Source organism: Vicia villosa, linkage group LG3, assembly GCF_029867415.1.
Source record: "Vicia villosa cultivar HV-30 ecotype Madison, WI linkage group LG3, Vvil1.0, whole genome shotgun sequence".
Classification (NCBI taxonomy): Eukaryota; Viridiplantae; Streptophyta; class Magnoliopsida; order Fabales; family Fabaceae; genus Vicia; species Vicia villosa.
This window is the reverse complement of record NC_081182.1, coordinates 1758298-1830386: the sequence shown is the minus strand read 5'-3', so window position 1 is coordinate 1830386 and position 72089 is coordinate 1758298. Positions and strand designations below refer to the sequence as shown.

General features: G+C 34.7%; 5 protein-coding genes, 1 long non-coding RNA gene and 1 pseudogene across 8 annotated transcripts; 4 read left to right on the top strand and 3 right to left on the bottom strand.

Moving 5' to 3' along the window:
• Positions 1 to 1790: 1790 nt before the first annotated feature.
• LOC131654742 (signal peptide peptidase-like) lies at positions 1791 to 6334 on the bottom strand. 3 transcript variants are annotated; one of them, XM_058924688.1, is made up of 12 exons: positions 6178 to 6334; positions 5889 to 5992; positions 5473 to 5588; positions 5218 to 5369; positions 5055 to 5140; positions 4538 to 4665; positions 4223 to 4273; positions 3700 to 3786; positions 3489 to 3558; positions 2589 to 2725; positions 2326 to 2403; positions 1791 to 2017 (listed from the first exon to the last, which is right to left on the bottom strand). In XM_058924688.1, exons 2-12 carry the CDS (start codon positions 5926 to 5928, stop codon positions 1937 to 1939), a joined length of 1026 nt encoding a protein of 341 aa, XP_058780671.1. In that variant the 5' UTR covers positions 5929 to 5992; positions 6178 to 6334; the 3' UTR covers positions 1791 to 1936. The 3 variants fall into 3 exon arrangements, with proteins under 3 accessions (XP_058780671.1, XP_058780670.1, XP_058780672.1); XM_058924687.1 differs by having other exon boundaries at positions 6087 to 6243; XM_058924689.1 differs by lacking the exon at positions 6178 to 6334 and adding an exon at positions 6069 to 6104.
• An 8547-nt stretch (positions 6335 to 14881) lies between these two features.
• Positions 14882 to 15939, bottom strand: LOC131654707 (uncharacterized). The gene is made up of 2 exons (XM_058924654.1): positions 15843 to 15939; positions 14882 to 15801 (listed from the first exon to the last, which is right to left on the bottom strand). The coding sequence occupies exons 1-2, from the start codon at positions 15937 to 15939 to the stop codon at positions 14882 to 14884; spliced, it is 1017 nt and encodes a 338-aa protein (XP_058780637.1).
• A 26051-nt stretch (positions 15940 to 41990) lies between these two features.
• On the top strand, positions 41991 to 44701 carry LOC131654741 (uncharacterized). The gene is made up of 6 exons (XR_009299554.1): positions 41991 to 42120; positions 42619 to 42742; positions 42808 to 42912; positions 43009 to 43118; positions 43305 to 43960; positions 44051 to 44701. It is a non-coding gene; the product is annotated as an uncharacterized LOC131654741 (long non-coding RNA).
• A 2405-nt stretch (positions 44702 to 47106) lies between these two features.
• On the bottom strand, positions 47107 to 47712 carry LOC131654706 (uncharacterized). Its single transcript, XM_058924652.1, has one exon. The coding sequence runs from the start codon at positions 47710 to 47712 to the stop codon at positions 47107 to 47109; it is 606 nt and encodes a 201-aa protein (XP_058780635.1).
• Positions 47713 to 48905: 1193 nt separating this feature from the next.
• On the top strand, positions 48906 to 51178 carry LOC131654740 (F-box/FBD/LRR-repeat protein At4g00160-like). The gene is made up of 3 exons (XM_058924686.1): positions 48906 to 50374; positions 50462 to 50605; positions 50688 to 51178. The coding sequence occupies exons 1-3, from the start codon at positions 49436 to 49438 to the stop codon at positions 50964 to 50966; spliced, it is 1362 nt and encodes a 453-aa protein (XP_058780669.1). The 5' UTR covers positions 48906 to 49435; the 3' UTR covers positions 50967 to 51178.
• Positions 51179 to 51586: 408 nt separating this feature from the next.
• Positions 51587 to 54074, top strand: LOC131654705 (protein IQ-DOMAIN 6-like; annotated as a pseudogene).
• A 7774-nt stretch (positions 54075 to 61848) lies between these two features.
• LOC131593630 (uncharacterized) lies at positions 61849 to 63791 on the top strand. The gene is made up of 2 exons (XM_058866194.1): positions 61849 to 62683; positions 62788 to 63791. The coding sequence occupies exons 1-2, from the start codon at positions 61849 to 61851 to the stop codon at positions 63789 to 63791; spliced, it is 1839 nt and encodes a 612-aa protein (XP_058722177.1).
• Positions 63792 to 72089: the final 8298 nt, after the last annotated feature.

Here is a 72089-nt window from a genome sequence, read left to right as displayed (position 1 = left end):
AACTCACCATTTAGGAAGACATTTTTGATGTCTAATTGATGGAACGACCATTAATGAATAACAATTCAGGCAAGAAAAGGAGCACAAATAAGATCTTGGCACCTAGAGAAGAGGTATCTCCATCATCAAGACCAAAGATAAGTTGTATCATTTCTCTATGAGATGAGCTTTTTAGCACTAAGTATTTCCAGCATGTTCAATTTTCACTGTATAGACTCGTTGACAATCCATTGTTGTTTTTTTCCATTGGGTAAGGGAAATGAGTCCTAAGAATCATTGGAGTGTAAGTAGTCATCTAATAGGTTATACTTTGTCGTCATCAGGGTCATACATAACTTCACTTGCAGTTTTGGGAATATACACAAAATCCAAGAAAGCCTCACAAGTAGAGTATGATGTAGATATTCATGATAATCCAGACGATAAGCATATATATGATTAGGATTTTGATGTGTCATGTTACTTTTACGTATAATAATGGATAGTTCTAGTATAAGATATGAAGACTGAGAGTCTGATAGAGTAATACATGAGCCTTAAAGAACAGGTAATGGATGTGTCCTCCGTTAATAGATTCAAAGCAGGATGGAGATATAGAGACAATGGAGGATTAAGACAAGTGTCAGTGTAATGGGAATAATCATAAGCTCTAGAGAGAATTATGAATGACTGTAAATATTCATTTTATTGAGAGTAGAAGGAAAGAAAAGACAAGTTTCAAAGAAGTTAACATCGGCAAAGACAATATATTAACGAAAAATCTGAAAAAATAACATTGATAGTCTTTTACAGACGAGAGTACCGGAGAAAAAGACACTTGAGGAATGTTGCAGCAAGTTCATATTTTTCAAGAGTAAAGTCATGAACAAAACATATGCATCCGAAGATGCAAAGTGGTAGAGAATAAAAATGTTGGAAAAACTAATTGGAATGTAGTATCGGGTTGTTGAGTATAAAGGAGGCCATGTGATTGACTAAGTAGCAAGATGTAAGGATCCCATCTCTCCAAAAACTAGAAGGTACATTATTATGAAAGAGCATAATACGAGTCATTTCAACTAAGTATCAATTATTTCCCGCAACAACACCATTTTGTTATAAACACGTGATATATGATGGAGAATTCAATGTGAGGTCAAAAGAAAGATTGGAAAAACATAGACATTTATTCACTAGTGTTATCACTTGCAATATTTTGTGGATATTTAATTCTGTGTTTATTTCTAAGCAAAATTTTGAAAGATTGAAAAAACATGAGCTCATGAGTCAAATCAAGAGTGTCGCAAATGAGAATTTTACTCAATCCATACAAAATATATGAGTTTTTTTACAGCAAAATGTTATCACAACCCATACAAAAGATTGGTCTTCCTCGTCTCCAAGATAATTGTATAGTTTAGGGGGAAAACAATTATATTATGTAATATTTTTCACAAAAAGGATAGTGTCTACTGTCTAGTTTAGGAACATATCTTCGATGAACATAATTATTGATGTCGATTATTAAGTGAATTCTATATTGATTCTTTGTTTATTACCTAGGTTATGTTGGACTCATATTTTATTAGGAACAACCACTTGAAAAGAGAAGAGTATAATACTACACAAAAGAAGTATTGACTTCAGTAACAAATTGAACTGTTCAACAAGGGAAGAAGCGAGTACTATAAAGCAAGCTTACGTGTACCCCCGTGTTGTGTGCTGAGAGAAAAAGGGAAGGGGAAAAAACCATTGGAAAGTTTGATATGGAAACCCAGATTGAACAGTCAAGGAGTAGAAGCAAAATGCAATTTTGAGAAATAAGACTAACATATATTTTGTAATCAATCTGTTACAGAGGTGTGTTGCTGAACAAGTTAACTTAAGTATCGGCATTCCCAGAAAATAACAGTATTTCTTTTGTGAATTAGAAGCATTGTATTCGGCGTGCTTCAACTTATTCATCTTTTTTGCTAGATTTGGCATCACTCTCTTCTTCTGATGAATTGGCAACCTTGGACTCATCGAATTCCAACAACTGCATTAATATTATAGAATGTAAAAAGTTGTTAGAACTTAGTCAAATCACACCTAGCAAAAGCATAATTATACAATTATGCTTCCAATAACTTCCAAAATATTAGGAAAGCATTATATAATATTTGGTCACATCTATTTTATCTTCTGCTGCCTTAAGTACATATTTGAAAACACATGTACATATAATACTTGGAAAATAATGTAATACAAAACAGGAAACAATATATTATACTCCATTAAATCAAAATAAACGCATAAAAAAGATATGAGAATGAGGAAATGGAAACGTTAAGTAATGAAACAAACCTGTTTGACTTCACCATTCCAAATACAATGGGCAGCCAAAAATCCAATTACAGCAGGTACAATATACAAAAGAGCAGGCTGACAACAGGGACAACAATAAAAAGGGAAAAACGTTAGTAGAGAAAGTTGATCTCCAAAATCCAAGTTCCACAACCTCATCGAGTCATGTATTAGCAGTGAGATTGGCATTAGTTACCACAGCCCTCATGCCATATTCCCAAATGAAAAAATAAAATAAAATGAAACCACTTATTATCAATCACCTGTGCAGCCTGAAACCAATTCATCACAACAATTGTAAGGACCACGCCAAAAGTGTATCCTAAAAATGCACTCTTGAAGTACTGGGGTGGTTTTCCTCTAGATACATCAAACCGCAAAGCCAATGCCACAAAGATACCTGATTGGAAAAAAGAATAAGGTCAATAAATATTTAAGTACCAACCATGTGATTGTAGGGACCTTATTTAATGCGCATACATAAATAGATATAAAAAAACTTATGACCTACTTATAAGCTTTTTTGAGCTTAAGTCAATAAGCTTTTTGGAGAAGTTTATGAAAATTAGCTCATGCAAAACAGCTAATGACATAAGCTCTCACGTGATAAGCCCTTGTTTGAATAAAAGCATAAACAATCTATTTACCTAAACATGGACATCTAATGTTGACCATCCTTGTGCAGACAGGATCAACTCTATACTATAGCCTGAAATATTTGCTGTCGTGAAAAAGTTTGTGGGTGTGTGTTTGTCTGCGTGTGTGAAAAGCAATCTGCATCAAGCAAATATGCATAATCATTTCAATTTTTTAAAAAAACTAGCCTAGATCCATTTCAATTTTAGTTGTTTGGGAGTTTAAGAACTTTTCAATGGAGAGAAAATTGGGGTAGCCATCCCCCCTTAGAATCCTTGCTTTTTGCTTCCCTTAAAATTGTGGGTTGTAGAGTCTATAATGAAACTTTACATTTCTGGCCCTTTCCTTTCCTCTTTTTCCCATGAGTTAATCATCCAAACAGGGAGAAGAAGCATTCCTTACCATTCCATCCCTTCCTGTTTGATAAAATCTAACACCAAATATATACTAATAACTGAAGTGTATTATAATTACAGGTCAATTTCACAAAAGAAAGAAATCAATACATCAAAAGAGAGTCATCCTACCGGGAATAACAATATCACCAAGTCCAAGCATTGAAAATGGCCTTATCAAATCTGCTGTGGGGAACAGAAGCTGCAAAACAATTTAAATGACAAAATTAAGAATAAATTAATAAGTTTTTTCATCAGATAGTTATCATGGCACTTAGACTACGAACATTCATACAAAGACATAAAAACAAATATTTCCATTGCATTTAGAAAAAAAACTAACCTTAATTGGAGCATCAAATGATTTTGCGACGCTGACCATCACTGGAGTGAAGAAAACCCAGAAAATGTCATATACAAAAAGACCAGCCTGCAAAATACATGAATTAAAAGAGTCAAAGACCATATTGGAAAATAAAAGACTCGTTTAACAGAAAGCATATGTTTTAACTCGTGGAAACTAAGACCTAACATATTTGCATGGAATAAAACATAATTCTTGACCAGACAGAGGCATTTTCTGAACTTAGATTTGATTGAAAATTTTAAAAAGAAATAGAGAAACCAAAAGAAAAAGAACAAGTAAATCAAGCTCAAGGCTTTCTTTATATTATATTATAATATATCACAACCATGTTTAGATTTTTTTAAATGATAAAGAGCAGTGCCATGATTTTTCTGCAATCAAAGGACTTTGTATAGAAAGCAAGATGTCTCAAAAGTCAAAACTACTAATAAAATGCTATTGAAGGTAATGAAGCTTTGAGTACCATTAAGTTCAATTAAAAAGAAAAACAAATACCTACCAATAGAATAGCACCAGTCTTGAAAGAGCCTAAAGAAAGCATTTCAATTCCCTGTAAATGTTTAACATGCGTTAATTACAGTTTAAGTTTACTAATTAAAACCGGTTCAAAATTTTATACAAACTAATAGCATTAAGATAGAATGTTCAATTCCTCAACATCAAACCTTGTATGGTGCTTTCAACTTTTTATTGCCAATTAGATACCATACTTCAGTATAAAATATTTTTCAGGTACACACTTTTCATCGTTAATTGGTTGTCATCTAAATAGAGAATAATACAGACAGGCATACTAATAGGTAAAGTGTCAAACCTGAATACAGAAAGCAAGACCCAATATATTATTTGCCAGCCAATGCTTCCGCAAAGCATACCAGGCGCAAAAAAAGGTGCCAGGGACTGCAGCAACGAGCTGTGACCTTGTAAACTCAATCTCGATAGCTGTGTAAGAAAGTATAAGGAAAAAATCATTCTGTATGGGTGAAGCAATTTAATGTCAAGTAGATTAAGTGCAAACACCTAAACCAACGCATGAAAGCATTAAACATTATCCTGTATTATACTTGGTTTAATTTATCATCCCTTATCTAAAATAATTAATAATTAATTTAAGAATGAAAGTAGAACCTAAAGGTATAGTAGCTGTGCAAGGAGCATTCAAAAATGGATAATCACTAATTGGAGAGTGAAAACTTTCAAATAGATAAAACAAAATATGCAATGCCAATAAGTAAACTCTCAAACTTATTGATGTGGTGAATCACAAAACCACTAGTAGCTATCACTGGTAACATAATTAAAATAGTAAAAAATGAGACGGTGTCACATACAGCGAAAATATGGAAAACGCCAGACAATGAGGTCCTCATTCCAATGATTTGGTAGAAAGCGTTTAATAGATGGCAACAATGTTGCTCTGCAGACAGTGGAAGAGAAAACATGTCAAAAAATGGTTGTATTAACTAGATAACATGTGCAAGGAAAAGAACATACGATAGTGCAACAATCCCAAGTACAATGAAGTAGGCTGTCAACACAGTATTCACCAAGTCCTTAGATAGAAACTTAAAGAGTAAGAAAAGTGATAACAGCATTGCACTCCCAACAAAGGGAAAACGCATAGCATGTTCATTCGACATCGTCTCCTGCATAATTAAATACAACATACTTCTGATAAATCAGATCTTAAGCTTAAAAAAAAAAAAGTGCAATACATAAATAAAAGAATAGCCATTAGCTACTACTTACAGTTGGTGGAGTTGGTTTGACAGATCGGTAACATCCCACAAACACAGTGATACAAGCAGTCAAAACAACATTTAAATTTGGATCTACTTTCACAACAAGCGGCGCTAACGTTAAACCTGCCATAGCATATAAAACGCGTTACCATTGAGTTCTCAATTAACCTAAATAGTACCAATTTCAGACCATCAACATAACTACACAAGGTAGAAACACAAAAATTCTACAAACCAGTTAAACTGATACAACAATTCAGAATCAAATTTCAAAAACACCTTATCCAATTTCTGAACTAGCATACAGTTTAAGAACATTACAATTACATTGTAGACTAGTATAATTGATGAATGCACGAGTTTAGTAATAAATTTAGAGTATAAACTGAAGCATAATAAAATTCAGCAAGAAAAGAAGCAAACCTAATAAAGCCAAATTCGCAATTCGTTCGGTGTTCTTCATTCCTCCCAATGCGTTACAAAAACTATAGATCTACTGAAAATAACCGTTTCGAGAATCGCCTCCGCTGCGATGAAGAAAAAACGACAATGTCAGAAATTGAAAATCGGAAAATCGATCGATGAATCCAAAACACATTTCACCGGAAAAAACGGTTAGACCTCCGATCGGGAGAGAGAAATTGCAGCAGATCGGAGAAGAGAGAGAAATTGAATTGGGAAAAAATGATTTTATTAGGGTTTAGAGTTTTACCGAGAGAGTCAAAGGTCAAAGAGAACGGTAAAGTGAAACCGTTGTTTGTGTTGTGGTGTGTCACTGCGAATGAGATGAGAAGAGAACGGTTTATGCTGACGTGGCGAGGTGTGAAGAAGTGAGTGACGGAAAAGATCGGTTACTTACTGTGATGAACGGGAAGCGAACTACGTAACTTGAGTTCTGCTAACCAATCAGAAAGTTGGCATTTGCCACGTAGGACTTATGAGTTTGTGTCCATACCCTCTTTGCTGGAGTGCCACGTAGGATTTATCCGTTTGCATAGGTAATTAAAATAAAAATTAAACTGCTCTTAATATTTAGTAATTATGATTAATTAATTTTATTAAAAAAAGTTTACACTGTCAATCAATATATTTCATTAAAATTATTTTTTTAAAATAGAAAAAAATTATTTCGTTAACTTTTTTTTTAAATGAAGATTGATATAAATAAAAGAAGATTGGAACAAAAAGATAGGGGGACATCCACCAATACCCTATCACAAATTAACAAACCTAAAGAAAGGCATCCCAAGCCTATTCTTTACAAAATTTGCCCTTAGGCTAATCGGGATGGCATCAAAAAAAGAATAATCAGTAAGGTTAAGACCTAAGTTAGCAAGCTTATCAGCACAACTATTACCCTCCCGAAAAATATGAGAGACCACAAATTGCCAATTAGTAATTAAATTTATACAATTCACCCATCTATTTCTAATTATCCACGGAACCAAGTATGGAGGATTAAAAGCCTTGACCACCGCCACGGAATCGGACTCCAACCACAACCTATGCCAATTTCTCTCATGGGCGAACTCAATAGCAAACATTGCACCGGAAAGTTCGGCGATGAGAGAGTTTGACACATTTAAACCAGCAGCAAAAGCACCCAAAAATTCTCCGTTACAGTTTCTAGCAATGCCTCCGCAAGCGGAAAGACCAGGAGAAAAAGCACCATCAAAATTAATTTTGATCCAATTCAACGGGGGAGGTTTCCAAATGACCTCGACAATGTTAGGAGCTCTGGGAGGACGGATAACAACTCTAAACCTCTTAAGGATTTCAAAGTCAGATATATTCAAAAACGAGCCATCCGTGTTACTAGCAGCTAAAGCGACAGCGTCTAAAATGAACGACACCGAAGAGTTGAAACTAAAATTGCTATCTTGAAATCTGACCTGGTTGCGACCATACCAAAGAGAATGGAGAATGTAAATAACCGCAGCCGTGATAACAGTCCGTCTCTGACCCGTACCAGCAGAATTGAGGAGAAATTCCACATCCTCCCAACCACTAACCCGCCTATGACCCTCCAGCTTATAATTAAACCAATTCCAAAAAAGTGCAGCAACATTGCACTAAAAAAAAAGATGCTGGATCGATTCCTCCGCTGCCCGACAAAGATCACAGCGAGAAGGACAAGAAAAACTCTGCCGCTTCAGCTGATCATCTGTGGACAACTTATTATAAAGAAGCTTCCACATAAAACACGACTTCGATGGGGGAATTGATTTTGACCAAATCCAACTCCACCAGCTTTTACGAATGCCTCTCGCCCTTTTGAAATTAAAACAGTCTTTAACCGACAAATCTCCAAGATGAGAATGATTCCAAACTCTCGCATCCGGCCGAAGATCAAAAGGAATTTGTTGCTCCAGGATTCGACGCTGCAAAGAAGAAGGAATAGGATTGCAGGAATTAGAAAAATCCCATTGTCCATTCACAATAATGCTGCTGACTTTTTGATCATCTAACTGAACCGTTTCAGAATCGAGATGAAAGGCCTGGCCGCACCACTTGTCCCACCAAAGATTAATTGAATCACCATTGCCTAAACACCAAGTAGAGTTATCCACCACTGTTGACAGTTCTGCCTTGAGACTAGACCAAATGGAGGAGTAAATGTGATGATTGATGAAATTACGATTCCGCTGAACTCTAAGGCGAAGCACTGCTGCCCAATCACTCTTAGAATTTAACAGATCCCAGGTTAATTTCAGATTATAAGCATCATTCAAAGTTACCAACGAACGAAGCCCGAGCCCACCTTCCACTAACGGAGTGCACATGACCTTCCAAGAAACCGAAATAACCTTGGATTTAGTAACATCACCACTCCAAATGAACCTCTTGACCGACCGCTCAATGTCTCGAATTAAAGAAATTGGCCACGCATAAACCGCAAAACTTTGAATAAGCATGCTCTGAATAACGGATTTAACAAGTTCCACCCTGCCGGCAAAGGACAATAAAGAACCCTTCCAGGAAGCTAATTTAGATTTCACCCTATCCGCAATAGGACGAAGAAAAACCGCTTTAGGCCTGCCCTTAAAAATAGGGATACCAAGGTAAACAAACGGGTAGGCACCAATCTTGAAGCCACACATCTTTGAAAGTATGTTCAGCCGAGAGGAAGTCATGGCCCCACCGAAAATGTGTGACTTCGAGCAATTAACCCTTTGACCTGAAACATCCGCATACTCGTCAAAAGTAGAGATAAGAAGCTTAATGTTTGAGACTTTACCTTTGCAGAAAATAAAAACATCATCAGCATACAAAATATGTGAGGGAATCGTGACATTGTTTGGACCCTTGATTAACTCCAACTCCTTATCTGCTACCAGCATGGCAATCCTGCGACTGAGGACTTCTTCCGCTAGACAGAACAACAAAGGGGAGAGCGGATCACCTTGGCGAACCCCACGGGAGCAAGGGAAATAACCATTAAGAGCACCGTTAACATTAACTAACAGCATAGCAGAATGCAGAATGTTATTGATCCATAAACAGAATTTAGAATTGAACCCAAACCTCTTAAGAACCTTTAATAAGAAATCCCAATTTAAAGTATCGAACGCTTTAGTAATGTCTACTTTCAGCGCAACATTACCACACCACGCCTTCGAGTCCAGAATATTGATAGCTTCTGAAGCCAGCCCTATACAATTATGAATTTGCCTCCCCCGAATAAAACCTCGTTGCTCCTTCGAAATGAGATGAGGCATGATAGCAGCAAGCCGTTCCGCAATAATCTTTGTAATAATTTTGAATTTGAAATTAGCCACTGCTATAGGTCTAAAAAGATCGAGAGAATCTGCCCCTGGAACTTTAGGAATGAGGATGATGGTGTTTGCATTGAACCCCGGCAGCACCCAGCCTGTGGTGAAGAATTGGATTACGGCATTAGAAACGTCCGTCTTGATAATATCCCAGTACTTTTGATAGAACACAGCACCAAAACCATCTGGCCCAGGCACGCTATCACTGTTCAAATTAACTACCGCAGCATATATCTCATCCAAAGAGGGTGTGACTGTTAAAAGATGGTTCGTGGCATCGTTAACTCAATTCAAATGATAGGCCAGCAATACATTCTATTAGAGAACATGAATTGAATCTCAATATTTCACTTATTTATTTTTATAATAAAAAATTAATTTTATATATAATTTATGGATTTAAACTATACTGTTGTAAAACAATTTTACTTTAACATTTTATTGTTTTTCATATCACTCTGCATTTGTAAGAGTAAATTTGGGGTGGGTAAGTAGTTCAAATGATAGTTGAACTAATTGAGTATAAAGTGTTGGTCAGTTATTCAATTCCTAAAATTGTATTTATTTATATGTTAATGTTTGTATATTATTGATGTTTATAAATTAATATTTTGTTTAAAAAATAGTATAGTTAATAATTAAAATTTGACATGAAAATATAATGGTCTCTTATTTGATGTTAGTATATATTTAAATATATATCATGAGAAGACGTATAAATTTTTAATAGATACTAGTGTTTTTTGAATTAATCAAAGTTTATTGGTTAAAAAAATGTGTATTTTTGAATTTTTGTCCTTTCAAAATTATTATGCACCTGATTTTAGTTTCTATTGTTAAACTAATGTGTATTTTTTAATGATTATTTTGCAGATATATTTAGAACATTTTAAAAAACTCCTTAAAAAATAAACTCAAAATTTGATTTCGAATTCGAGATTTTCATTACTTTATCATTACCTTTTGAAATTTATAAAATTCATATTTATTTCTTCTCAATTTAAAAAAACTTTAAAATTTAGTAAGTAAATATTTTACAGTATTTGTATGAAAATAATTATTCCCAAATTTAAAAATTAAAGGGTAATTAAACCGTTTTTAAAATTTTAAAAATAATAATGATTAAAATTACATGTATTGTAGGAACTAAATTTTTTTTTTTTAAGAGCCTTGCAATTTTGACACCAAAAATCTACACTTTGTACTTACATTTACACCTTCTAAAATACAGCTATGACATGTGTCTATTGGTATTAAAAAAGTAAAAATTAATTATTAAATATAATAAGAAAAACAAAACCGTATAAAAATACGGTTTAAGTTGTCACATGTGGTGTAAGAATAGCTTTTCGTTTTTTTTTTTTTTTTTTTAATAAAGACTAAAAATAAATTTTGAAATATTTATCATAACTAAATACATATATAACTCTAAATAAAATATAGATGACAAATATTATTATTTAAAGTAACATAAATTTTGACATGCATCAAAGATCATAAATATCATTATCACTTTCAAATCATAAAAAAGAAATATTAAAGACATATAAATAATAGAAGTTCAATTTTTTAAAGTAAAAATAATAAATATCATTATTTAAAGTAACGTGTATTTTGGTATGGTTCAAGGAATATAAATATCTTTGTCACTTCCAAAATTGTCTTGTTTGAGAGTGAAAAGGTTTATTTTTTGATTGATAATTGTGAATTTAGTTTTTAGATTATTGAAAAAATAAAAGGGAATCTAATCTATTGAATTTAAATTGGATGTGTTTGATATCGAGGAGGGTCTTAAGAGTTTGATGTGACACAAAAGTACCGTTAAAATTGAAGGAGAAATTTTATTGAACAACTGTGAGACTTGGGATGTTGTATGTGACAGAATGTCAAAAGTTAAAAATTAACACGAGAATAAAGTAAGTGTAGCTTAAATAATGATGTTGTGTTGAATGTGTGATAAGACTAGACATTATAAAATTATATATATATATATATATATATATATATATATATATATATATATATATATATATATATATATATATATATATATATATATTTCAGAATAACTGAGTCTCATCTCAAAATAAAGGTTAAGCCATTATGATGTAAATATTTTTTTACTTTATCTATTTGATATCTCTCGTGCTTTTATTCACCTTTAATCAACTAATTAATATTAAAATTAATTTATATAATTTAAATTAATATTTTAGATAAAAATAAAATTTAACATAAATAAAATATTAATATATAAAGTGATCATCATACTAAATTATTATACTAAATTATAATTCTATAACTTCTCCCCTAAATTTTCCCTCCAAAACACTCTTTAAAATTAATTCACATATTAATTAATTAATAATTCAACTAAATTAATAATAATAATAATAATAATAATAATAATAATAATTCTAAATTGTAATTCTATAACTTTTCCCCTAAATTTTCCCTCCAAAACTCTCTTCAAAATTAATTCACATATTAATTAATTAATAATTCAACTAAATTAATAATAATCATAATATTAAATTAAAATTAATAATCATACTAAATTATAATTCTAATATTAATAATATTAAATTAAATTAATAATAATAAAATTTATTTACCCACTAACTATTAACCAAAATAATTCACTGTCCACTTTCTTTTTCTTTTTTTTTTTGGTACAAGAGAAGGCCTAAGCCCAAAAGAAAGAAAAACTACAAAACATTACCTCTTAGAGTGTATAAACCTAAACAATCATCCTCCAACATTTGAATCAAAATGTAGGGAGGTTTTTCATAGGTGCAATATTGAGAATCTGCACATCCAATATTTGCAAGAGCATTCGCGCATCTGTTAGTTTCCCTGAAACTATGAACAATGATAACAGTTTCAAACTCATGAATCAAATGACAAATATCGCGAAGCACCGCCCTACACTCCGCCTTGGTGATATTACTCTGGTTGATAGCATTAATAACTATTTGAGAATCAATAGTAACCTCTACCCTCTTCAGACCTAAGTCTTGAGCTATTTTGAGTCCTTCATAAACTCCCCAAAATTCTGCTAAAAGAACACTGCAAATACCTAAGTATTTTGAAAAACCGCAAATCCACCCCCCTTTATGATCTCTAATGAGGCCTCCACAGCCTGCAATTCCATCACTCTTCCTTCCTCTATCGGTATTTATTTTAACCATAGTCGGTATAGGAGGCTGCCATCCTAGGTGTCTTTCTCCCGTGCCAATCCCAGCTACTTGCCTAAACTTTGAGCAAGCTTCAAAATAATCTTGCTTCCTCTTCAATAAATGCACAACAGGTTATGTAGGTCTTTCATAGCCCTCTATGTGTTCTTCTTTATTTCTCCAGCTCCACAATGCATGGCAAATAATGCCCCAAAGACTTCCCCAATCCTTATTGATACCCTGCTGATCACGCATATTTAGATGGAACCAAGATTGTAAGTCTATGTTAAAAAAATCTACCAGGATGTGGCTAGGGACTATACTCTTCCAAATTGGCTGACACTTAGTACAATCACGTAGCGCATGCAAGGTTGTCTCGCAAGCATTTCCACAAAGGTTGCAGGCTGCACTACCTATACCTTTTCTGCTTCTACTATAATTTGTGAGCAGTTTATCATGACGGAGGAGCCACAAGAAATTTCGACACCGCTCGGGGACATGAAGCTTCCATATGGCAGTCCAAATATCATCCGCAACAAGATCAGCAAAACCTGACACTGTATTGAAGACATCTTTGAATGAGAACTCCTCATTGCTGGTACCTGCAAAACAAAAAAGGTCAGTGAAATTTCCTTCCCGCGGCGGCATGCAAGAGTGCAGTTTGTTTATCCATTGCATGGGCAGCCAATCCTCTAAGATATCAAAGTTCCACTCTCCATTGTTGTTAACTAAATCGCACACTTTAGCTCCACGAAGAGTGTTTGGAATTGTCACGTCCCACTGAGCTAAATTATAGGAGTTTCCCAACCAATTATCCTCCCATGCATTGATTGTTTTTCCATCCCCTACACACCAAAAACCTATCTGATCCAGAATCGGCATCACTCTGGTAATATCCTTCCAAAGAGAAGAATCGTACGCCTTAGCTTTATTAATTTCCCCATTCTCCCTTTGCATGTATTTCGCACGAAGGACATTGCACCAAAGGTCATTAGATCTGTTATGCAACTTCCATCTTAGTTTCATGAGGCAAACAGTATTGACTAACTCCAAATTCCGCAACCCAACTCCTCCCAATTCCTTTGGTTTAGTAAGCGTCTCCCATCCAATTGCATGAATTCTACGCTTTTCATTTGAATCTCCCCAGATGAATTTTCGTTGCATGCCATGAATTTCCTCTATACAAGCTTTAGGAATCTTATTAGTCATCATTGGATATAGAGGAATTCCTTCAATCACACTCTTTGCAAGAGTTATTCTCCCTGCCAGTGAAAGTGTATTCTGTTTCCAGGAGCTCAATTTTGAAGCTATTTGATCCACCACATATTGAAAGTCCTTCTTTCCAAGACTCTTTCCACTTAGAGGCACTCCAAGATATTTTTCAAACTTTCCAACTACTGTATACTTCGAACTCTGAGTCAGTTTAGTTTTCATGCTTTTAGGAACATTTTTAGAGAAGAGTATACTTGTCTTCTCATGGCTCACTTCTTGTCCGGACATTTCTCAGAAGGTTTTTAGTGTTTCCATAACACAATTCAGCTGAATATCATTGGCTTCACCAAAAAGCAATAAGTCGTCAGCAAACATAAGGTGAGATATAATTATCCCTTGTTTACCTAACTTTATGCCTTTCCATTTCTTGTTTAAAACTTCCTTCTCAATCAGATGAGTTAATTTATCCATGCAGAGCACAAATAAATAGGGGGATAGAGGATACCTTTTTCGGGTCGAAAGTAGTCACTACGCGATCCATTCCAATTAATATTTGTCTCCACACTGGTAATTCCATACATGATCAGCTTCATCAACGTACTAGGAATCTTAATTTCATGTAGAACACGTGCAATGAATTGCCAACTCAATTTATCATAGGCTTTGGATAAATCCACTTTAATAGCAAAGTAACCTTGTTTCCGCGCGCTCTCTCCATAGTATGCATGGCTTCTTTGGCAATCATAACATTTTCATGAATAGATCTCCCAGGTACAAAACCTGATTGGTAAGGAGACACCCAAGTGTTCATGTGATGCTTTAATCTCTGCACAATAATTTTGGTGATAACCTTATAAACCGAGTTGCACAAGGAGATTGGTCTAAATTGCATGACTGTTGTTGGATGGTCTACCTTAGGAATAAGACATATATCAGTTTGATTTATAGAACCAACTTCTTCCGGATTGTTCCAAATATGCTTGATGAAGTTACTGACACTTTCTCCCACAACATCCCACGATTGTTGGTAAAAACCAGTCGGGAAACCATCTGGGCCAAGAGCTTTCCACGGCTTCATGTCAAACATGGCTTTCTTTATCTTCTCCTGTCTAATCTGAATACCCAGCTTATTCATGTCTTGCACATCCACTGTAGGGAAGGTAATATCCGTATGTTTCCAACAATCTAAGTTATCATTCTCCGTAAAAAGAATTTTGTAGTAATTATTCACCATGTCTCTAATTTGATCAACATCTTATGTCCAATCTCCATTACTAGTTTTAAGCATCACTGTCTTATTTCTTCTTCTTCTTGTAATTGTCTTGAGATGATAATACTTGATGTTCTTGTCACCATCTGCAAGCCATTTAGAACGAGAGCGTTGAAACCACATGAGCTCCTCTTGTTTGAGGATCCTAGCCAAGTCATATTGAAGCTTATTCTCTAGCCTCTGCAAAGCTCTTTGATTGGATTGCCCATAAAGCCTTTTTTGTACACCATTCAATCTAGCCATGATTTCTTTCTTTGTCTTTTGCATGTGGTTTAAGGTTTTGCACTTCCAGTATTTCGCATCGTCTTCCACCAACTTAAGATTCATCTTCAAGCCTTCGTTTTTCTTCCAAATCCCCAGTAATCGTTCTTTGTATTTCTCCTCCACCATCCAAGCACTCTCAAAACGAAACCGGCTAGGAGCCCTCGCATTCTTGTTACTAGTAAGAGAAATCATGAGTGGATGATGGTCAGAGAATTCCACTCGTGGTAAAACTTTGACTGTGGCTTCATGAAAATCCAGTCTCCAACTTTCATTGCTGAGCGCCCTATCCAGTCTCTCATATATTATTTGCCCTCCATGGAAAATAGGTCCACGCCATGTATATGCTGGTCCACAAGCTCCCAGATCCATTAGGCTGCAATCCTCTATCTTATCCCTGAAAAGTTTACACTTCCTGCTAGACGCTTGAGCACCACCTTTTTTTTCACTTGCATAGGCTATATCATTAAAATCTTCTGCTAGTAGCCACGGAAGATTAATATTACTAGCTATAGTTTTAAGAAGATCCCACATATTCCTTCTTTTGACATCATTTGGACTAGCATAGATGGCTGTAAACAACCACTTATGTCCATTATGACAACTGACATCAAATGAATGAATTGTTCCTCGGACATTTCCAACTGAAAGTGCACATTATCAGTTTTCCAAGCCACAATAATGCCTCCAGCAAAACCATTGTTACTGTTGATCACATAATCATCAAACCCTAACTTCTTTAGAGATTTTGCAGCCCTATGAGGGTCACATTTGGTTTCCATGATGACTAAAATGATTGGTTTGTACATGTAACATCCCAAAATTTATTATTTAATTAATTTAATTAAGTTTTAAATTAATTAATTTGAATTAGCATTTTATTGGAATTATGTGGGGAAGAAATAATAAAATGTAGTGTTGGGCCATTGGTGGAGTTAGTAATGTGGGGGTGTTAGTGCGAAGAAGCCCATTACTAAATTATGTTATGTTTTGATAAAACAAGAAAATAAGAGAAAATTGAGAAAGAGAGGAGAAAGACCTAAGAGGGAGAGAAGAAGAACTCATATACAAAAGCCATTTTCGTATTCATGGTGCAGCCTTCACAAAATGGGTCATAACTCTCGGCTCGTAACTCCAAATCAGGTAATTCTCAAAGATTCAAATTCTACACGAAATTTCCTTCAATTTGATATATTAATTTGTGTCAGGGAGGTTCTCGATGAGGGATATAAGCGAGTTTGAAGATGGGAGATTCTTGCTGAATTTGAGGGAAAAGGGCTTACGGGTTTGATGAAGAAGAAGGGGAAAAGTCCAGATTCTTGGCTAAGGTAAGGGGGGACTCTTCCGATTAACATCTATTATTGGGTTATGGATAATAGGACTGATATAGATATATTATTTCATGTCAATTGAGTCGTATGATAGAGTTGGGATTTTGGGGATGTTTGTTGATAATTATCTGTTTTGATGAATCTCCATGAATTTGGTGTCGTATGATGTTTGATGATGCATAATATATGTTATATGTGTGTATGATATATGTTGTGTGGCTGTTTTGTGGTGTTTGATCAACTTGAATCGATTTTATCAAGGTTGAGGAATTTGGGATTCAAGTTCGTATGTCGTCATTTTGCGATTGAGAATCTGTGAAATCGCCAGTTCGCGCCGCGTCCATGTGTTGGCGCCGCGAACTGCTTGGCAGAAAGCTTAAGGAAAATTATTTTTACTCAGTTCGCGCCGCGTCCCTTGTTGGCGCTGCGAAGGCGTCATTTCCTGGCAGCGCGTCGCGAACATTGTGTGGCGCCGCGTGCTGCTGGTGATTTCAGAAAGTTTAAAGATGTATAACTTTTAAACCGTTGGCCTGTTTTAAGTACCGTTTCGAGCAGGATGAAGCTTATGAAATATTCTTTGTGTTATAATAATGAAATGAGCAGCATCTTGAATTTATTTTATCATCATTTGCTTGTTTTGATGTATGACGTGTTGTGGATATATATGATAAGACATGACGATGTATGCTGTGTTTAAAATATGAGTCGTATGACGATTTGTTTGAATTATATGAAGAAGCTTATGAGACATCCTATGCGAGGATATGAGTATGATGTGAATATTTTGTTAGTTTGATGAATGGCGTATTGTTGACATATATGATGAAATGTGACAATATAAGATGTTGTTTTGAAAAACATTATTAGATGATGATTGATGTGAATACATGTATGTTCTTTAATGATGATGATAATGATTGATTGATTGTATTTGAACGATGCTAATGTATATAAACATACTTTGATGATGATGATGATGATGATTTGAGTATTAGATGATGTTACTCATAGACTAGACGATGGTATAAGTATGTTTCATATATGTTTGCATTCATTCATATTCATTGTTGATGCTGTATCCATGATGATGTGTTGGATCAGTGAAGGGCATGATTCCCATTGTGTGGAATCTTTGCTGGCAGGACCGTATCTTGATGATGTTGGATCGGTCATGGGTTATTCCCATTTGATGATGTTGGTACCACATGCATAATGTCAGTTGCATTCATATGCATGACTTTTATAACATGATTGGATGTATTCCAGTGTTATAAATATTGATGATGTGTTGGTGGATTGTTTTGTGATGATGAAACTTGTTTGAATGTCTGTTTATGAAACAATTGGGTGAATGATGTAACTATGATGTGTTATTATTTATGATTCAATAACATTTGTTAATTATGATGAGACTCACCCTTACATGTTGTCATTTTCAGATTGAGGATAGCGGTTGTTCGACTCGGTGAGGATTAGCTCATGAGTCAGTGTTTTAGTAGCGTCAGGTGTCATGCTCTGATAGTTGTAACACTGGGGGAACGCTAGTTTAGAGTTTATGATGATACTTTATTTTTGTTGTTATCGGATTAATTTTGTGAGATATTGCATAGATGATGTTATGCTTATCTGTTGATTAATGTTCTGTTGTGTAGAAACATGATTTTGTTAAATTGATAATTTTGTCCCTAAGTGAAGCATGACAATCGATTTATGATAATTGTTTTAAATTGAATTGTGGCACCCTTGTTTTCATGTTTTACTCTGAATTATTTTATTAATTTTCGCGGGGTTTAAAAGGGTGTTACAGTACACATCATTAAAGTGTTTTGCATAGCTATAAAAAAATTTCCCTGCTGCTCCTCTACAGTTCCAGGTGATAATATTGTTGTTTGTATTCATCATTATACCACTTAGTAAAGTAAATAGACATCCACAGAAACTACGGAGTTGATTCATCAGAATCCTTGCTGACAAGCTTATCTCCCATCTCCTTGTTTCCTGCTAGTATAGTACCTCCTGTTGCCTCTTTTAAGACCTCTATTTCTCCTTCATTAATATTAATATTTGATGAAATTGTGTGACTCTGCGTAATGATTGCTATATCTGGAGGGTGACTGTTGTCGCACGCTCGCGAAAATCAGACAGAGTCGCCACCAATATATTTATCCCAAAGAGGGAAAGGAATATCAGAAAACCTAAGATGAATAAGAACGAGGTCTTTCGACCAGAGATAGGGTACGGAAGTCGGTTACGCGAGGGGAAGGTACTAGCACCCCGCGCGCCCATCGTACTCGATGGTATCCACCTATGTTTGTTGCTATCTAAAGGGTGTATAAATCTAAAGCTTAGTTACTCAGGGAATGCATGCAAATGAAAGAAAAGAAACACGGGGAAAATAAGGTTTATAAATAATTGTGCTCGTTCAAGCCCCGCGACTTGATGCCTACGTATCCTTTTCAGGAATCAGAGCGCCGTAGTTCGGCTCTTTAGTTTTTGTTTGTTTTTGTGTTTTTTAGTGGACGGAGTTACATTCGCACTCCGCTGCTCGACCTCTGGAGTCTTAAGCTGGGAATGAAGCGGAAATAACGTGTCCGATTAAAGAATGCCTCGGAGGCGAGATAGAGAAGGGAGTTTGAGCGTTTCGAGGAAATCCCTTAAGCAAGGGAAACTCGAGTTACTCTTTGGTTTGTGTTTTTTAGAAGTTGGGAACTTACGCCTGACTAGAACCCTTAAGCAAGGGAGCTCCAAGCACTCGAACATCCCTTAAGCAAGGGAAGTTTCAAGCTTCCATTCCCTTTTTATTAGTCAAAAGTTGATTAGTCATTTTTTAGAAGAGTTTTCTTGGTGTTTTTTAAGGGAAATTAGTCAGGTAATTGTTAAGTGTTTTAAAGTTGAAAAGGAAAAGAAACTAACCTAAGTATGAAGGGAATTTCTACCTAATGTTGTCATGGTTTCTACCTAAGGTTAGGAGTAAAAGAAACGTGAAAATAAAGTCATATTAGAAGCACAAATTGAAGAATGATACAATGGTACAAAGTTACACACAAGCATGAAGTACCAAGACAAAAATATAGTACAAAATGAACCAAAAATACTACTATTTTTTATATTGATTTTTATGAAAGAAATTGAATTGCAAGTCAAGTAAAAAAGATTAAAACAATTAGCCTAAAACTAATATTTTTTATGATTATTTTCTATGTGACAATATATGTATTAAAGTCTAAAAATAATAGTAGAAAAATGGTGATTTTATTATTAAGAGAAAATGGTAAAAAATCTAATTAAATCATGAATTCAATCAAATAACATAGATGGCCTCAGGGGGTGTAAGTTGAATCATAGGGTGCAGTCAGTGGAGGGAGCAAGGCCCATCAGAGAGAAGCCCAACAAAGGTTTTTGTTTCAGATTTCTGGCAAGAGGAAAATGCCAACATGGGCCAAAGGGGTGAAGTAGCAATCCGGCCCAAATGTATTTTGTGTAGTAACAGATTTTTTTGAAAGAGATAGGCCAGGGGGGTGCGGACAGCAATCCGCATGGTCATGGCCAATGGTTTGTTGAGTTTGATCCAATTGTTTTTCATTATTGATTCAGAAATAAACAAAATTAAAAAACAATTAATAAAACATAAAAAGAATAAATCAAAAGGGGATTTAGGGTTTACGTGGTACGACCTTTGAGCTTCCTTTCAGATCTTCTCTCCCTCTTCTCTTTCACGAGTGGCGACCTTATCTTCTTCTTCTTCTCCGATCGAAATCCAATCAAAGCTCCGAATACCCCCGCTAATCCTCGCCAATGAGAACAACGTCCCTATCTCGGCCTCTCTTCGTCTATCAACGATCTTCTCTCGCTTCGATGTTACAATCGGCGGAGTTGTTAACTAATGAAGGATGCGAATGAAGGTTCTTGATGTGAAGAACCATGAGCAAGAGATCTTTTTTCTGGTTTTGTGATGTGCGGATTTGAGGGGATGTGATGATGAAGAAGATGGGGACGAGATTGAAGAGGTGTTCAAAGAGATGAATGAAGGTTCGGTGATGATTTGAGATCAAGGATATTGAAGGTAGGAGGTTCTTCGATCTCAATCCTTCAATCCGTTTCTCTTTATTTTCGTTTCTTTTCCATTTCAGATTGAAGAATCGAGAGAGATAATCTTCTTCAGATTATGATTCTTCTGGTTTTTTTTCAGGTTAAAGATTGGAGATTGAGGATGATTCGGTGTTGCATTGATTCTGTAGAGGGAAGCTGAGATTGATGATTGAAGAGAAATGGAGGGAGAGAATTGAAGATGGTGAATGGTTGTATGTGAGAGATGAAGATGATGCAGAGTGAAGGTGGGTGAAAAGTGGAAGAAGTTGCAGAGTGGAATGAATCGAGCGTGGTGCTCAAGTTGTGAATGAATGGTGGAGAGGGTTGAATGAAGGAGGAGTTGAGTTTATATAGAGATTTCTCAAGGTTAGTTCCTCTGAATTTTTCTGTTATTTTCTGTTATAGATGGTTAGAGTTGGTTAAAAGTTGGTTAGAGGTTTGTTATAATTCTGTTAGAAGTTTCTGTTGGTTAGGCTAGTTATGAATTCAGTTAGGAGGTTAAGAGGTAGTTATTGGTTAGTTAGGAAACTGTTATGATGGTTAGAGGGTAGTTACAAAGCTGTTATGAGTGAATGATTCTGTTAGACTCGTCTAATTGGTAGTTAGTGAAACTGAATTCTGTTGAAGGTATAGGTTAGAAGTGGTATAAAGTCAGTTCTGTTTTGGTGGTTTGCTTGTGAATTGCAGGACTGCCTTGCGAGCTGTACAGAGCTGATATGTTGCTTGTAAGTGATACATTGGAACACAATATGACTGATGTAAAATGAACGCGACTGTTGTTTCTTTCCCCAAGTGAACATACTAGATTTTCCGGCCACCGACACTTGTTCTTCTTGAATTTCCTTTTTTCTGCACCATTTTATTTTAACTTGACTGACGGTGTTTAGATGTAGAGTTTAAAAAATTGGATTTTCTTGAACGATGAATGCTATTTTGGGCTCCACCCTGTGAATTGATTTTTCTGGTTCTTTGTATGTATATGCATAGATGGATTGATGTGAGATGGCTGCTTATATGCAGGGTTAATATACAGTTAGGTGTTTGAATGCTGTTAGGACAATTGCGGATTATGTTAGGGCTGAATGAGGGATTGTTTATGTGGTATCTTTCTGGTTTTGCAGGGCTGTTTGGTATGGTTTAAATGGCGGACTGGTTTTCTTATATTTACTGTGTGCAGCCGGTCCATCTTAGTTTATGTAGGACTTCTATTTTTTGGACATTTATTTGCAAGTGTGGCTGCTAGTAGTGATAACTTTCTCTTCTTTGTGACAGGTTGCAGCATGCTGTGATATGAACCTGATGTGTGCCATGAACATGAGCAAAGAGTTTTCATAATGGCCATGCTTGGAACTTGATGAAGATAAAGAGTGATGCTTGGATTGAAACAACCTCTTTTTCTCTTTAGGAATCAAACTGAGTCTTGTTCAATAGTCATAGTATTTGGTCAAATGTTGTAAAAGAAAGGTTCTTTTATAGTTTCTCAATTAAACCTCTTGAATTTTGTATTTATGAATTTTGACTCTTTTGAGATGCGATTGTTGACTTGTAGTCTGAATAATGAATGAAATTTCCCACCATGTATGACTTTTGAATTTCTGAGTTCTTCTCCCTTTATCTTCAATTTATAAGCTTAGGTAAACCATAATGTAAATTAAAGTCCATCAACAGATTGAGGTGACAAGAAGTCAACCCTTATTCAACTGAATATTTTGCCATACTTCTTCTACGGCCCTTCATTATAAGTCATCTTCAATTGCAATATCATTGATCTTTAGTAGAATATCAACCTTTCAAGATCCCAAATTATGTGCTGTATTTATTGACTGGATGAATGCAATGAAGTGTCATATGACCTAATAAGTATGCAGAAGGAACGCAAAGCTTAAGCCAGTTAGCATAAAATTAGATGGGCGAATTTTGGGGTGCAACAGCTGCCCCTATTTAATCGTCTTAAACCCGAATGTAAGATTGGCGTTAGCCTTTCGAGCATTCAAGGTATAAGAAGATTAAATAAAAAACCTGAAAATTTGCCTGGTGAAGGATGGGATCCACTGCTGAGGAAGATTGTATCAATTCTGAATTGAACAAATTAACTCTAGGTTAGAAATGAAATAGAACTCAACTCTGGGTTGAAGAAGAAAAGTGGGTCAACTCTGGGTTGAAGAATAAAGGGAAGTCTACTCTGGGTTGGATAAGAGGTAAACATCAATTCTGGATTGAGAAAGGGAAGAGAAATCAGTATTAGTGGGATAAGATATGTGCATCAACTCTAGGTTGAGAAAGAAAGTAAGAACATCAACTCTGGGCTGAAAAAAGGAAAGATGAACAAATAGAAATGACCGTCAACTCTGGGTTGAGAGGGGAAAAGACAAGAGATGACCGTCAACTCTGGGTTGAGTGGGGAGGATGAGTCAATTCTGGATTGAATAAAGGATAATCGTCAACTCTGGGTTGAGAGCGAAAGGAATCAATTCTGGATTGAATAAGGGACAACCATCAACTCTGGGTTGAATGGAAAAAGAGAAAAGGTAACTGTCAACTCTGGGTTGAGTGGGAAAGGAGAAACAAGGATGACCTTCAACTCTGGGTTGAAAAAGAAATAACCAACTCTGGATTGAACAAAGGATAACCGTCAACTCTGGGTTGAGTGGGAAAAGAGAATCAACAAGGGATGACCGTCAACTCTGGGTTGAGTGGGAAGGAAGAGAGATAACCGTCAACTCTGGGTTGAGTGGGAAAAGGATCAATTCTGGATTGAACAAGGATAACCGTCAACTCTGGGTTGAGCGGGAATAAGGAAATGATCAACTCTGGGTTGAAATAAGGATAACCGTCAACTCTGGGTTGAGTAAAAGATAACCGTCAACTCTGGGTTGAGTGGGGAAGACAAAAGATGACCGTCAACTCTGGGTTGAGTGGGAAATACAAATGATGACCGTCAACTCTGGGTTGAGTGGGAAAGGAAAAAGATCAACTCTGGGTTGAATAAAAGAAAAGATAACCGTCAACTCTGGGTTGAGTGGGAAGCGATAATTAACTCGGGGTTAAAAGATGAAAGGAAAGTCAACTCTGGGTTGAACACAAAAACATCAACTCTGGGTTGAAGAAAGATGAACATGATTGACTTGGGGAGATGACACCACAATGGTAACTCTGAGTGATCCAGGTGGGTTATTAATTGATTGCTTATAGGGACCTCATCTGATGAGTAACTTGGCTTATGCTTCATATGCGAATGTTTGATTTATTCTATGCACTTTTGAAGATGCGATGCAATGATTTCTATATGCAGTGTACTGATGCATTGTTCAGGGTTTCTGCTTTGATGTGGAATAGATTAGGTGGAGTTTTGAAACTCTGCTTGATTCAAGATGGGGTGGATGCCCCTGATTTTTCTTTGATGATCGGATCATGCGGATGAAATGATAATGAGAATGCAATGATATGCATGATGATTGTATGATTATGAGTGCAATGATTGTCTCCAAGATACCAGGAGTGGATGGAGTATGCCCTTGTGGAAGGTTGTTGCTTGAAGGACAACACTTGTGAAGGTGATGTGTTTAGTTTGACTCCTCGACACTTGTCTTGATATCTGACACTTGCTTGAGGATGGAAGAAAGAATTGTCATTAGCTTGCCCCAGCTTGTATGACCTTTTGAGATAGAACTTTTGATAGTGCTTGAATCATGGAGATTTGTAATGGTCTGCCCCAGTGTTGATTTTGAAATGAATGTCCCAGATTGAAAGGAACTCTTCCACCAGATGGATGCTTCAGGTATTTGCTTTGTGGATGACCAACCTTTGCCTTTGTAAGACTACTCGGTGGAATTTCAATGTTGAACTTTCCTTGGTATCAAGTACTTACTTTCAAGTTAAAGACAATTCTGTTTTGAAAAAGATAGTGATAATGCAATGCACATGTTAATCTCAAAGAAGAGTTTTATTTGTCAAAATGTTGTATTGATACTAACACAAGTGACACAGCAACATTAGGAGTCAGTTTTGACATGATTTTACAGTTTGTATGCTTTCGGAACGAACCCTGCTTCAATTAGGACTTTTGAGGGTTGTAACGTGGACGGGTTCACGGTTTGAGAAACAAAGGATAAAGGCTCAAGTTCTACTTAACCCACCCCTTCTTCGTGATGTTCTCCAGTCCTACGTTCAGTTAGTTTGACATGAGTGTTCGCCTTTCAGGAAGGATGGTGATGGATGAGGATCCTTTATGAATTTGATGGAAGCGGCAGTCACCCTTTGATGCTTTCGTTGATGGTCACAGCAACTTGTCCCTTGGAGGATCTTTGTTTTTTTGCTTTTGACTTTTGCTTTCCCTAACTTTTGCCTGGACAGAAAGTTTCTTTTGACTTTGATTTTTGTTGTCCAGCGGGATATGCCCCAATTTTGCCTAAGTCCTTTGCTTCAAAGCTTTTCTTTTTGACTTAGCGGGCTATTGCTTCTTTCTTTTTTGATCATGATTCAATACTTTTTCTTCATTCTTTTCGTCTCGTTCGGGAACAAGTTGTATGACATTTGTGATTGACTTGATGAAAAGGTTGTGACTGCCTTCTTCTTGGTGAATGAGAGACATCCATTGTGGATTGTGCTCTTCTTCTTTGTTGTGAGATCTGAGATATGATTGACCCTCTGATGGAATACCTGAAAGTTGAGCGCTCCGTCGCACTAACTGAAGTCTACCCTGCCCCTGGTTAAGATTGAGGGTTTTGTATTTTTTGAAAAGAACTACTACTCCTTAGGCTCAAAGGGGTTGACGAAGGTTTCACTCCCTTATAACTCCAGTGTTTAGGAATTGAAACAATGCCTGTACATCGTCAGCAGGATCTTGTTCCAAAAGCATACAATTAGTAGTTCATGTGTTTTTTAATTTTCATCATTCTCCTTTTTAGTTGCTTAAGACAAATGAATGAAGTATCAATGAACATAATGACAAAGATGAATATGATTTGAGAAAAACATGTATATTACATTTTTATTCATTCAAATAGAGTGGATTTCTTACAATGGGAAGTACTTGATAACAACAAAAGTAATACAATTGAAAGTGCTAAAGAAATCTATACAATGGCAAGCTTGGCCTTATTCTAATGCAAATGAAATGTTCTCTGACAAACATAAAGTCTTCATGGTCCACTGGTGGAAGCTCCATTGTGAGGTGGCATGGGATTGTTGACCACATTAGGTGCCACAGGTGCGAATGTAATCTCCTTTGCATCAATCAGATCCTGAACCCTGTCCTTGAGAACTCTGCATTCTTCAGTGGTGTGACCAGATCCTCCAGAGTGGAATTCACACTTGGCATTAATCTTGTAATTTGGAGGGAGAGGATCAGGAGGAGGCCTCGCTTCCGCTAATTGAATCAATTTTTGATCAAGCAAGGCGGCGAGAAGTTGGCTATAGGTCATTGGTACACGATCATACACCCTTTTAGGCCTATTCTGCCTCTGTTGACCTTGTCTCTGCTGATAACCTTGTTGTTGGAAACCTTGTTGTTGTTGTTGGACATATTGTTGATAAGGGACCCAAGGTTTTTGACCAACAGGTGCCACATAAGCTTGAGGAGCGGTGGCGGCCACTTGATAGCAAGGAGCTTGATCTTGAGCATAGGTGGCACTAGTCTCACCTTCCTTCTTTTTGACAAAGTTACCCTGAGGCTTCTTGTACCCATATTGGTTTGCAGCAGCAGCATTGGCGGGATTCTGGATCTTACCAATCTTCAAACCGTTCTCAATTCTTTCACCAATCCTGACCAGATCGGAGAAACCAGAAGAAACACTTCCAACCATTCTCTCATAGTAATGCCCTCGAAGAGTGTTCATGAACATGTCAACCAATTCAGATTCAGAAAGTGGTGGATTAACTTGAGCAGCCATTTCTCTCCACCTTTGAGCATACTCTTTGAATGTCTCATTGGTCCTTTGCACTTGATTCTGAAGTTGCAATCTAGTCGGTGCCATGTCAACATTGTATTGATATTGCTTGAGAAAGGCATCAGACAAATCCTTCCAAGATCGGATCCTATTACGCTCCAGGTTCATATACCAGTTCAAAGATGCCCCAGACAAACTATCTTGAAAGCAATGGATGAGTAATGAGTCATTGTGGATGTGAGAGGCCATCTTACGACAATACATGATGATATGGCTCTTCGGACAGCTCAAACCCTTGTACTTCTGGAAGTCGGGAGTCTTGAACTTAGGAGGGACAACCAGATTAGGAACTAGACACATATCCTCAGCATCCATTCCATAGGCACTAAAACCTTCAATCGCTCGAATCCTTTCCTCAAGAATTTGGTATTTATCAGCAGATCTCTCAATGGGTCGAGCTCTCTCAACAGTTGGTATTGGGTGCATTTCTGGATTAGCAGACTGAAGACCACAGAAAGCAGGATAAGGAATCTCTGTATGAGGAGGTGGAGTAGGAAATGGGAAAACCGACCCAGTCATAGTTGGCACTCCAGAAGTCACGGGTATAGTCCCTCCTTGGTTCGGAGCTCCAAGGGTATCAGCGGTCATAAAGTTGAATGGCATCCCAAGAGTAGCATTAGTCCTTGCTTGGAACTCAAGTGGAGTAGAAGAAGGTGGAATGACATCAGGTTGACTAGCAGCAGCTTGATTAACAACAACAGGAATCTCTTGCGCAACAGGAACTCTTTCAGCCCTTAAAGCTTGGATAGCTTCCAAAATAGCATCAACCTTGCCTTTCATTTGGTCCATCTCTTCTCTAATGGCAGCTTGATCTTGTTCGTAATTCTCCATGATTCTTCTTCTATGAGCTCTTGTCAGATATCGGTGTGGAGGAATCGTCTTGACTGATCTGATGGAGAGGAAGAGTGGTAAGAGTCTTGGTAACCATGGATGCAAATGCATGAATGCAAAAATGTTAATGAAGATGCAAATGTATCAGGATCAAGGATCAAGGCCTCTTGGATAACAACTTCTCATGGTCAATAAGATATGGCCGAACCCTCCAGATTCAGAGGTTCGACGTTGCTTTCTGGATAAACAGCTTGTGCATAAGTCAAAGGTGGTCGAACCCTCCAGATTCAGAGGTTCGACGTTGATTCTGATAGATAACCCTTGCATAAGTCAAATAAGGTCAAACCTCCAGATTCAGAGGTTCGACGTTGATAGATAACTAACGTAGAACTTCTGTATAAGTCAAATGTCCCAGGGTCAAAGGTTCGACGCCTTTTATTGAATGGCGGAAATCCGGGTGTGATGAAGGTCAAGTTTCCTGTCCCACCCCAATCTCACGGGTATGTAGTCTAAACACGGACAAGTGGTCCCTAATGGTCACCAGGGTCTACAGTTCCCATGGGGTACAAAGTGTTTGAGGCAACAAGCGTGCCAGACACAGTGTTCCATGAAAGAACCTCGCCCAGTTGTGGTACCCCATATTGAACTCATCCATAGCAAGCGCTACGGTAGTCAACATGAGCATCCACGCTAATCCTATGTGTCACTTGGCCTGGGTAGTGGGCCTTTTACCTCAAAAACCCCCCACCTGCAAAACAGAACAGAAGACCCCAAGGAACACAGAATATAATCCATATGCATGATGTGCAAACAGAAATAAACATGATATGCAAGCAGAAAACATGCAAACATATATACAAGATATAGACATAAAAACGAGTAAACACCCAGTAAATAAACAAACAAACGCAGGCTAGGATCGACTCACTAAGGATGGACCAGCAACAGGTCTAGCAACTTCCCCAGCAGAGTCGCCAGCTGTCGCACGCTCGCAAAAATCAGACAGAGTCGCCACCAATATATTTATCCCAAAGAGGGAAAGGAATATCAGAAAACCTAAGATGAATAAGAACGAGGTCTTTCGACCAGAGATAGGGTACGGAAGTCGGTTACGCGAGGGGAAGGTACTAGCACCCCGCGCGCCCATCGTACTCGATGGTATCCACCTATGTTTGTTGCTATCTAAAGGGTGTATAAATCTAAAGCTTAGTTACTCAGGGAATGCATGCAAATGAAAGAAAAGAAACACGGGGAAAATAAGGTTTATAAATAATTGTGCTCGTTCAAGCCCCGCGACTTGATGCCTACGTATCCTTTTCAGGAATCAGAGCGCCGTAGTTCGGCTCTTTAGTTTTTGTTTGTTTTTGTGTTTTTTAGTGGACGGAGTTACATTCGCACTCCGCTGCTCGACCTCTGGAGTCTTAAGCTGGGAATGGAGCGGAAATAACGTGTCCGATTAAAGAATGCCTCGGAGGCGAGATAGAGAAGGGAGTTTGAGCGTTTCGAGGAAATCCCTTAAGCAAGGGAAACTCGAGTTACTCTTTGGTTTGTGTTTTTTAGAAGTTGGGAACTTACGCCTGACTAGAACCCTTAAGCAAGGGAGCTCCAAGCACTCGAACATCCCTTAAGCAAGGGAAGTTTCAAGCTTCCATTCCCTTTTTATTAGTCAAAAGTTGATTAGTCATTTTTTAGAAGAGTTTTCTTGGTGTTTTTTAAGGGAAATTAGTCAGGTAATTGTTAAGTGTTTTAAAGTTGAAAAGGAAAAGAAACTAACCTAAGTATGAAGGGAATTTCTACCTAATGTTGTCATGGTTTCTACCTAAGGTTAGGAGTAAAAGAAACGTGAAAATAAAGTCATATTAGAAGCACAAATTGAAGAATGATACAATGGTACAAAGTTACACACAAGCATGAAGTACCAAGTCAAAAATATAGTACAAAATGAACCAAAAATACTACTATTTTTTATATTGATTTTTATGAAAGAAATTGAATTGCAAGTCAAGTAAAAAAGATTAAAACAATTAGCCTAAAACTAATATTTTTTATGATTATTTTCTATGTGACAATATATGTATTAAAGTCTAAAAATAATAGTAGAAAAATGGTGATTTTATTATTAAGAGAAAATGGTAAAAAATCTAATTAAATCATGAATTCAATCAAATAACATAGATGGCCTCAGGGGGTGTAAGTTGAATCATAGGGTGCAGTCAGTGGAGGGAGCAAGGCCCATCAGAGAGAAGCCCAACAAAGGTTTTTGTTTCAGATTTCTGGCAAGAGGAAAATGCCAACATGGGCCAAAGGGGTGAAGTAGCAATCCGGCCCAAATGTATTTTGTGTAGTAACAGATTTTTTTGAAAGAGATAGGCCAGGGGGGTGCGGACAGCAATCCGCATGGTCATGGCCAATGGTTTGTTGAGTTTGATCCAATTGTTTTTCATTATTGATTCAGAAATAAACAAAATTAAAAAACAATTAATAAAACATAAAAAGAATAAATCAAAAGGGGATTTAGGGTTTACGTGGTACGACCTTTGAGCTTCCTTTCAGATCTTCTCTCCCTCTTCTCTTTCACGAGTGGCGACCTTATCTTCTTCTTCTTCTCCGATCGAAATCCAATCAAAGCTCCGAATACCCCCGCTAATCCTCGCCAATGAGAACAACGTCCCTATCTCGGCCTCTCTTCGTCTATCAACGATCTTCTCTCGCTTCGATGTTACAATCGGCGGAGTTGTTAACTAATGAAGGATGCGAATGAAGGTTCTTGATGTGAAGAACCATGAGCAAGAGATCTTTTTTCTGGTTTTGTGATGTGCGGATTTGAGGGGATGTGATGATGAAGAAGATGGGGACGAGATTGAAGAGGTGTTCAAAGAGATGAATGAAGGTTCGGTGATGATTTGAGATCAAGGATATTGAAGGTAGGAGGTTCTTCGATCTCAATCCTTCAATCCGTTTCTCTTTATTTTCGTTTCTTTTCCATTTCAGATTGAAGAATCGAGAGAGATAATCTTCTTCAGATTATGATTCTTCTGGTTTTTTTTCAGGTTAAAGATTGGAGATTGAGGATGATTCGGTGTTGCATTGATTCTGTAGAGGGAAGCTGAGATTGATAATTGAAGAGAAATGGAGGGAGAGAATTGAAGATGGTGAATGGTTGTATGTGAGAGATGAAGATGATGCAGAGTGAAGGTGGGTGAAAAGTGGAAGAAGTTGCAGAGTGGAATGAATCGAGCGTGGTGCTCAAGTTGTGAATGAATGGTGGAGAGGGTTGAATGAAGGAGGAGTTGAGTTTATATAGAGATTTCTCAAGGTTAGTTCCTCTGAATTTTTCTGTTATTTTCTGTTATAGATGGTTAGAGTTGGTTAAAAGTTGGTTAGAGGTTTGTTATAATTCTGTTAGAAGTTTCTGTTGGTTAGGCTAGTTATGAATTCAGTTAGGAGGTTAAGAGGTAGTTATTGGTTAGTTAGGAAACTGTTATGATGGTTAGAGGGTAGTTACAAAGCTGTTATGAGTGAATGATTCTGTTAGACTCTTCTAATTGGTAGTTAGTGAAACTGAATTCTGTTGAAGGTATAGGTTAGAAGTGGTATAAAGTCAGTTCTGTTTTGGTGGTTTGCTTGTGAATTGCAGGACTGCCTTGCGAGCTGTACAGAGCTGATATGTTGCTTGTAAGTGATACATTGGAACACAATATGACTGATGTAAAATGAACGCGACTGTTGTTTCTTTCCCCAAGTGAACATACTAGATTTTCCGGCCACCGACACTTGTTCTTCTTGAATTTCCTTTTTTCTGCACCATTTTATTTTAACTTGACTGACGGTGTTTAGATGTAGAGTTTAAAAAATTGGATTTTCTTGAACGATGAATGCTATTTTGGGCTCCACCCTGTGAATTGATTTTTCTGGTTCTTTGTATGTATATGCATAGATGGATTGATGTGAGATGGCTGCTTATATGCAGGGTTAATATACAGTTAGGTGTTTGAATGCTGTTAGGACAATTGCGGATTATGTTAGGGCTGAATGAGGGATTGTTTATGTGGTATCTTTCTGGTTTTGCAGGGCTGTTTGGTATGGTTTAAATGGCGGACTGGTTTTCTTATATTTACTGTGTGCAGCCGGTCCATCTTAGTTTATGTAGGACTTCTATTTTTTGGACATTTATTTGCAAGTGTGGCTGCTAGTAGTGATAACTTTCTCTTCTTTGTGACAGGTTGCAGCATGCTGTGATATGAACCTGATGTGTGCCATGAACATGAGCAAAGAGTTTTCATAATGGCCATGCTTGGAACTTGATGAAGATAAAGAGTGATGCTTGGATTGAAACAACCTCTTTTTCTCTTTAGGAATCAAACTGAGTCTTGTTCAATAGTCATAGTATTTGGTCAAATGTTGTAAAAGAAAGGTTCTTTTATAGTTTCTCAATTAAACCTCTTGAATTTTGTATTTATGAATTTTGACTCTTTTGAGATGCGATTGTTGACTTGTAGTCTGAATAATGAATGAAATTTCCCACCATGTATGACTTTTGAATTTCTGAGTTCTTCTCCCTTTATCTTCAATTTATAAGCTTAGGTAAACCATAATGTAAATTAAAGTCCATCAACAGATTGAGGTGACAAGAAGTCAACCCTTATTCAACTGAATATTTTGCCATACTTCTTCTACGGCCCTTCATTATAAGTCATCTTCAATTGCAATATCATTGATCTTTAGTAGAATATCAACCTTTCAAGATCCCAAATTATGTGCTGTATTTATTGACTGGATGAATGCAATGAAGTGTCATATGACCTAATAAGTATGCAGAAGGAACGCAAAGCTTAAGCCAGTTAGCATAAAATTAGATGGGCGAATTTTGGGGTGCAACAACTGTTCTTGCCATTGTTGTTCAAATCACTATCTTTATTAGTTGGTTTACCACTCCATGTGGCCTTGAATGTTGCATGGTTTATCACGTGTTCATATTCCTTTCTTTTTCCACTTGTGTTTTCTTTTAAATTGTTGTTCCTCGTAGCTTGCATGGTTTCTCCTTCCAAGAAACTAATTGATTTGTCTTTTTCATACATTTTCTCTAGGCTCTTTGTTATTGGTTCACTATTATTTCCTTTGAAAACCCCACCAACACGTGCACGCAGCTGTTTTGTCAAGGTCTTGTTGTTTTTTATCTCTCCAAACCGTGTCTTATTTTTGTCCCTTCCTTCTCCACCACGTGTTCTCTTGTCCCCTTTATTTTTATTACTCTCTTTTGACATTCCTTGGAAACTGCTAGCTGGCCCTCTTGTTATTTCCTCATTAATTGGTATCCCCTTGTCCCTAACCGCCAAATCTGTTAGGGAGGCAATTAAGTCCTCATTATTTTTGTCGTCCATAATCCCTTTACGTAAGCCAATACTATCAAAATTTTCCATTTTCTTTCCATGCACGTCTCCTCCCTTGTCTGCCCCAATAATATTTTCCAATATATTATTTCCATTTTTTATCACCTTCTGCCTGAGAGAGAACCGAATTTTCCTTTTCTATCTCCATGCTATTTTCTTGCTCTTTGTCTACTCCACTTGATTCTCCTACTTCTTTCCTTAATGAAGAAAATCTGGGTCCCAATTTTACGCCTCCTACATTAAACTGGTTATCCGGGTTTCCTTTTTTACTTTCTGGCAGCTTCCGTCCTCTCCTGTGTTTTTGCACCACCTGCCATGGTCCGTCATCAGATGTTGCCTCCCTCCCTATTGTTGGTTGTTTCTCCTAGTAATGATTCACTGGGGATTTAGGAATGACTCTTTCTGCTGTACCTTGAATTTGGATCTAAGGAGCTTTGCCTGTAGTTTGCATTGGACATCCTTCTTTGTAATGATCGAATTTCCCACATTTTAGACATAGGAGGTGGGGACCTTCATATTCTATTTTGTACTTCCTGGCTTTAATAGTAAACATTGCTAGTAGAGGTTTTGATAGATTGACTTCCACGCAAATTCGGGCGTACTTCCCCCTCTCTTGTTGCATAGTGTTCTTATCAACTTTAACTGCCTTTCCAACTCGATCTCCGATGAAACGCAGAACTTTTGGATCATAATATTCAATCGGAAGACCGGAGATTCTAATCCAGACCGCGACATTTTCAATGGAATCACTTTCCGGATGGAAATTTGGACTCTAATCTTTAACTGTTAAGTAGTGATCGTATATAAACCACGGACCGTCTGAAAGTGCAGCATTCTTATCTTCATCATGCGTGAACGCGATTAGGTAGTAATCATTGCTCAGGTCAATGATATTAATAATTCCCTTACGCACCCACATCTGCTTCAACCTTGTCTCAAGCGCCTTGTATCCAATTCTTCGTCCAAGGAGTTTAACTATCACGCCTCGCCTCCATGGTCTGTGTATTCTCTTTTCTTCCCACGCAGACAATACAAATTTAGGGCATTCATAGTCTCCTTCCATACTCTCTTCTACTTTCATTCGATCAAGATCAAAATGAAAGCTCTCCTTCACTTCTTCATCTTCTGTATCATTATCTGCATGCATGGTTTCATCAATCTCTCCAATAACCATATTTTTATATGAGATTACTTTCTTATTGCCTTCACCTGTTGCAGCTTCATTACTTTTGTTGAGATTTGTTTCACTCTGACTATGCTGTTCAGCATTCAAAGGAAAAGCAAACATATTTGCTGGTTCCACTGTCCACTTTCTAATATGCATCATTTATATTTTAGCTATAACCATCTTAATCTCTAAATTATAATCCCATAATTTCTCCCCTAATTTTTCCCTCCATAACTCTCTCCAAAATTAATTCACATATTAATTATTTAATAATTCAACTAAATTAATAATAATATTATTAAATTAACATTAATAATAATAATAAAATTCATTTACCCACTAACTATTAACCAAAATAATTCACTATCCACTTCCTAAATGCATCCTTTATATTTTAGTTATAAAAATAGTCTTTGTTTTGTTTATTATTGTGATCATTTTTAAATTTAAAAATTTCTTATTGCAAACTCCTATTTGTTTGTTATTGTGGTGTTATTTCAAAATAATTATTTATTTATTGTTGTTCTTAGACAATGTTATTGTTTTGGAGACGTGTTCTTATTAGCAAAACTCAAATAAAGCTATTACTCTCCTTTGTCATTGTACTTTAAAGAAATTATCAGAATTTCTTTTCAAGATGAAATCTAGGCGTGATACTAAGTCAATTGTGCTTTTATAAGTATTAAATTATAATTTCTTTTTCTTAAGTTGGTTTTAAAACGGCAAATAACATTATAACTAATAGATTTAGAAAATAAATGTTTTATATAATATACATTTTTTGAGATCACTATTTATTTTATTTGTGTGTTAAGTTAATAAGCATTTAAATCTTTTCTAACATATTTTATAATTTTTCAAATAATTTTTTTTAAGAAGTAGTTGATTTAGTTTAATTTTTTTTTATTTAAGAGTTGGTTTCTAAAAGGTTTTTAATATTTGCTACACTCTTTATAAATTTTTATAGTTTTATATTTTTCTCAAATTTTTAATAGTGTTACAAATATAAATTGTTGCTAATCTCTAATTATTAAAAAACTAAATATAAAAATATTCATATAACTTAAATATTTTAAAGTGCTACTTTAAACAATAATACTAAGTTAATAAAATTTATCCATGCATTGCACTAGTGGACGACTAATTCAATATAATTTTTTTAAAATTGTATCATTGGATTTTAAGTTTTTTTTTTTTTTAGAATAAGCATTACTTATATCTTGAATACCCTATCATTTCTTTCGTGCCAAATCTCATACACAGTTTCCGCAAAGGCAAGCTTTAAAATCATTCTTTGCGCCTCTTTTGGCTTTGTCTCTTTGGTAATCCACTCCACCTCTTGGGTCTCAAGCAAGTGGTTGATGCTTCACCTTAAGTTTTCGAAGGATTTGCTTCCAGATATCTTTGATGCAGCTACAGCCAAAGAAAAAGTGTTGTATGTTTTCACTGTTATCGCAGTAGCAGCACTTTAAGTCCACATTAATACCAAACCTAAGTAATCTCTCTTTTGTGGGCAATCGTTTTATAAGCGCCATCCACAATGTGAAACCCGTTTGTGGTTCAGCATGGTTATCAACCAAAATCTTCTTCCAACTGACATGTTCCATATCACCATTCAAATCTTTGTACATAGCTCCAATTTTGTAATGGCCGATAGTTACCGCTTCTAACCAATGCTTACTCGTGCTCAAAGCTTCCTTGTGTTTCACAATTTTCTTCAAAATCCATGAACTATTTGTTGTGGTCTGCCAATGTAAAACATCGTCTCCTTTGAAATAGAATGTGTCAAGCCATCGAATCGAAAGGCGGTCAGCTTTCATGTGTATGTTCCAAAGTAACTTTCTCAACGTTGCCTTGTTCTAGTACAACAAATCTGTGATGTGCATCACTGGACTTTTCCTACTGATATCCTCCTTTCCACTCCACAAGTAACTCCGGCAAAGAGCTTCCACATGATGAATAACCTTTTGAGGCAAGGACAATACCTGCATCCAAAAAGTAGAGATAGAAAAAAGCACACTGAGTTGACATCTCCCAACATAACTTAAGAGTCTAGCTGACCAAAGATAAAATGCACACTTTAAGTATTTGATGTTTATTTAAAATAATTAATTAATTTAGTTGAAATTTTTTTAATTAATTTATTTAATAATTTAATTCACGAAACTGATTTTTTAAAATAATTCAACTAAATTATTAATAATTAAGTATTTGATTTTAAAACCGTCTTTATAAAATTATTTTATTTTTTTAAAACCAGTTTATATGTGGATTAGTTCATGAAAAGAGACAAACATATAAACAATGTTTTAAAAACCGGATTGACCCTGCCGATTGAACTGGTTCAACTTTGAACCGTTGTCTAATTCGGTTTGGTTTGGACCAATAAACGGTTAGGTCTATAAATTTGGGATAACAAAATTGCTTCAAGTGCAAAAAACCAAAATAATCATAAAATCGAAACCGATTTTAGTGAACCAGACGGTTCAAAAAATCAAAGATAATTTTTTTACGTTTTACTTCATTTTATTTCTTTGTTTAAATCTAAAAAATTAATTATAACAAATATTTAAAATTGCATAGATTAAAAATAAAGAATAAAATTGAAAGATAAAAGATAATGTAAATGTAATAGAAAGAGAATAAATAATGTAATGTTTGTGGACACGGAATAACTGATGTTGGTATTTAAAGAGATGTGAAAAATTATACTGATGAAGAACTTATGACTTTGAGTTAAGCAATTAGGACAAATATATACATATTGGTCTTTAACTAATTTTATAATTTGTTATTGAATCTTACATTGCGTTCTTCTTATTTTATAAGCTTGTTTATTAGTATCGTATTTATTTGAAAATTTAATTTTATAAATTATGATATAAATTAATTTTATTAGGATATATAATAATATATTTATTTATTTATTAGTTTAAATTTAATATAGGATTCAATCACGATTAAATCATGATCCGCATGTTTTAACGGTTCTTTCTTGGATTCCTTTTTAAAACATCACATATAAATTTACATAATAAAAAAAATTGGATATCCAATAACTAAACTACATTATTATTATTATTATTATTATTATTATTATTATTATTATTATTATTATTATTATTATATATTATTATATATTGATTTATATTTGGATAATAAAATGGATAGCCACTTAATATCTGAAGATCAAGTATCAGCTTCTCTGGACAATCTAAGCATTTCTGAAGAACCATCTGTCAGAAGATCATCCAGACTCATTTCTGGTCATTCAGAAGATGTCATTCTTGGAAAGAAGGATGATCCAATCAGAACAAGAGCATTCCTTAAGAACAATGCAGACTGTCAATTAGGTCTTGTATCTTTGATCGAGCCAACTTCTGTTGATCATGCTCTAGAAGATCCAGACTGGATAATTGCTATGCAAGAAGAACTTAATCAGTTTACAAGGAATGATGTTTGGGATCTTGTTCCTAGACCAGATGGATTCAATATAATCGGTACAAAATGGGTCTTCAGAAACAAGCTCAGTGAGAAAGGTGAAGTGATAAGGAACAAAGCCAGACTGGTGGCTCAGGGTTATAGTCAGCAAGAAGGGATTGACTATACAGAAACCTTTGCACCAGTGGCCAGGTTAGAATCTATTCGTCTATTAATTTCATTTGCCACTCAACATAACATCACTCTCTATCAGATGGATGTTAAGAGTGCCTTCTTAAATGGTTATATAGATGAAGAAGTTTATGTCCATCAACCTCCTGGTTTTGAAGACTCTATGTCTCCTAATCATGTTTTTAAACTCAAGAAATCATTGTATGGATTGAAACAAGCTCACAGAGCTTGGTATGAACGCTTAAGTTCTTTCCTTCTGGATAATGGTTTCACTAGAGGAAAAGTGGACACCACTCTCTTTTGTAAAACCTTTAAAAGGGATATTTTAATTTGTCAAATATATGTAGATGATATTATTTTTTGGAACATCTAATGCTACACTTGGAAAGGAGTTTGCTGAGTCTATGCAGGCTGAGTTTGAAATGAGCATGATGGGAGAACTCAAGTATTTCCTTGGAATACAAATAAATCAAACATCAGAAGGAACGTATGTTCACCAAACCAAGTATGTGAAGGAACTTCTGAAGAAGTTTAACCTTCTAGACTGCAAAGAAGCCAAAACTCCTATGCATCCAACATGCATCCTAGGTAAGGATGAGGTAAGTAAGAAGGTAGATCAGAAGTTATACAGAGGTATGATTGGATCTCTTCTATATTTGACTGCTTCTAGACCTGACATTCTGTTCAGTGTTTGTTTATGTGCTAGATTCCAATCAGATCCTAGAGAATCTCATTTAACTGTTGTTAAGAGAATTCTAAGGTATCTGAAAGGTACTACTAATGTTGGCTTAGTTTACAGAAAATCTAAAGAATACAACTTAGTAGGATTCTGCGATGCTGACTATGCTGGAGACAGAATTGAAAGAAAGAGTACTTCAGGAAGTTGCCAATTTCTTGGAAGTCATTTGATATCCTGGTATAGCAAGAAGCAAGCAACTATTGCTCTATCAACAACAGAAGCAGAATATGTCGCTGCTGCTGGTTGCAGTACACAGATGCTCTGGATGAAGAGTCAGTTAGAAGATTATCAGATATATGAGAGTAACATTCCTATATTCTGTGATAATACTTCTGCTATATGTTTATCTAAGAATCCTATTCTTCATTCAAAGGCTAAACATATTGAGATTAAACATCATTTCATAAGGGACTATGTTCAGAAGGGTGTTATATCTTTAAACTTTGTGGATACAGACCATCAATGGGCTGATATCTTTACAAAACCCCTGGCTGAAGATAGGTTTAAGTTCATTCTGAAGAACATCAGTATGGATTTATGCCCAGAATGAGAAGATGAGAAGTTCTTATGTATGAGTATCTTCTGAAATGAAAGTGGATTATTTTTTAATCAGAAGTTCTGATTGAAATCTTTTAGAAATTATGATTCGGTTATTACTAACGTTTCAGTGTCTAAGTTGATTCAGAACCTCTTTTAAAGCAAAACAGCTGTAACGTTTTATCTCGGGATGGTAAACCTGTCGTTACTGTTCATGGATAAGCGCGCGTGCAGTTGAAGGGACGCCGACCATAGGTAACTGTGCTAGTCACCTCATTTGTCTTTATTATCTCTCCTCATGTCACGTAACATTAAATGCTATCCATCATTTGTTTCATTTTATTTTCTTTTAAATACTCTTCAAACGCTTCTCCTTCCCTCTTATATTTTCTCTATTACACTCTGTCTTTGTGCATCTGATCTTACTTATCTTCATGTACTTCTGTACCTGCTGTTTGAACTTCAATGAAATCATCTTCTTCCTTCGTGTGTTTCGTTTTGTTTGTCTCTGAATCTTTTGAAATATTCTTTTTGATGTTATGACAAAAAGGGGGAGAAGATAAATGAATAAATGACTTGATTAATCTATCAGTTGCTGGGTAAAGCTCCCACATATTTACTAACAAGAACTGCAAGTTCTATATGGTTTAAGTGTTTTGCAGGTATAAAGAAGTGAAGAGAATCTTCAAAGCAAACACAAGAAGCACAATCATAAGAAGTGTTATTCTGTAAAAAGAATAAGCTCATGGAAACTGAAGCAAGCTGAGTGCTGTCAAGCTTTAGAAATCAGAAGCAAGAAAGAAGAATGAATCAGAAGCACTGATAATAGAATTTGATCCATATTTGTCTATTTGCTCTGACAAAATTCTATTTGCTCTGATAACATTATTTTAGCCTATATGGCTCTGATACATATCATGTGTTCTAATATACATTTTATGTTCTGACTCGTTCATGCTGACTTTTGTCGTTTAGTTTTTGTTCTGTAACATTTCAGGATGTAGAGATGCTCTGATGATGCTCTGGTACATTCAACAATGTTCTGATACAAATCTAGCATGAAGTGAGGTTGGTAGAAATTCAAGCTCTGAAGCTATCCGAGGGAAGCAGAAATCAGAAGCTGTGATTGTTCTAAAGATCCAGAAAACTCAAGTTCTGAAGCTGTCCTAAGTGGAAGCAGAAATCAGAAGCTGTGAATGTTCTGAATATCAAAGAAATTCAAGTTCTGAAGCTGTCCTAAATGGAAGCAGAAATCAGAAAGCTGTGAATGTTCTGAAGATCAAAGAAATTCAAGTTCTGAAGCTGTCCTAGATGGAAGCAGGAATCAGAAGCTGTGAGTGTTCTAGGGATCTAAAGAAATTCTAGTTCTGAAGCTGTCCAATGGAAGCAGAAGTCAGAAGCTATGAATTCTCTAAAGACAGAAGCTTATGTGATCGTCTCTACCGAAATAATCAGGGAAGTCTTTTATTAAAGTTCTTCGAGTATTTATTTCAGGGGGAGATTATTTATCTCAGGGGGAGATTGTTAATCTCAGGGGGAGACATATTCATATGCTTATGCTATAGCTGTGTAATTTGTCTTTTGCCGTCTGCTCTTTCTGATCGCAAATTCATATCATTTATATATGTTTTTGTCATCATCAAAAAGGGGGAGATTGTTAGAACAAGATTTGTTCTGATCAATTATCTTAGTTTTGATGATAACAATAATATGAATTTTGCTTAAGATAATATGGTACTCTAATCCAATGCAATTTCCTTTTCAGGAAATATATATATAGAGTATGCATAATTCAGCGCTCAGAAGCTTTGTCTCAAGGGTTCAGCATGCAACATCAGAACATGGTCTGGCAAGACATCAGAAGATGGTCGAAGCAGAATCAGAACATGGGTCTATGGAAGCATCAGAAGAACATGAGATCAGAAGCACTGCAGTTCTGATGGTATCACGCTCAGAAGCACTTCAAGGTCAGAAGATCAGAAGATGCTTTGCACCAAGCTGTTTGACTCTGATGATATTCAAATGTTGTATTCACAAACATCAGATCAGAAGGAAGTACACGTGGCAAGCTACGCTGACTGACAAAAGGAACGTTAAAAGCTACTAAAGGCAACGTCAGTAGACACAGCGTGAACAAGGCTCGAGGTAGTTGACAAAAGCGTATAACATTAAATGCGATGCTGTACGAAACACGCAAAGCATTAAATGCACTCAACGGTCATCTTCTCCAACGCCTATAAATATGAAGTTCTGATGAGAAGCAAGGTTAACGATTCTGCACAAAATAACTCATATTAACTTGCTGAAACTCTGTTCTATTCAAAGCTCAGAATCTTCATCTTCATCAAAGCTCACTACATTGCTGTTGTAATATATTAGTGAGATTAAGCTTAAACGTTAAGAGAAATATCACAGTTTGTGATTATAGCTTTTAAGAAGCAATTGTAATACTCTTAGAATTGATTACATTAAGTTGTAAGGAACTAGAGTGATCGTGTGGATCAGAATACTCTAGGAAGTCTTAGAGGTTATCTAAGCAGGTTGTAACTAGAGTGATCGTGTGGATCAGAATACTCTAGAAAGTCTTAGAGGGTATCTAAGCAGTTGTTCCTGGAGTGATCAGTGTGTGATCAGAAGACTCTGGAAGACTTAGTTGCTGACTAAGTGGAGAACCATTGTAATCCGTGCGATTAGTGGATTAAATCCTCAGTTGAGGTAAATCATCTCTGCGGGGGTGGACTGGAGTAGTTTAGTTAACAACGAACCAGGATAAAAATAGCTGTGCAATTTATTTTTATCTGTCAAGTTTTTTAAAGCTACACTTATTCAAACCCCCCCTTTCTAAGTGTTTTTCTATCCTTCACTTCCCACCAAAATTTTCCTCAAAAAATTTATAATAAATAATCAACTACCTAACTAATAATATTACATGCTACCAAACACCCTAAATTACCCTTAATCTAAATATTTATTGCACTAAGAAATGTCCTTTATTGTAATTTGCTAAATCAAATTTTATTCCTACCAATCAGTTTTCACCATTACTCCAAGTGGCACCCTCTTTTTATTTGCCTATTGGTTGTTTGTTAATAAATGTATTAACCAGTGAACATTTCCCTTCATTCTTTCAAATTGAATTCCTCTCTTTCCCGGTTTCTCTTTCTCTCTTTCCACAGAACTTTCATTTTCCCTTTACCCCTTTCTCTTTTCCCTTCAAACCCTAACGGGTTCGTCAATATTATCGATGCCTCATGATGCTGAAAGACAACCTCCACTGTAAATCGATTCGGCATGTTAAGAATTTGTTCACTGATTATGGTAAACTCGTCTCCTTTCTCTTTCAAATCTGTTTGCATTCGTTTTTATTTTTTATTTCTTTTGCATTTTGGTTATCATCTTCATGTTCTATGTTTTTCCTGGGTTTTTTTCATCTTCATCGTTTTTTTCCGGTAGCTTTACCATGTACTTTATTAGTTAACACATTTTTGTAGTTTTCACAGGGTTATTTGCTTCAGTTGTTTACACATACGTGTTTATGTGTTTGCTTTTGTTGTTGTTTATATTGTGAAAAAACTCATTTTCGACTTTGTACCTTTTCGGTTTCGTAGATCATATTTCATGTTCTGAAAATTATTTGTATTTCGATTTTCTTTTGCTCTTTTTTTACCCTTTTAATTTACATTTTCGATTATGTAGTTGCTTCTGTTATTGTTTATATATATGTTGAAACAACACCGGGATAACTTTGTTACTTTTCGGTTTCGTAGTTTATTGTTTTCATGTTTATACATATAATATTACTATTTTTATCAACAGGATAACCAAATTCATGTCGTTACGCATAACCGAGAGCTTAATATATGGAAGCAAACTTTACAACAGCATCAAACCTATGCCATATTGCTTGGATGAGCCTATGCTAAATGAGATCCCATTGAAAGTATGTAAGAATAGCCTCAAACTTTTATTAATTCTGTTGTATTTACTGAATATTTGTTATTTTAGATTGTAGAGTTTATGTCATTCTTATTAACCGTGGGTAGCGAAGCTGCTATGGTGAAATTAATTGATCTTGGAGCAGTCCCGAAACGCTACGATGTGACAGAGCATGTAAGTTCAATATACATTTTCAGTGTAAGGGTTGATGCAATATTTTTTTAAAAGTAATTTTTCCCTCAATTTTTTTGACTCTAATATTGCTTGTAGGAGAATGTCATGTATTTTGCAAATATGTAAAGCTTGAAAGTTGTGAAATTGAAGAAATTGTTGGTAGTAAAATGTTACTTGCATTTGTAGATAAGTTGATAGAGTTTGATGTAAGTTTGTTAAGCCCTGTCATATTTCAGTCAACTATGATTCTGTCATGAATAAAAGTTATTCTTATTCGGATTTGATTTATGCATTTCATATTAAAGAAAAATGTGATGCCTAGATATACTTCTTAATCATTTTTTGGTTTGAGTAGTATGAAGTTTCTTATTGATCTCTCTTCGACTTTACAGACTTCTTAATATTTGCTGCTGTTTCCGTATTCAAAGGACTTGATATTTTTGGTGCACATATGGGAAAACTTACAAGTAGAAAAAATGCTTCAACAAGGATACCTATCTAATACTGTTGCAATTAGTGGGGACAGATCACAGCATGAATGTGTTGCAACTAATTGGATCTCATGATTGGAATCCACATAATTTGACATTTTCATTCTTTAGATATACCACATGCCTGGTTTGATCAATTATTCTATACAAGTTATAACTTCTATTTTCTTTGTTCAGAACCAAAAAGATTATGCTGGAGCAGCAGAGGAACAACGTAAAGAAGCTGAAGTCGAAGCAAAGGCTCTTCGAACAATGACAAAGAGAATGGTTTTGAACCAAGAATAAATGGTCTGGATTTTTCTTGTGTCTCGATTCATATTTTTATATCTTTCAGTAGGATGTGGTCTGAGAAGCATATTTTACATTGGCCTGTTCATCTATTACCATTTTCAAATGAGTGCATATAATTCTTATGGTGTGTTATTTCCATGCTTTTAAGGCACATGTGCAGATATAGCACAATCCAAGCATGAAAATTTGTATGCTTTGGTTCCTCTTCCTTTTGAACTTGACACCTCTGTTAGACAAAAGGCTTAAGGAGGAATCTTGGAACAAAAGTGCGCATGAGTTGATACTCTAAACTTTAGTGTGAATAATTTCTCTCTTAAATTAGTTACATAGATATCTAATTAAACAACATGGACTAGGTGTCGATGGTTCAGATAAAATCAAAATTGTTTGCGACGTAAATGATCTTGCTGGGGAAGGAAACATAGACAATATGCTTTCAGTTGAGACGAGTTTGAGGGAACTTGCTTCTCTTAAGGTTCTTAATGAATATTATTGAAGTTAATGATATTTGTTGAGGTCTTACTGAAATATAATGTTTGAGCTAATTGTCCATCTATGTCATACAATATATATGCCACTAACATAGTATTTCCACTTATACTTGTATCATTTTTAGCCACTTATACTTCATTACAGTCTAAACATTAAAGAGGACATAATCACTTAGAATTTTGACATTTATGCAGTTGACATGACAACTCCCCCTTCTAAAGCAGAGTGGCCTTCAGATATTGGCCAAGGATTGTTTTGAGTCAGTAATATTCTTCTGATATAAAATGTTTTATGATTCATGAAGTATTAAACAGCTAGCCAGTTTGTGGGTTTTCAGGCAAGTTAACCAATTAACTGTTAATCTTTTATTATATTATTTATAAAGGAAGATTATATGACAAGAGTGGATATACAGGATGAGGAAAATAATGTTAGCTACAGTTAGATCTGTATTTTTAGTTGTAGAGTTCATTTGTGGATGTGTTGCCAATCTTGTCGGTTCCACATTTAATGAACATAATCCCATTAACCTATGGAATTAACATATTAGGTTAGTCATTACCTTTTGTTGAGACTTAACATATTTTTTAATATAAAAATTTATCCACAAGACTAAGGGAGATAAGGTTGGAGAACTAACTAATTCCGCAACCACTTTTATTATTGACTGGGAAAGTCAAGATCTTTCTTTTCTGTTAAGTTTATTAATAAGAAAATAAAGATGATTTTTTTTAATTATTTTCTTTTATTAAAGTCGCGATCTTTCTTAATTAAAAGTGGAACTTTTTTATAATGTCAACTAACTATATTTAAGATATACTAAGTGGTTTTTACATTTAAAATATGATCATATGGAAATGGTGTTCAAAATCTATCATTATTTCACGGGTCACTATCACCACAATATATTTTTATTTTAATCAATAAAAATTTAGTTATGAATAATATTTATAAATATTTACCGTTATTAAACATATCTGAATTATCATGTAGGTGATTTGCTACATATTTATTTTTGAATATTTACCGTTATTAGATTTTAAAATAATAATTATATATTATCAACAATTAAATATTTGAATTATTAGTGATTTTATAATAACAATTATATATCAGTAACAACCAAACCGATCTAAGATACTAAATTTTATTACTGAAATTCACTATTTTTACGGGTCACTATCACCATAATACTTTTATTATGTGAATTTTATCACTAAAACTCACTATTTTTACGGGTCACTATCCCCGTAATACATTTCTTATGTGAATTTTATCACTGAAACTTACTATCACCATAATACCCTTTGCCTATTGCTTTTTCAATATTTTTTTTAAATAGCTACTATATATATATATATATATATATATATATATATATATATATATATATATATATATATATATATATAGCTTCATTACATCTATATTATATTTTATAAATCTTAATTTAACATTTCTCATTCAAGTTTTTAAACTTCTTTTTATACATTTGTAATACATTATTCATCTTAAGATTTGAATTACCCGTGCGGACGCACGGGTCTTCTACTAGTAATAATAATAATCATACTAAATTATAATCCTAGAAGTTCTTCCCGCCAAAACCTATAATAAATAATTAATTTATTGCTTTCATAATCACTTTATAGCTATTTCTTATTATATAAATATTAAAAAAAACATATTTGCTGGTTCCACTGTCCACTTTCTAATATGCATCATTTATATTTTAGCTATAACCATCTTAATCTCTAAACTATAATCCCATAATTTCTCCCCTAATTTTTCCCTCCATAACTCTCTCCAAAATTATTTCACATATTAATTATTTAATAATTCAACTAAATTAATAATAATATTATTAAATTAACATTAATAATAATAATAAAATTCATTTACCCACTAACTATTAAACAAAATAATTCACTATCCACTTCCTAAATGCATCCTTTATATTTTAGTTATAAAAATAGTCTTTGTTTTGTTTATTATTGTGATCATTTTTAAATTTAAAAATTTCTTATTGCAAACTCCTCTTTGTTTGTTATTGTGGTGTTATTTCAAAATAATTATTTATTTATTGTTGTTCTTAGACAATGTTATTGTTTTGGAGACGTGTTCTTATTAGCAAAACTCAAATAAAGCTATTACTCTCCTTTGTCATTGTACTTTAAAGAAATTATCAGAATTTCTTTTCAAGATGAAATCTAGGCGTGATACTAAGTCAATTGTGCTTTTATAAGTATTAAATTATAATTTCTTTTTCTTAAGTTGGTTTTAAAACGGCAAATAACATTATAACTAATAGATTTAGAAAATAAATGTTTTATATAATATACATTTTTTGAGATCACTGTTTATTTTATTTGTGTGTTAAGTTAATAAGCATTTAAATCTTTTCTAACATATTTTATAATTTTTCAAATAATTTTTTTTAAGAAGTAGTTGATTTAGTTTAATTTTTTTTATTTAAGAGTTGGTTTCTAAAAGGTTTTTAATATTTGCTACACTCTTTATAAATTTTTATAGTTTTATATTTTTCTCAAATTCTTAATAGTGTTACAAATATAAATTGTTGCTAATCTCTAATTATTAAAAAACTAAATATAAAAATATTCATATAACTTAAATATTTTAAAGTGCTACTTTAAACAATAATACTAAGTTAATAAAATTTATCCACGCATTGCACTAGTGGACGACTAATTCAATATAATTTTTTTAAAATTGTATCATTGGATTTTAAGTTGTTTTTTTGTTGAGAATAAGCATTACTTTATTACCAAAAAACCATGAAGTACAACCGACGCAAAGGGTCCAGGTAATTAAGCCTAGTCAAGCATACTTACATGTATGTTTAATTTTCTATACATAATACATCTAGTTGTAACATTATAGAGAATTTTGTCAACTATTCTCATATCTTGAATACCCTATCATTTCTTTCGTGCCAAATCTCATACACAGTTTCCGCAAAGGCAAGCTTCAAAATCATTCTTTGCGCCTCTTTTGGCTTTGTCTCTTTGGTAATCCACTCCACCTCTTGGTCCCAAGCAAGTGGTTGATGCTTCACCTTAAGTTTTCGAAGGATTTGCTTCCAGATATCTTTGATGTAGCTACAGCCAAAGAAAAAGTGTTGTATGTTTCCACTGTTATCGCAGTAGCAGCACTTTAAGTCCACATTAATACCAAACCTAAGTAATCTCTCTTTTGTGGGCAATTGTTTCATAAGCGCCATCCACAATGTGAAACCCGTTTGTGGTTCAGCATGGTTATCAACCAAAATCTTCTTCCAACTGACATGTTCCATATCACCATTCAAATCTTTGTACACAGCTCCAATTTTGTAATGGCCGGTAGTTGCCGCTTCTAACCAATGCTTACTCGTGCTCAAAGCTTCCTTGTGTTTCACAATTTTCTTCAAAATCCATGAACTATTTGTTGTGGTCTGCCTCTGTAAAACATCGTCTCCTTTGAAATAGAATGTGTCAAGCCATCGAATCGAAAGGCGGTCAGCTTTCATGTGTATGTTCCAAAGTAACTTTCTCAACGTTGCCTTGTTCCAGTACAACAAATCTGTGATGTGCAGCCCCCCCTGCAGATTTGGGCTTGCAAATGTTCTCCTACGTCACTGGACTTTTCCTACTGATACCCTCCTTTCCACTCCACAAGTAACTCCGGCAAAGAGCTTCCACATGATGAATAACCTTTTGAGGCAAGGACAATACCTGCATCCAAAAAGTAGAGATAGAAAAAAGCACACTGAGTTGACATCTCCCAACATAACTTAAGAGTCTAGCTGACCAGAGATAAAAAGCACACTTTAAGTATTTGATGTTTATTTAAAATAATTAATTAATTTAGTTGAAATTTTTTTAATTAATTTATTTAATAATTTAATTCACGAAACTGATTTTTTAAAATAATTCAACTAAATTATTAATAATTAAGTATTTGATTTTAAAACCATCTTTATAAAATTATTTTATTTTTTTAAAACCAGTTTATATGTGGATTAGTTCATGAAAAGAGACAAACATATAAACAATGTTTTAAAAACCGGATTGACCCTTAACTAATTTTACTATCCATTTTATGACTTTGAGTTAAGCAATTAGGACAAATATATACATATTGGTCCTTAACTAATTTTATAATTTGTTATTGGATCTTACATTGCGTTCTTCTTATTTTATAAGCTTGTTTATTAGTATCGTATTTATTTGAAAATTTAATTTTATAAATTATGATATAAATTAATTTTATTAGGTATATAATAATATATTTATTTATTTATTAGTTTAAATTTAATATAGGATTCAATCACGATTGAACCATGATCTGCATGTTTTAACAGTTTTTTCTTTAGTTCCTTTTTAAAACATCACATATAAATTTACATAATAAAAAAAATTGGATATCCAATAACTAAACTACTACATTATTATTATTATTATTATTATTATTATTATTATTATTATTATTATTATTATTATTATTATTATATATTATTATATATTGATTTATATTTGGATAATAAAATGGATAGCCACTTAATATTTGAATTGGATTTTTTTTAAAAGTGAAACAATTTTGGGTACGTTAAAAATAATAAGTAACCTGTTTTTTTACACGCCCTATTGTCAATATGTCTGGATCCCACATTCAGAAACCCTTACAATCCAATCTCCCCTCAAATCCACAAAGTTAAGTAATTGTTCCTTCACCTTAGAGATCTGATTTATTACTTTGTATTTATTTCTGTTCTGGTAGCTTTTTTTTTAGTGCAAATTTGTTTCAGAATTAGATCCGTATATGAATTACGTTTTTTTAGTGGAAATTTGTTTCAGAATTAGATGAAATTTATTTAGTGGAGATTTGTTTCAATTTATTTAGTGGAGATTTGTTTCAATTTATTTAGTGTGGAGATTTGTTTCAATTTATTTAGTGGAGATTTGTTTCAATTTATTTAGTGTGGAGATTTGTTTCAATTTATTTAGTGTGGAGATTTGTTTCAATTTTTTTTTGTGGAGATTTGTTTCAGTTTATTTAGTGGAGATTTGTTTCAATTTTTTTTAGTGAAGATTTGTTTCAATTTATTTAATGGAGATTTGTTTGCTAATCAGATGAAATTTATTTAGTGAAGATTTGTTTGATAATGAGATGAATTAGGTTTGTCTTCCCTCTATAAAGTAAATCCTACTAGTTCACCTTGTTTAATCAAACCAGAATTCATTAGTTTTTCAATGGAAGATACCGTTGTTAGCACACCATCGTTGGAAGATAGGGCCAATAAGCTATTGATGAGTTTAGGAGAAGAAAGGGCTAGAAAGCTATCCTTGATTTCAAACAAATATAAGATTAACAAGCCATCGAACGAAGATAGGGTTAATAAGCTATCGATGATTTCAATTTCAACGAAAGAAAGAGCTAGAAAGCGATCCTTGATTTCAACAGAACAACAAGATAGGCTTAGCGACCGAAAGCGATCCTTAATTTCAACCGAACAACCTGATAGGCTTAGCGACCTTCCTGACTCAATTCTCTGTCATATTCTCTCTTTTCTCCCAACCAGATTAGCCGCCCAGACAAGCATTCTTGCAAAGAGATGGAAACCAGTATGGCTTTCTGTCACCACTTTGGATTTCATTATGGGAATCACCCCAAACCTTATTATATACGCACTCATGCTATCTCGTGACATCAACTTGCCAATACTATCATTCCGTGTAACATGTCATTTTGATTACGAACCTCAAGTTTTCGACGCAGTTATTATGGCAGCAATTCAAAGAAGAGTTGAAACCCTTGAACTTAACATGTTGAACTTTCCGTTAGAGATGAAATTTGTTTCTAACATTTTCACTTCTAACACTCTTACTGTTCTCAAGCTTACAAATCTATATATTGTCAAAGACCTTCCTCGAATAAATGTTTCTTCTATCAAAACTCTTCATTTGTATAGGGTCACTTTCATCTGTCATACCTATATGATCAACTTTTTCTCAGCTTTTCCCATTCTAGAGGAATTGCATACTTATCTTGTAACGACATTCGATAGGGCGGAAGAACCTGGACGAATGATTAAATGTTTGCCCAATTTGGTGAGAGCTAATATTACCGATGATCCTGAACTTTTTCCTTTACTCAGCTTCTCCAGGGCAATGGTTCTCAAAGTAAATCATGTATGGATTTTAATGTTTTGTAACTTCAAATTTTTCAAATCATATGGAATTAATTAGTTTCTAATGTTGTGTTTGAAATTCATCCAGACATGGAAGCTTTACAATTTTCAAGTCCCCCTTTTTAACAATCTAACTCAATTAGAGCTATTCCCTAACTTTGACCAAGGGATGTGGATACTAAAACTGCTTCAACACACTCCCAAACTTCAGCATCTTATCATTCATCATCAGGTTGCTTTGATTAATTGATTTCATTATTTTATTGTATTTTTTCAATCTACTCTGACTCTGTTTTTACTTCAACATTGTCTAGGAAATAGAAGAAAATGATAACAACGGAATTGACGACAAGAATTGGAAGGACCTAAAGATGGTTCCAAATTGTCTTTCATCTCAGCTCAAAACTTGTTTGTTTGGATATTGGAGGGGCAAACTGTGCGAGCTTCAATTTGCTGAATATATCATGCGAAATTCAAAAGTATTAACTACCATGACAATTCACTGCTCCTCTTCTTTAGATTTAAATGCAAAGTATCAAATATTACAGAAATTATCTATGTGTCCAAAGGGCTGTAAACTTATATTTGATTGATTCATGTCCCAACAACTCTTACCTTATCTCGTGTCTGTCCTTCATCGTTGCTTATTGTGTCTGTATTCATTAACTGACATGATTTTACCTCATGACTATTGTAAGATGTGTGTTCTTGGGTTTGATAATGGAATCAGATTCCCTGGTTTGATAATTTTAGGGTACAATTATATAGTCTTTATTCTAAAATAAAAAGTGGAAATCAACCTTGACTTATTCTCTCAAATTTTCAATTTCAAGTTTCTTTGGTAAAATAGGATTGGACTGGTCTCCCAAATTATTTGTACTGAATTTCTTTTTAAAAAAGTGTGCCTTATAAAACAAATCCTCTGAGAGATTCATATATAAAAATTTAAATTGCTGTATTAAAAACAAAAACAGAAAGAAAAAAAAAAAGGTAAATAAATGTGCAATCAAAAAATTAATAATTAAACAAGCAATCATGTTTTGGATTTTCATAAAACATAACTTATCAGCAACATCTCTTGAGTTAATGTTATGAGTATTCCAAAATAATTGAATCATTTCGAAGCAAACCACGTTCTGATATTCCGGTGTTGTTGTATAGAGTACCCAACAACCATTATGCAGCTGCAGTTGATAATGTGAATACTGAAAACATGGCCAACAGTGCTTTTGTGAGATCATTCAGTAAGTGAGGACCCTATCTTCCAACCGCATTAGTGACCAGCTACTACAATATTCCAAAAGATAAAATGAATGTTTATTTATAAAAAAAGTTAATTGATGAACATAAGGACCAATCCTAACATCAGCAAAACATGTTATGAATTCTATTAGATTTCTTAGTGACAATAGAATCAGAATGTGCAGGAACAAGAATCCACTAGTTAGGGGTAGACAAGTGAGGAAGCAAGTTATGATTCTTAAAGGCTTCTCTGATTGTGATTGGGGAACATTTCCCGACACTAGAAGAACAACAACAGAGTTTTGTTTCTTTATTGGGAATTCATTGATTAGCTGGAAAAACAAGAAGCAAATAGTCGTGTATAGATCTTCATCTGAGACTAAATATAGGGCATTGGCTTAAGATATATGTGAAGGACAATGGATCAATTACTCGCTGCAGGATTTTCACATCAAGCATTCTTCCCCAATTATGATTTATTGTGACAACAAATTAGCTCTTCACATAACAACCAATCCAGTTTTCCATGAGAGAACAAATCATATTAAAAATTGACTTCCTTGTGGTTAGATACAAAGTGTACAAAGGAATTCTATATTTGCTTCAAGTGGCATATATTTTGACCAAGTCTTGCACATAGGACCATTCAGCAATCTACAAAGCAAACTAGGAATGATTGACATCTGTTCTACCTTGAGGGGGATGTTAAACATAAAAGTTAGTAGTTGTTGAAAAAGTTACTTGTGTAGCAAGTTAACTAATCATAATGTGACTCTTAGTTAGTTATGAAGAGGTTAGAAGTTGGCTATTAGGGATAACTAACTCATTTTGTTATAAGTAGTGATTGTTTGGCATTGTAGAAATCAGATTTGTATAGTTTAGTTTTTATATTGCAATGCAAGCTTTCCAATTCTTCTTTTCATGGTGTTCATAATATAAGATTTCACAAGCTGCAGTGAGGTGCATGCAAGCATTGGTTTGTGTTTAGACTCAAGTAAGAGCTTGCTGTGTGAGGATGTCCATGGAGGGACAAGTGGTACAGCATATGCTCAATGAGCGATGCATGCACAAAGCTTGAACTTTTGAAGGATGCTGAGGTATGTATCATAAATCAACCGCAGGAACTTTTCAAGTTTTTTGTTTTAGTTAGATTTTGCTAAGGAATTTCTTTTGTGTTTGTGCAGGAAGGGTGATGTGATAGTATAGGAACATTGGAAGATGCAAAACCCAAAATTCAAATGAGTCAAGGAGCTTTCAAAATAGAGAGAGCACTTGCATACTCTCTAGCAAAAAGGAGCTTTCAAAAGAGAGCACTTGCATACTCTCTACCTCTGAAGGTAACAAGTTAGGTTGATAAATCACATTTTAGTCCTACTTAGTCCTTGAAAATGACTTTTGTTTATCATAGTACTCCTTTTAGATTAACCAGTTTAGTCTTTGAGATTGTCTGTAGAAGAAACTTTTGTGATTGAGAGTTTTCAAATTCATGAATCATCTGAAGTTCTTTAGTTCAAGGACCAAGTTGAATAGCTCTCCAATTTTAGAAACTTAATTGTTGATTCATTCAAACGAAATAGAAATAGAGACAGTTTACTTCTTTTCTTTCAGTTATGCAAAGAAAGATGCTTACATATATTCAGATTATTAGCAGCAATGCAGGCCAACTTCAAGCACTAATTCACAAACAACCTCCTCGTTTTCCTCTGTCAAGAATCCGGAGATGAACAAAGCTAATGGAGGATGTAGTTGGTGGGAAAGATGGATGGCAGCCAAGATTGATGGAACAATCCTATGCTGAAAGCTTAGATAAAACACACCACCACCTTCAAAAAAAATTGTGGATCCCTTTGTAAGCTCTAATCAAAACCATGTTCAGTCAATATATCAAGAAGAACAATGTTACAACAAGGATCTTTGCTAAGCCTCCTCCCCACTTTGCACAAGCTACTCGTTCGTCCTCAAGTCCAAGTTTCGAGCTTTGGTATGTTGAGAGTTCTGCATTATCTTCTATTTGTACATCAGCAACACCAATGTCAGGGAACACTTGACGAAGGACTGGTGGATAGTAGTAACAACAATAGGCCAAATTAAGCGGTCAACCAAGGCAAAGCTAAAATCGGGTAATAATCCAATGTATAACATGGCTCAAAGGCAACAGTCAATGGATGAGTTTCAATTTATGAAGAGGGTTGCAGTTTTCTCTAATGGAGATTATTGAAGCATAGCTGCTTCTGACCATTCACTCAACTTTTCTAGCCCACTTCACCTACCATCAACTCACATGGACAAGAGCTCGGTGAGGCCGCGGTGAAAGAGGGAAACTGAAGCAAGTCAATGGATACTCATGATCTCTTTATTTGTTCGTTTTTCTAAGAAATTCAACATCTTGTTGTCTGTTAGTTAGCTAGCTAGCTTCATGTAGAACCGGAAGTAGCTTCTGTTCTTGGCCACCAACTGTATAACTGTTATTTGTGAGTTTTGATAATCCTCAGTCTGGAGATCACACTTTGTCAACAAAATATTTCATCATATTTTTAAATCTTCATGTTTTTTTTAGGAAGAGTGACTAATAGATACTATTTCCCTTCTATTCTTTGATGGTATATGTTAGTTTGGTTTTGATATTTCCCTTCTATTCTTTGATGGTAGGGAAAATAATTTGGATTATTTGAGTATAGCATCCAATCATTTAACTGAAAAAATTCTTGACTGTTGGAAGTAATGGAAAGGCTTAACTTTCCTTCACATGGGGAGTAGTATACTGACTGGTGAACTTCCTCCATCCATGGAATCACTTATCAATCTCGTAATCCTGGATATAAATAACAATAGTCTGTCGGGTAGTTTTTTATTAGACCTAACAAACTTAACAAATTCGGAATGCATTCATTTTGGAAGAAACAATTTCTCTGGAACTGTACCAGTGAAAATGCCACATGGTATGGAAGTGATGATATTAAGATCCAACCAGTTTGAAGGTAACATTCCACCACAGTTGTGCAGTATCTCTTCACTGACACAATTGGATCTTTCCCACAATAAATTTTCAGGGCCTATTCCCAAATGCATAAATAAAGTCCCTAGCATGAGTGGAGCAAAGAAAACGAGTCATTATCCATTCTTGTTCATATTGTATAATAAAGGGAGAGGGTTAAGGTATTATGACTATGGATTGTCGAGACTCCTTGACCTTTCAGATAACAACGTATCAGGTGAAATCCCCACACCAGATTTCAGTCTAGTTCAAGAACAATGTTACAACAATGGTCTCTGACATAACAAGTTCAATGTATTGCTAAAAAATTGTAATGAAAAAGCATTATTGACAAACTACTCTTTACCACCATTCTTCACATTTTCTCCATCCTCCATATTTCCACCATTCAGCAGCTTCTCCAATTTGTTGTCCAGCTTTTCAAACTTACTCTCAATTAAAGCTTCAATATGATCAAACTTAGTGTCAATTAAAGCTTCAATTTGATCAAACTTCTTATTCACATATAATTGCAACCTATCATGATTGTTTGTAACAGACAAAGACTTCCGACAAACTTCCTTCAGCTCATTAACATCCAATGACAAATTATCAACCTTATGCATTAAACCGTCGGGAGCAGTAACAACAGCAGTGGCAGCAGGAACCCTGACGGAAGGAAGAGCAGTAGGAACATCGATGGGAGTAGCATTAGGAACACCGTTGGGAGTAGCCGCAAGAGGAACACCGACGGGAGGGCGAGCACGAACACCGGTGGAAGGAGGGGCAGCAACGCCAACAGGAGTAGCAGCAAGAGGAACACCGACGGGAGGGGGAGCACGAACACCAACGGGAGGAGTAGCAGCAACGCCAACCGGAGTAGCAGCAACGCCAACCGGAGTAGCAGCAAGAGGAACACCGACGGGAGGGGTAGCACGAACACCAACGGGAGGAGTAGCAGCAACGCCAACCGGAGTAGCAGCAAGAGGAACACCGACGGGAGGGGTAGCACGAACACCAACGGGAGGAGTAGCAGCAACGCCAACCGGAGTAGCAGCAACGCCAACCGGAGTAGCAGCAAGAGGAACACCGACGGGAGGGGTAGCACGAACACCGACGGGAGGAGGAGCAGCAACGCTAACCAGAGTAGCAGCAAGAGAAACACCGATGGGAGGGGGAGCACGAACACCGAAGGGAGGAGGAGCAGCTACAGAGACAGGAGTAGCAGCAAGAGGAACACCGACGGGAGAGGGAGCACGAACACCGACAGAAGGAGGAGCAGCAAGAGGAACACCGACGGGAGGGGGAACACGAACACCGACAGAAGGAGGAGCAGCAGGAACACTGACGGGAGGGGGAGCACGAACACCAACGGGAGGAGGAGCACGAACACCGACGGGAGCAACAACAAGAGGAACGCCGAAGGGAGGGGGAGCACGAACACCAACGGGAGCAACAGCAAGAGGAACACGGTCGTCGGGAGCGCCAACCAAACCAAGCATTTGATCCGCTAATAGAGAAGGTCCATTCATAAGGATTGAGAGGTTTGGATCATCCTTGAGCATCCGGCGCCATTTTTGCTACATATGTAAAAATTGAAAACAAAAACATCAAGCAGTGAGAAAATTGATCAAACTGATCTCAATAAAAGCAAAAATTAAACTCTCTAATAAACGAATCATTACCCTTAGAACCTCTGTGTTGGTATCCGGTGGAAATCGGTAATCCGGATCGGTGACGATTCTTATCCACTTTTTGCTACTGTTGTTATGGCGATATACACCACGTTTCAAATCAAGTTCTAGTTCCGGTGTAAAGTCAAACGGAGCGGCACGTTGTTGACGTTGAGCCATTAGGTTTCTTGAAAGTCTCTGTGCAACAATATACAACGCACGATTTCATAATCAAACCATAGGTTAAGTTCAAAATCAAACAAATATTCAAAACAAACAGCAGAGATGAAGATCAAATTCTAAGATTGAATTGATTCCGAGAGAAATACACAAACCTGAGATTTGAATTGATTCCGAGAGAGATATCAGAGAAGTGTGAGATCTGAATTTCAGAGAACACACACCATGAGAGTGAATGAAGAATGAGATTTCAAATTTTACGCGCGCGCTAAGAGAGAACGAGGGAATTGGACTGCCACGTCATAGGGGTGGGGTCCATTAGGAGAGGGTGATAATTTTGAAGTTAAAATTAAAAAGAAAACAAAAACAAAATTAAAAGGTAAAAGATAATGTATGTTAAAATTAAACGGCTGTGATAACAGAATTAAGTTTTTGTTGTTAGTTAGTTTTTTTTTTTTTTAATTACTATTAACTTGTTAGAGCATTATTAGGCCTCTTAGTTAATGCTCTCTCCTAATTTATAAAGGGATCATTAGGACCTTTCAATCAGGGCAGCCAATATATATTGATGTAGCTAAGTATAATTTTTTTTACTAATTAAACTATATTATAAATAATAAATAATATTATTTAAAATAATATATTTATAATAAAAATTATTTCATAGATATGAGGGATTAGCAAATATGATGACATTGTACTAATTAAACTATATTATAAATAATAAATAATATTATTTAAAATAATATATTTATAATAAAAATTATTTCATAAATATGAGGGATTAGCAAATATGATGACATTGTTTTAAAAACTAAACTGGACTGACCATTCTAATAAAAAATTGAAAGGGTTGTTGGTCTTATTAGATTGCTCGATCGAATAAATTATTAAATCAATTAGAGCTAGTTAGAACCGATCAAAACTAATAAAAATTGGTGAATTGAAAATCTTGAAAAATCGACGTATGAAATGTTTTTTTTCCTCTAACAAAATAACGTCGTTTTGATAATTTTTTAAATAAGTTAAAATTAAAATATAAGTACAATTTGTTTATAACTAATTAAAATTAAAATTAAAATTAAATTTATTTAACACTCAACTTATTTTGTTATTTAATTTATTTTTTAGTTATTTAATTTATTTTTTAATTAAACTTTCTTAAAATTTATTTTGATTTTGTATTTATATTATTGAGAGAGAGATGAACACATATGCAATGATGGAGAAAAAAATAACAAGTAGATGTTGTCCATAAGCAATCTATTCATTTTGAGAATAATAAATTTTAAATAAAATAAAATGTATATAATTAATATTCTATCAGGTTGATATAGTAATTGTCATTGTTAAAAAAAAAATACATAAGATTTTGGTGTGGCTATAGCCACAGTGAGTCTAAACGTGGGTCCGCCTATGCTTTCAATTGTAATTTTTATCTTACTATCAATAAAAATAATATATTTTTTTTATTTCTTTCAATGGGAGAATTCAAACCATATATTTAACATGGTATCGGAAAAATTAACTCTATATTTCATCTATATTTTATCAATCTATATTTTGATTGGATCAATTTCTTTCGATTACCTTAAATTTTTGTAATAATTTGGGCAAAACCTTCAAAGTTTTTTCTTTCATTCATGTTATATTCTGCGTGTCTCCTCTGCAAAATATTCATTAGCTCTTACTTTAGATGTTTGTAATCCATTATCTCATCTTATCTTCCCCGTGTCATAGTTTCATTGACATCACAATTCACAAGATAACAAATTATTTTTTTCTTCATTCTTTACAGTTATTTCTTTCTCTAATTTCTTCACTAAACCCATAGATCTCACCATAGATCATATCTTCACTCACCAGAGATTCGAGAATTTCAACCTAAATTCAAAGATTCAACCAATATTCATCACATCTTGATCATAATTGTTTGTGTAATATCATTTTTTGTCATTTGTATCACATTATTCTCATTTGTTGATACATTATTCTCATTCAATCTCGATTCCATATTTTATTTGTTGACAATGCACTTTGATTCACTTTTAACTAAGGCTTTGTTTGGATTGATGGAATCGGATGGAGCGGAGCGGAATGGAATGAAATAAAATGATATTCTGTTGTTTGGATAATTTAAAAACGGATGGAGCAGAGCGGAAAGGAGTGGTATGGATTCCATTCCATTCCATCATTTACCACCATATTCCTTCCCCTCCGATTTGGGCGGAATGAACAATTTGTCTTATTCCGTCCTAAAAATTTCCAAACAATGGAATGGTACATTTGTTCCGCTCTGTTCCATTCCGCTCCATCCCACTCCGCTCCGCTCCATTCCGCTCCGTTCATTTTGTGATATCCAAACATAGCCTAAATGTCTTTTTGAACAACTAATACTTTTATAAGTCTTGAACTCACGTGTTTCTAGAGAGAATGAGGTCTTTCTCTCTCTACGAAACTTATCGTGCATTTTCCCCCGTTTTCTCAAATTAGGGTTTAGTGGCGGCAATTTCTCATCATCCTAGTTTGTTCCATTCCCCAGATTATCCTGGTTCTCCCCACAAAGTGTGGTTTTCGTTTTTGTTTCTCTTTTTTGCATTCCGAGACTGAGAAATTACAATAGTGAATGTGATAGTGGTGTATCTCGATGGAAAAGTGGAGGAGTATAACTCTCTCAAAAGAAGAAGAGGAAGGAGTGGTGGTGGCAGAAGAGGAGGTATGTGAAGAGGAATCTTTTCAGAAAACGTTGGCTGCGAAGTTGTGGACTGAAAGAAGCTTTAATGTCAGGGCTTTCAAGAGCACTATGATAAGCGACTGGAAACTCAAGAATCAGGTGGAGACTCAAGAGGAATGAGGTTTGGAGGAATAAAAGACTTTAATAGTAGCTTGCTCGGGAAGCAATTCTGGAGGCTGATGAAAGGTGATGGTTCTTTGTTCGAGAGATTCTTTAAGGGCATCTACTATCCAAGATGTAACATATCTGAAGCGGGGGTGGGCTACAAACCAAGCTATGCGTGGCGTAGTATACACAGTGCTAAAGAAGTGGTTTCCAAAGGAACTATATGGTTAGGATAAGGGACGTGGAGAAAGTTCGAATAGCTGAAGATAACTGGATTCCGTCAATGCTTATTGATAGAGATTGTGGCAGATGGAATGAAGAAGCTCTCAGAAGTACTTTTGCACCACCTGAAGTGGTTCATATCACAAGCATGTTGTTATCAAGGCGTTTTCCTGAGGATAAACTCATTTGGCACTTCGAGAAAGACGGGGAATATTTTGTGCGGTCTGCCTACCATTTGTTGCGCAGGATTTCTCAAGCTCCCAAGGCGGGACCTTCAAACTTTTTAGAAGGAATATTGTGGAAGCATCTATGGAAGGCCCCTTTGCAAGAGAGAATCAAAATTTTCATATGGAGGATGCTTAGCAATATCCTACAAACCAACTGCAATTTGGCGAAAAAAAGTATCAATCTCGACGTATATTGCCCTTTTTGTCATCTGTTTCCTGAATCCATCAATCATGTTTTTATGCACTGTGATTTCTCAAAGAGAGTCTTCTTCTCTCCCCCTTGGTGTTCGTATGCCCGACGATGGTGATGTGTATGATTGGCTGGCGGCTATTTTAAAGAAGAAAGATTGGAACTTGTTCCAAGTGATTTGCACCGGTATGTGGAGGCTTTGAAATGCTCGGAATGCGATTGTTTTTAAAAGGGAATCCCCCAATCCATAAGATATAGCCTAGAATATTGGTGATACAATTATGGAACTCAACCTTTCAAGGAGGTTTCCAAAGCTAAGGGTCCATGTTAATCATATGAATGTCAAGCCTACTAGCCACTGGACTGTTCAAACTGACGCGGGGTGTTTTGATGAAGGTGTTGTGTCTTTGGGCTGTGTGATTAAAGACCCAAAAGGGGAGATCTCCCTGGCAGCGTGCAAGAAATTCTTCAGCCGCGAAGATATAGCATCTGCAGAACTAAAAGACATACAGTGGGGGATGGAGCTAGCAATATTGGAGCTAAAGCTTGAGGAGGTTATGTTCATGTTGGATGCGATGTGCATTGTTGACTATGTGAACGGATTTGATGTCGATGCAGCATTAGATCATATCATTAAAGATTGCAGTAATTTTCTTGGTAGTTTTAGGGATGCTTCCTTTTTGTTTCTTAGTAGGACCTTTAATACTGATGCTCACCATATGGTGAAAGTTGGGAAAATTGTTGGTTCTAGAATCTGGGCTGGTATTATTCTCAATTCTGCAGACATTGATGTATGTTTGGCCTCTTAATTTATATAATGTTTGATTTAAAAAAAAAAAAACTAAACGTATTTTCATTCACAATTTAAATTTCTATTTAATTGTTATATTTAGTCTCATTGATTTTATGAAATCGTATCAGTTAAATTTCTGTCATTTTCTTCTCTATTTTTAATAGTTTTTTTTTTTTTTTACATTTTCTGTCATTTTCTTCTCTATTTTTAATAGTTTTTTTAACCTTTATTTTATCTTATTTTATATGTTAATTTTTGGTTGATCTCGTTCCTTGTTTTATAGACAAAAATGATCAAAGATGTAGGAACTTCCATAAATTTTGAATTACATATACTAGAATTATTATGCACAAATTTAAAAAATATAATAGTTAAGTTCCTTGTAAGAATTCTAGTTTGAATCTCTAATTCAATTAAATTCTCAATTTCGGTTGGATTTTCTTTAAGAATTAATACATGATAGAAAAATATTTGTGTCAAATAAATTATTTAACAAACCTTATGCTAATATATTGTACATATTCCCTCGTAAGTATCACAACAAATTAAAATGCTGAGCCTTTGAACCAGATTTTATTTTGAAAAATAAATAATATTTTATTAATTAAAGTTGTTAAGTTATTGAAACAAATTTTGGAGTCAAAATTGAGGTTATTTGAGTCATTTCATTTAATTTATTTTGATAATTATATCTTATTTATATTTAAGTTAATTTAATTAATAATTTAATAAAAACTAATTTTCTTCACTAACCTACTAACTTTTATATTCGTTTGACTTTTTTTATCTTTATTATTAAATAAAATTTTCGTAATTATTTAGTATTTATATTCATTCTAATTTAATTTAATTAATTATTACATAAAAACTAATTTTCTTCCACTAACCCACTAAATCTCCACTAAAAAATAATTAGTTTTCTTATCATCATCATATCATACTAAATTACAATCCTAGAAGTTCTTCCCACCAAAATTTTCCTCCAAAAATTTATAATAAATAATAATAAAATAAATAACAAATCCCCTATTTGGTTACATCTGCGACAACTGGTAATGGTGATGCAACGGCTGATTCAAGAAAGCTTTGGGTGGACATACTCAATGAAAATCGTAACCCTAATAAAGGGATGACGATGTCGTATGTGACCACTACAAAGATTGAAGGTGAATTTGATCTTGAAATTGAGGAGGACGATGTCACGTCTGAAGTCCAATTCTGGGAAAATACCCTAATTCTTTATGGAATGGGGGAAGACCTCAGTATGACTGCGGTGAAGAACTTCATGGTGAAGTCCTGGAGTTTTGAGACGCTGCCTGATATGTATTACCACGAGGATGGCTATTTCCTTCTGCGATTCAAGAGCCATGAAGATATGGATGGTGTTATGATGAAGGGGCCGTATACGCTCCGTAACATTCCCATTATCCTGAAGGAGTGGCGGCCGAATTACAATGTAAAAGATTATATGCTTCGTACTCTCCCTATTTGGGTTAAGCTCCCCAAACTTCCACTTCATCTATGGGGGGCTAGAAGCTTGAATAAAATTGGAAGCACGATAGGGGTCCCTCTGGTCACTGATGAGTGTACGGCTCATAAGCTACGAGTCTCATATGCAAGGATTTTGGTGGAGGTCGACATCACTCGGAAGCTAGCTGATGAAATCACCATTAAAGATCCTGAAGGAAGGTTGCTGAAACAGGGAATTGAGTATGAGTGGCGTCCGAAATTCTGTGATAAGTGCCAAAGGGTGGGACATCAATGTGGAATGGAGCCAAAGAAGAAAGTTTGGAGACCTAAACCCCCGAATCTAGAGCCAGATCCAGTACCTGTTATATGCACCCCTAAAGAAGACAAGGATAAGGAGACAGTAGTGGAGCAAGCTTGGACTATGGTCAATAAGGCTACAGGTGATAGAGGCCAGAAGAGAATCATGTATGTTGAGGCTTCTACCTCTGTACCTGTCCCTTGTACTAACGATTTTGATGCGCTAGAGGTTTTGAGTGATCCGCTAGCAACCTCAAACACCTCCCAATGTTGACTTCTTGGAATGTGAGGGGACTCAATAAAATAGGCAAGCTTAGGGAGATTAGTTCCCGTCTCCGTGAGCTTAGGCCTGACATATGCATTTTGCTTGAAACTCGAGTGAAAAGTGATAAAGCTTGCAGCATTAGAAATAAAATCAACCTTGGTGGCAGGTTTGTAGATAATTACTCGCATCACAGTAACGAGAGAATTTGGATACATTGGAATGAAGGCATGGTTGACATAAGAGTTATGAATAGCAGCAGCCAGCACATTCATTGTGGGGTTTACGATACGCATGGAAATTTTCGGTATTGGCTTACGGCAATATACGCTCTGAATCATTTGGAAGGGCGCATGAGATTATGGGATGGTATTGCTAACATTCACAGAACTCAACAGGGTCCGTGGTGTGTGGTTGGAGATTATAACAACGTCCTCACCACTCAGGATCGTATGGGAGGTAACTTGGTTACAGAGGCTGAATACGAGGACCTGCATAACATGATGAATAGTACTGGTCTAGGGGATATGGATAGTTGCGGTGATTTCTTCACATGGTTCAACAATCAAATAAGAAATCCTATTTACTCTAGGATTGATAGACTGCTTGCTAATGTGGAGTGGTTCCATCTGTATAGTGAGGCAACTCTAAACATTCTTCCTTCAAGCGTCTCGGATCATGCACTTCTTCATGTTTCTTTGGCTAAAACTCGATCACTTCCTAAATTGTTTCGATTCAGTAATCATCTGGTGGCAATTGAGGGATTTGAAAGGGTTGTGAGGGAAAGGTGGCTGAAACCTGCTAGAGGGAGGCCTATGCAGGTACTTTGGCACAAACTACAACGTCTCAAGGCTGCACTGGGAGTCTTACGAAAACCGTTCAATGATATTAGACTCAATCTTGAAAAATGCAGAACTGCGCTCCAGAATGCTCAGGCTAGCCTCCAGCACGATAGAACTAATTGTATTATCATTGAGAGGGTAAAAAATCTTACTGTGGAAGTGGTTAAATGGAACACTAGGGAGGAACAAATTCTGCAGCAACGCTAAAAAATTGACTGGCTGCGTTTAGGGGACGGAAACTCTGCTTTCTTCTACGCCTATCTTAAGTCTAAGAAGCACTCAAAGAGTATTACTATGCTTAGAAGAACTGATGGGACTTGTCTCACGAATCAAGATGATATTGAGAGAGAAATTCTGGATTTCTACGGGAGCCTCATGGGAGCCGATAGCCTAAACCTTAATCACGTTGATATTGAAGCATTAAGGAATGGTGTACAAGTAACTTGGGAGCAGAGAGACTACCTGCAAGGAAAAGTCACTGTTGAGGAAATTGATCACGCCCTAAAGGGTATTGGAGACCTTAAGAGTCCTGGAGTCGATGGTTACAGAGCTAAATTTTACAAGACATGTTGGCATATCATTAAAGAGGACGTGATAGCCGCCATTTTTGAATTCCTTGAATCTGGTGAGATGCTTATTCAGTTCAATAAGACTGTGGTAACTCTTATTCCTAAGCAGTCTAATGTTAGTAATGTAAAGGACTATCGCCCTATAGTAGGCTGCACTGTTTTCTATAAGATTATTGCCCGGATTCTCACTAACCGATTGGGGAAAGTGCTGCAGACAATTATTAGCCACTGCCAGGCAGCGTTTGTCCCAGGACAACACATTCATAATCATATCATGCTGGCCCTCCAAGATATCATGATTGAATTGGGAATGCCTAGTAAGTTTGTCCATTGGATCATTGCTACAATCACGTCTGTTTCCTACGTGTTTAATATTAATGGAGAGCTTACTCATCCCATGCCGGCTCGTAGAGGACTTAGACAAGGGGATCCCATCTCCCCCTTGCTCTTTGTCTTGATGATGGAATACCTTAGTAGGTTGCTTGATAAAATGCAGAAAGACCATCGGTTCAAATACCATGCCAAGTGTAAGAAACTGGGTCTGACGAACCTCTCGTTTGCTGATGATATATTGTTGTTTTGCAGGGGCGATACCAACACGATTGGCATGATGCTTGCAACTCTGAAATTATTCTCCCTGTCTACAGGTTTAATAATGAATCCCGCAAAGTGTAAATTTTTCTGTGGTGGGCTAGATAACACCCTTAAAGACTCCATTAAGAGGATGTCAGGCTTTGAAGAGGGCCACCTCCCTGTAAAGTACCTCGGGGTTCCTTTAGCAGACAAAAGGCTGAAGATATCGCATTACCTCCCCATCATTGAGAGAATAGTTGGTCGAGTTCGCCATTGGACCTCCAAACTTCTTAGCTATGCTGGACGGATACAACTTATTCAGAGCACTGTATTTGCAATAACACAATACTGGCTCACTTGTTTTCCTCTTCCTAAATTCGTGCTGGCAAAAATTGATGCGATTTGTCGAACTTTTCTATGGACAGGTTCTCATGAGAAAAGCAGAAAAAGTCCCATCTCTTGGTATACCGTATGCAAGCCTATATGCTGTGGTGGCCTTAATGTCATTAACATTAGCTTATGGAACCAGGTGACGTTACTAAAGTGCCTCTGGAACATCTTTCGTAAAGCCGACAATCTCTGGGTGCTCTGGATTCATAGTTACTACCTGAAAGGGACTCCTTTGGTGGATGTTATGTCAGGTTCTTCGTGGCCGTGGCTTTTCCAGGCAATCATGAATCAACGGGACAAATTCTATCAGAGATGCTCCAATTTGATGGGGGGCCACAAATTTGAAATGAGGAAGGTGTATGATGTCCTCATGGCGGATATACCGCGAGTCCCGTGGAGCAGCCTGCTGATGCGTAATCCTGCAAAACCTCGCGCTTTAGTTACTACATGGATGTTGTGCCACGAGCGACTCCCTACGAAGGTTCGACTTGCACGGTTTGGTCTCATCCAGGACTCTATCATTTGCTCTATGTGTAAACAAGCCCCTAAAACAGTGCAACACGTCTTCTTCCACTGTGATGCAACGAAGGAGATTTGGTGCTACATCTTGCAATGGGCGGAAATCAACCATAAGCCTCTCGCATGGCCTGATGAACTTGCCTGGATTCTGCATTCTGCAAACAGGAAGGGTTGGAGAGCAAGACTGCTAAAGCTTGTGTTTGCTGAAGCAATCTACGGCATTTGGCAGTTTCGGAACGCAACCATTTTTGATAAACCCGAGAAATTCAATACTATTCATAAGATCATTGATAGTATTACATATAGAGGTTGGGTAGATAGTCATATTCGCAAACACATTGCCAGGCTTATGCTGTAATATTAGTCTAGAATGCTCCTTTTGATTTTGTTGCTTGCTGGATCCGTTTTAGGATCGCATTTGTAATCACTGTTTTTGAATTAATAAAGATTCACTTAATTAAAAAAAATAATAATAATAACAAACTAATAACTTTCTATTAAAAAAAACCATTTAAGCTCCAACTTATCCAAAGAAAAAAAAAACTAATGAAGCCATTTAATTTATCCCCACGACTCCAAAATTTTTATTTAAAACCCCTCTTTAATCTCTCATTCATTTCCAACTTTTTTTAATATGCTAGATAATTTTCTCTCTAATTCAAATATGTAATTTTTTATTTTTCTTATTACTAATGAACCTATTAGCTCTTTTATGCTAGAGAATTAAGCATTATTCCAATCGAGTATTTTTCACGTGATAATTTTCACCAATTTAATTTGGAAGGCTATAATTATCACCAATTTTAAATGTTGCTGCATCAAAGTATTTTTAGTAATAAATTAGTAAAAAAATTAATACGTTTAGCATAATTAATCTATATATAACTCTTTTTAGTTAAGCATAATTAATTTATATGTAACTCTTTTTAAAAATATATTTTGAATAATTATAATTGATCACTTTTATATTGTTTTAACACTTTTATTTATTTTTTAAATATTCAAATTTAAACAAATAAAATATATGTTAGATTTTTAATTTGACACGACCACGAGCTATCTTAATAGTATGGTTGGTTTTTCTAGACAGACTGAACATGAAGGATAGGCTAGCACCAGTGGCGGAACTAGAATAAAATTTTTGGGGTGGCCACCAAATTAGACCATAATTTATATATCAAATATTCCTATCATAATGTATATAAAATATCTAAATTGTAATAAACACAAAGTTGAACATGAAATGATTAAAGAGTATTGCATAAAAATATCTTAAAGTAATGCTCTACGGTTTTTGAGTAGCTTGAAATCATCAATAATAGTCTCGGAATCAATACTTGCAGCAATTTCTCTTTCGATATTAACCGTCATGCTATCTCCTAAAAAATCAGCTTCCATTTTGTTTCTCAATCTTGTCTTGATAATTTTCATTGCCGAAAAAGAACTTTCCGTAGTAGCTGTAGATACCGGGAGAGTCATGATAAGGCGAAGCAGTCTATCAATCAAATAATAAATTTCCTTCTTTTCACTTGCAACCAAAGATGAACATAATTCTTGAATAGTTGACAGATTATTCAAACTCGATGCTTGACGAAACGTCGAGAATAAAATGCCGAAGTTGAAATTTCAAATTAATCTTCTCTTGCTCATTGAAGTCCATAGGATAATATTTTTCAACTAGAATGCAAATGGTATCAAGGTTGAAAGCCTTGTAATGGAGACAAAGCACAACTTAGAGTTAACAAATCAATCGCTTGCTCACTAAATCTGTTATTCAACTCTTGCAATTGTTTGTCAATGGTAGTGAAAAATATTTCAACTCTAAAATAATGCTCAATGGTTACCTGGTTTTCTTCAAGGCGAGAACGACCAAATCTTGTTGTTGAATGAACATCATTAAGATCAGGAATCTCAATATCATGTTTTTTCACAAAAAGACTTCACAGAAGCAAACAATTCATCACTATGTTGCGCCACTGGCTAGCACGGTTTGGAGTAGAAATTGATAATACATGTGTTTTCTGTGGAGATCTTGAGAATTTGGAACATCTATTCTTTGCGTGCCATGGTACAGGGGCTATATGGAAAAACATTCTGGACTGGATTGGGTATAATAGACAACCAAAGTCGTGGTCGGAGGAAAAAAGTTGGCTGATGCAGGAACTAAAGATGAAAGGTTGGCGTAGAATCCTGCTCAAACTTGCCTTGACTGAAACAATATATGCTACTTGGATTGCAAGGAATGCAATTTGTTTTGGAAAAGAAATACATACCAATATGGAGCAAGAGATTAAATACAACATAGTGCATAGAGGTAGCCTCCATAGAATAGTTAGCACCCATATTGACAAAACACACATGCTTATAGGATAATTGATTTGTCTTGGATGATTTTGATGTACCTGGATCCCAATGGGATCGGTTTGTAACCCATTGCTTTTTGGTTTAATAAAGTATCATTATTCCAACAAAAAAAATGTCAGAATTGGCCCAACAAACTTAGCGATGGGGAATAGGGTGTTACACACAACGTGTAAACCAGGCTAACAAACTTAGAAACTCAAAATTTTAAACAATCGGACTTTCGAAGGTCCGCCATCACCTTCCTATATCACAATTCACAAGTGTCACACTAGAAAAAGTCCTCCTACTTTGACTCTTTCCAAATATGGACGAACACCGACTCAAATTTTCAACATTGGACCTTCGAAAACATGTCAAACGGACTAACAAACATAGAAATTCAAAATTTTCAACAATCAAACTCTTTGAGGTCCACCATCAGCTTCACATATCACAATTCATTCCCAATATAGAGTTGAAATTTCTCTGATTAAAATTCCTAGTATAGTTTGATTCTTAAGAGTTTAGCCTTGATTGTAAGTAAGGGTGGCAAAACGGGGCGTGTTCTGATGTGCCGACACGCACACCCGCCAAAAAATGGAGGGTTGACTTAGGATTTTGGGTCCTTCGCCCACCAAAGCTCGTCCCGCCAAAACCCTCCACCGCCAAAGCTCACCCTCTTATTCGTTCAGCTCATCCCGCCTTAAGTCCATCCATTTTTAGTTAATTCTAGTTTGATATCATACATTTATTTGTGAATACATGGAAAAAAATTTAAGTAAAATTTGTTAAAAATATATTTTATAAAAAATTATTCTAAAAATTAAGTGAAAAATCTAATTGAAGATAAAAAAAAGGCTATTATTCTATTAAAAATAAAATAAAAAATAGGCGGACAAGCCCGCCGCCCGTCACCTTGATGGGGCGGATTTTTATACATATTTTCACTTAACGATAAAACATATAATTTTGATAATAGTTGATAGTGATACCTTTTTTTTTTATAAAGGATTCTAAATCTATTATTATATTTGAAAAATTATGAATTCAAAAATATTTATTCTTTTGTTCCATCAATTTATAATATTTACTTAAGTATGCGTGTAAATTTATTTTAAAATTTTGGCTTTCTAACTTCAAAATATATTGTTCAAAATTTTCCATGAACAAATATAAAATAGTCATTAATTTTACATCATTTATTTTTTAAAAAAAACTAGAGTTTCATATTAATAATGATCTAACTTCACTTCAAGTAATATATGATTAAATATGAATATGAAATCGACTTATAAATTTAAATTTAAGCAATTAAAATTTCAGGGTTGATTCAACTCTCAAATTTAATTTCAATTAACTTAAATTTTTACCAAAAAGAAATAATAAATTTAAAGATAATATAATTTTTAAAATAATAATATAACAATATTAGTTTATTTTTAATTATGATAAATATATTAATAATTATTTTAATATATTTTATATACATTTAAAATCAAACGTTAAATCTTTGTAAATTTGTTATATATATTTTATACCCTTGAAGGGCAATGCTAACGAGTGCCCCCGGGGCACTCGTTAAGGTTCATTAATTGTATCTTGAATGCATTAATATTATTTAAAAAAAGAGTTTAATAATAGTGTTATTTAAGACAAAAAGTAATAATTAAGACAAAAAAAATTGAAATTTTATAAACCATAAAAGTTTGAGACGTTATAAATTATTATATTTATTGTTGCTGCATTTTTTTTTTTTTGGCTAACAAAAGTTGCTGCATATTTCATTTGCTATACTTACTGATTTTTAATTTCAGAAAACATTATTAGTTATTTTCAAATTATTCTCATATTGTAATGATAATAATATTGAAATGAGATTGTAATATTTGAATCTCAAATTTTATTTAATTTCACGTGTATAAATCTATAATTTAAATAATTAAAAAAATAATTGAAGTGAATCTAATAATTAAAAGAATAAAAATATAATTAAAGTTCATTTAATGCTTCTTATCCAGTGCCTCCGGGACACTGGTTAGCAGGATCCTTAATTGAAAGATTAAAGTTGAGCAATACATTCTGCAAATGGTGGAACATTCAATTACATTGGAAACAATAGGCATATGTTTAATGCATATTTAATGTATTTGGGGCAAATTTATAATAAAAAACAATGGGCATCTATTATTAACATAATAAAAGAGACACATGGACCATTTAGTATTTGACAACTAAGATGGATAAAGTTACCCAACTTTTATAAATGGGTAGATAAAAATTCACCATTTATTTATTATTGTTCTTGCTCAAAATGTCATTCATTAGTATAAACTCATGATCATTTTTTAATGTTATGTTTTATTTAATATAACTTTAAAATATTCTTTAAATGCAACAATGTTATTGTTTAAGAGAGTAGATTAGGGAGTATAGATATAAAAAGTATATGTTCTTATTAAAAACTCAAATAATATTACTATTTTTATCATAATATTACTATTCTTTTAACTTCAATATATCTTTCCTGATATTACCATATTAATTATCCATTAACACATTACTATAAAAACTTATTTTTTAAAATTTATGGTTATTTACTTCTTCTTTTTTTTAACTTCCTTATCTTCCTTATCTCTTATGTCATGCTATTATCATATTAACCACGCACAAACACATTATTAAAAACTAATTTCTTTTAATAAATTTGTTTATCTCTTATGTCATGCTATTATCATATTAACCACCCACTAACACATTATTAAAAACTAATCTACTTTAATAAATTTGTTTATCCACTCCCTCACATACGGTCAATTTCTTTTCTTTTTTTTTTTTTTTTTATGGTTTTAACTTTCTTTCTCATGCAATTATTTAAAATATTAATAAGTAGGAATTGATGGTTTTATTTTTTCTCACAATTTTTTTTTTCTTTTCAAGATTTACTGGCTAATCATCAAAAATGGATTTTTGTCAATATCTAATTCTTAATAATTATTAAATTTTTCATTTTTTAACGTTTAACTTTAATTTTTTTTTTTGTTAAGTTGTTCTGTGATATAGTTATCTAAGTAATTTCTACCAACCACCTCCACCATAAATATTAAATAACTTCTTAAAAATTTATAATAAGTTACTATAATAATGATAATATTAATTAATAATTAAAAATAAAAAATAATAATACTAATAAATTAATTAATTAATTTAATTTTAATCATTAAATATGAAACATATTTCAATTAATTAATGTTAAGCTGATTTTTTATTAAAGAAATTGCTTAACAAAATTTCTTCTATTTTTCTATTTGTTTTTATTTTTTATATTATCTTTTAGACTTAATTGTAACTTTGGTTCCTCTATTTTGTATTTTTTATTTTGATCTCTCTATTTTTAAATCCACAATTTTGGTCTCCTTTTTGAGTTTGCTGTTGAAAAATGGGAAAAAAAAAGACTAATTTTGCAGAAAAAAAAATGACCTAAGTTGCACAAAAAACTAAAAGAAGACTAAAATAGTGGTTTTTAAAATAGATGGATTAAAATCAAGAAAAAGATAAAATAAAGGCTAAAGTTTCGATTAAGCCTATATTTTTATTTTAACATTTATACATTTTAATTTAAATTGTGAATGCAATTTATTAATAATTTTTACAGTGGTAAATTTGATTATATATTATTGCACTGTCAAATTAAATCAATGTTTTTAAATCAACCGTGAAGAAAGTGGTTTCCCATAATAAATAATGATCTCAAGAAGAAATATAGTGTCCTTATCGTGTTTGTTAACGGGTTTAGATTTGGTCCCCTTCTATATATCGGTTTTTCATTTATTTATTATATTTGATTTGTTTTCATTTTTTTATTATAAATGATTCATTCGAATAACATTATTTGGATGGTGTTTATGGAGAACACTATTCGACATATTTTTAATGTACTTTGATGTGATGTATTGAGTTTAATTATTGTGACGAAATGAAAGGGACAATTTCTAAAATTTTGAGAGAAAAAAAAGATATATGATGTAATGAGTCACCCATTATTTATTATTCTATTTTTTTAAAATTGTGCATGACAATTCCGTGCATCGCACGGGCAAACGTCTAGTTACTT

Bases quoted from the DNA above. Each gene is read 5' to 3' on its own strand.
- LOC131654740 (XM_058924686.1), top strand. From the start codon at position 49,436: ATGGAAGATACCGTTGTTAGCACACCATCGTTGGAAGATAGGGCCAAT. The intron at 50,375-50,461 runs GTATGGATTTTA...AAATTCATCCAG, and splicing joins TGGTTCTCAAAGTAAATCAT to ACATGGAAGCTTTACAATTT. The intron at 50,606-50,687 runs GTTGCTTTGATT...AACATTGTCTAG, and splicing joins ATCTTATCATTCATCATCAG to GAAATAGAAGAAAATGATAA.
- LOC131593630 (XM_058866194.1), top strand. From the start codon at position 61,849: ATGTCGTATGTGACCACTACAAAGATTGAAGGTGAATTTGATCTTGAA. The intron at 62,684-62,787 runs GTACTAACGATT...TCAATAAAATAG, and splicing joins TACCTCTGTACCTGTCCCTT to GCAAGCTTAGGGAGATTAGT.
- LOC131654707 (XM_058924654.1), bottom strand. From the start codon at position 15,939: ATGGAAACCAAATGTGACCCTCATAGGGCTGCAAAATCTCTAAAGAAG. The intron at 15,802-15,842 runs GCATTATTGTGG...GTGCACTTTCAG, and splicing joins TAACAATGGTTTTGCTGGAG to TTGGAAATGTCCGAGGAACA.
- LOC131654742 (XM_058924688.1), bottom strand. From the start codon at position 5,928: ATGAAGAACACCGAACGAATTGCGAATTTGGCTTTATTAG. The intron at 5,589-5,888 runs GTTTGCTTCTTT...ATGCTATGGCAG, and splicing joins TGCGAATTTGGCTTTATTAG to GTTTAACGTTAGCGCCGCTT. The intron at 3,559-3,699 runs GTTAGTTTTTTT...ATTGTTTTGCAG, and splicing joins CATTTGATGCTCCAATTAAG to CTTCTGTTCCCCACAGCAGA.
- LOC131654706 (XM_058924652.1), bottom strand. From the start codon at position 47,712: ATGAAAGCTGACCGCCTTTCGATTCGATGGCTTGACACATTCTATTTC.